At 34.5% G+C, this 72089-nt stretch overlaps 1 protein-coding gene and 6 long non-coding RNA genes across 7 annotated transcripts in view; 4 read left to right on the plus strand and 3 right to left on the minus strand.

The window, feature by feature from the left end:
• The first annotated feature begins 6234 nt into the window (after positions 1-6234).
• Positions 6235-10531, plus strand: LOC145738430 (uncharacterized). Its single transcript, XM_081993247.1, has 3 exons — positions 6235-6259; positions 7929-9611; positions 10518-10531. The coding sequence occupies exons 1-3, from the start codon at positions 6235-6237 to the stop codon at positions 10529-10531; spliced, it is 1722 nt and encodes a 573-aa protein (XP_081849373.1).
• Positions 10532-17677: 7146 nt separating this feature from the next.
• LOC145738236 (uncharacterized) lies at positions 17678-24300 on the minus strand. Its single transcript, XR_014180652.1, has 2 exons — positions 24106-24300; positions 17678-21083 (listed from the first exon to the last, which is right to left on the minus strand). It is a non-coding gene; the product is annotated as an uncharacterized LOC145738236 (long non-coding RNA).
• A 781-nt stretch (positions 24301-25081) lies between these two features.
• On the plus strand, positions 25082-26146 carry LOC145738315 (uncharacterized). Its single transcript, XR_014180705.1, has 3 exons — positions 25082-25386; positions 25442-25682; positions 25747-26146. It is a non-coding gene; the product is annotated as an uncharacterized LOC145738315 (long non-coding RNA).
• A 7621-nt stretch (positions 26147-33767) lies between these two features.
• On the plus strand, positions 33768-38001 carry LOC145738198 (uncharacterized). The gene is made up of 3 exons (XR_014180634.1): positions 33768-33900; positions 34046-34242; positions 37392-38001. It is a non-coding gene; the product is annotated as an uncharacterized LOC145738198 (long non-coding RNA).
• A 9638-nt stretch (positions 38002-47639) lies between these two features.
• On the plus strand, positions 47640-49186 carry LOC145738293 (uncharacterized). The gene is made up of 3 exons (XR_014180688.1): positions 47640-48701; positions 48769-48972; positions 49038-49186. It is a non-coding gene; the product is annotated as an uncharacterized LOC145738293 (long non-coding RNA).
• A 4882-nt stretch (positions 49187-54068) lies between these two features.
• Positions 54069-58046, minus strand: LOC145738289 (uncharacterized). Its single transcript, XR_014180685.1, has 2 exons — positions 55735-58046; positions 54069-55644 (listed from the first exon to the last, which is right to left on the minus strand). It is a non-coding gene; the product is annotated as an uncharacterized LOC145738289 (long non-coding RNA).
• A 3239-nt stretch (positions 58047-61285) lies between these two features.
• LOC145738295 (uncharacterized) overlaps positions 61286-72089 on the minus strand; it is an 18048-nt gene continuing 7244 nt past the window's right edge. The window contains exon 3 of the long non-coding RNA XR_014180690.1: positions 61286-62869. This is a non-coding gene — a long non-coding RNA (uncharacterized LOC145738295). The remainder of the gene's footprint in view (positions 62870-72089) is intronic.

Raw genomic sequence — 72089 nt, forward strand, 5'->3', positions numbered from 1 at the left:
CAATAAAGTTTAATAAATCATTAGCAAAGACCAAGAAGAGAAAAGGTCCAATAATAGACCCTTGTGGAACACCGGTAGTCAAAAATGAGCATTTACTCTGTTTATTATTAATGGTAACATATTGTCGTCTGCTGCACAGATAAGAGGAAATTAGGTCAAAGCTTTTACCACGAAAACCACATCTGTGCAACTTTGCAAGTAATATATCATGGTTTACAAGGTCGAAAGCTCGCGAGAAGTCCACAAAAAGGTCAACCACCGACAGGTTTTTGTCCAGTGCATCAACTATTCGAATTTGAAAATCGCATAGTGCAGACTCAGTACTTTTAGACTGTGTAAATCCATGCTGAGAGGCGTTGAAAAAATTATATTTCTGCAAGAAAGATAACATTTGATTTCGTAAGTTAAGTTCAAAAATTTTAGAAACATATGATAACAAACTAATTGCTCTGTAATTTGAATAGTCATTGGGATCACCCTTCTTGAAAAGTGGAATAACAATTGCGAGCTTTAGACAATCAGGAAATTGACCTTTTGCCACTGAAAGATTAATTACAAAAGTAAGTACATCACACAATAAAAGCTTACAGCGCTTAATTAAGTTACTTGAAATTCCGTCAAAACCGGCTGAGTTGGAACTCCTCAACGCAGTGATAAGGTCCAAAACATTCAGCGTACAAACGGGAGGTAAAAAACAAGTATTCCGATTCAAAGTAGTGCATGCTTCTATAAATTTGTAATCGATAGTGTCTTGATTTGCCAAAATTGTAGAAAAGTGACAATTAAAATTTTCAGCCATACTCTCGTCAGACAACTGTACCCCATTATTACAAATTTTAATCTTACTTACGTGATTTTCCTTTTTGACCTCTCTGATAAAATTCCACATTGATTTCGACTTATTACTAGATTTGAGTATTCTTCCGTCGTATTCACCTCTAACATGCTCCCTTAACCTTTCTCTGTATATCTTTGTGCTTTTGTTAACAATTTCCTTATATCTGGAATCAACCCTACAAAGATCATTGTATAATGTTATCATTTTTTTTAATTGTTGCAATTCCGGGGGCAGAACACGAATCTTTGACTTAACGGGTTTTTTTGTGAGGCGTTGTTTGCTCAGCGGAAAACACTGTTCAAACTGATTAGAGAGTATCCTAAAAAGGGCTTGGCAGGCGCTATCAAGGCAGCTCTGAGAATAAACGTCGGCCCAATCTTCGGTTTCGATAAACTCCACAAATCTATTTATATTGTTTCTGCAGAAATTCCTTCTCACCGCGTACTGCGTCTCAGATTTCGGTGAAAAAAGTATATTATCAAAATCAACCACCAGAACCTGCGCGTAATGATCGCTCAACCCTAAGTCCACCACCAGGGACGAATGCAAAAGGGGGGCGCTAACTAAAAAATTATCAATACAGGTTGAAGACGTACCTGTAATTCTAGTTGATTCCTTAATAGTAGCCAACAAATTAAATGTGCATAACAAATCATTAAAAAGCGATAGATTAAAACTAGGTACAGCGAAATTTAGATTGAAATCACCAGCTATAACCAAATAAAGTGATTTCTTAAAAAGATTGTTTAAAACACAGTCAAAATATTTTAAAAAGTCGGTAAAAAGACCGTTAGGAGGTCTATATACTACAACTAAAATTAACTAGTATTACAAGGTCGGATGAGGGGGATGATCTTGAAAAAAATGATAAATTTCTTGAAATGGTGTAACGAAGTTACTAATTTTTCGCTGATTTAATTAAAATACGCGTGACCTTCACTGCTGGGTGCTAGACCGCGGCCGTCGTGGCGTCGATTCTATCGGGACCGTCCGGGACCGTTCGAAATGGTTCGGTGGGCGCTGAGAGTGGGTACCGCCACTAACAGCCCCCACCGTGGGTTTTGTGTATAAAAGAAGGCCCCGAGCCGGAAAATAGGGATTCTTCGATCATCAAAAGATCGAAACCAGCCAGCTAAGCCGATCCGTGCCGACCGTTATCTCTTATCTCCGCGAATTTGTAAGTAAAAAATAGACACATACCGACCGTCCGGTATTTGTTCTGTTTGCTGTTTAAAACCCGTACCGTTAACTGTAGATATTTTAATAGACTGTAAATTGGGGCATTTTCAGTATTTTCCCGGGGTTTCCGTTTGGGGAATTTTCAGTATTTCTCCGGGGATTTTCATTTGGGGCATTTGCTATATTTGTCCGGGGATTTTTCATTTGGGGCATTCACTAAATTTGTCCGGGGATTTTCATTTGGGGCATTTGCTATATTTTTCCGGGGTTTTCCGTTAGAGGGTATTTCTGGTGAAACGGCGCCGGCTTCAGTTACTTTGTTTGTGAAACAGTCAGGTAATCCTTCTGGTCCTGTTCCTGTTTGTTGAACACCGGGGAAACGGTGTAGCAAGCGGGAACGGTGAAACCTGTGACTCGTTTGCTTAGCTCCGGGGAAACGGAGCAGTAAACGGGTTTGGGGATACTGGAGGGATTAGCGGCTGTGTGACTGGCAACGTCACGAGACTTCAAACCTCTGTTGCATGCTTGGGGAAACAGTGTGCAACGGAGGCTCTATTTGTCGAACCCCGGGGAATCGGGGAGAGGCACCTAGAGGTTAGGTCGAGTGACGGGAACACCGCTGGTCACGTAATTGGGCCTCATTGGGTTTTGGAACGAATATCGGCGCCGAATAGTCAGTTTTACATAACCGTACCGTACCGCCGTTCTTTCACCGTGTCACAGTCAGTCTTAATCTACCGTAGTCAGGCTAATCAGTAGTGAAGGGTCCGTAGGTAGTTTTCATTATCGTTACACGCTTTCCCCGTACCACCGTATAAGGTAATTTCCGTTTCATTGGGTATTCGTTACCGTGAGTATTTACTGTAAGTATTGAGAGCCGTAATACAGTGCAATTAGTGAAAACAGTTGTTTTAATTTTGTTTTCTTCCCGAACCCTTTGGAACTTTTCTCCAGCTGTCTAAAGGCTACCCAGGTACCGCAAAGTGGACCTTCAGCCACTATAAATAACGAAGGTGGCGCCCGAGGCAACGTAACCGAAGAAAACCGCGAGAAAAGCGCTACAATGGAAAATAAAATTAGTCATGATATAAAAGAATATTCATTTTTATCTTCGGACTCTTGGAACTTGACGTTGTATGCAGAGGATATAGTTGGGTATATTACAGGATTTATAGTACGAAAATTAAGGAATTGTTTAAATTGCGCAAAATGTTTATCTTTGCTAGAAAGCGAATCGGTGATGAGCTCTTTGCAGCAAAGAAAGACCTATGGTAGGTAAGTGAGGGCATCCAAGCTAGTTATTGAAATATGTCAAGCGCAGAAAAATTTTTTAGATTCTATATTAAAACTCAAAATATTTTTCACCAAAATAGAAATCTGTTAGAAATATTAATAGTAAATACTATGAACCACATGGGAACTACTGTATATGATTATTTATTAAGATTAAGATCATTTATATGATGATGATGTGTTAAATGGACATGCTGTGTTGTTAGTTAAATTAGTTCTGAAACATTTTTTTAAACTTCGACTACACTATGAAAGCAACAAGCTTCTAGAAAAGTCGAAACCCCGTATCAGGAGTATAAATAATAAAGTAACTTTATTCAGAAATGAATAAAAAACAGAAGTGCAGTTGTACTTAGTAATTTAGAGTTTCATTTGTAAGTATATTTCATATTAAAAAACTTAGATTTTTTACGACGTTTTTTTTACACTACCTAATGACAAAAAGTAGCTAATTTAATCTGACCTACTCAGCAAAGTACGTAATTCTAGCAAAAAAATCTGGAACATTTGTCTGCAATTATTCGTTTAATTTCAAACATCGCCGCCACTGGTGCTCTAGCCGATATCGCGCCGAAAGTTCGGAGGACAACCTGTAGCGTCCTACGGAATTTTCCCCACCACCAGCGTTCTCATTCATAACGCATTGCAGGGAACGACAAAATGTAAACAATGCATAAACGATGTTGGTGAGACATTTTTTAGAGTTTATGAATAACTTGCCCAGTCTACAGGGTGTCCCACGACGAAAGACATCGATTGATATTGGAAAAAGTATAAATAGGAGAGTTTTGAAAGTTTGGCAGGATTCTGATGTCGGCATGCCCAATCTAACTAAAATATTCCATTTCTTCATTCTGTTTCATTTTTCCGCTTATACCGGAAGTCGATCACAACTTTCTTATTTTAAATAGAACACCCTATATATTATTACATATTTGGACTCCTCACAAAATTCTGACCAACTTTTGTGTACAATGCCCTATGCCTATCTCTAGTCGTTTTCGAAATATTTGATGTTTTTCCAAAAAAGTGACAGTTGCAACGCTCAACATATTTTTGTACTCTGTCAAAACCGTATTTCATTTTGCAATGAAACTTTGGGTTATTGTAAATAAAGGATCGTTTTATTAAACTGAGCGTGCGTAATAACTCATTTGTATACAGGGTCGTCAAAAAAAAATCATAAAGTTGCCGCTTAAAAAAATGAAAAATTTCAAGTTTTTTAAATAGAAACCCACATTTAGTTTAGTTAGGCTGCATGGTTGGGATTAGCTGGTACTCTAGTTGGCCATGCTTTTGACACACGGTTTTGACGACTGCAAATATGCCGTCGCGATTACGTTATTCAAACCAAGATTAGTTCAATCTGTTTATTATTTACGGAGAATGTGATAGTTTTGAGTAGAACATGTGAAGTATTTGCCGCTCGTTATCCAGAAAAAGCAAAGCCATCACCAAAAGCTGGCAAGCAAATAATTGAAAATTTTAAGAATACAGGATCTGTGAAGATAAAAGCTATTAAAACAAAACCAATCCTTAATAATGCAAATGTAGAAATTGCAATTTTGGGCTATTTTGTTGCAAATCCAACTTCGTCAATAAGACAAGTTTCCGTAGAATCAGGCATATCCTAAAGCTCAATTCAGAGGATCCTGAAGAAACATAAATTTCACCCTTTTTCATTTAAATTAGTGCAACACTTAAAAGAGGTTAAATTTCCGAAGAGAGTGGATTTTAGTGAGTTTTTGCTGACTAGTCACTATGGAGAAGAATTGTTTTTGAATAATATTATTTAGAGCGACGAGGCCAAATTCATTTGAAATGGAATGTTCAATAGACATAATTCACACTACTGATGTGACATAAATCCACACGTAATTAGCGAGAGACTTTTTCAAGAAATCTGTAGTTTTATGAATAAAAAATGTTTATTCTCAAATAAAACGAAATGGGTTGGATTTACCACAGCTATTTGAAAGCACTATAGATCCAGTGGCGTAGTAATTTTTTCAATAAAAAAATCGCTAATAAAAATTCTCCATTTTTTATCAAGAAAAAGTATCGTAATATGACCTGAAAACTGAAATAAATATTTAAAATTTTCTCCCGTAATAGACATATCATTCCTAATTATTTCAAAAAAAAAATCATTGAAATCGGTTAATAACCTAAAATGTTATAGGGGTGTTTCCATTCTAAATGGGTCACACTGTATAACAATGATAGGTGTAACAATGACAGCTAACGTCAATATAATGTTAAATTAATTGGCAAATTTTCCTATTACTTAAAATGGTGTTAAATTTTTTATTTTTTTTTGTTTTTGAATGGGCTAGTTTTAATTAATTTACTTAACGTTTAAGTGTTTTCATAATTTCCTCAAATAAAATTGACTAATACTAAGAATAAAGTAGCAATACTGTAGATCGTTGAATTGGCCTTTATGAGTACTCTTAAAATCTGAAGTAATATACAGTGTGTTAGGTTTGAATTAAGAAAGTTGGTATACTTTGTGACTGACCCTGTATACTTGCGAACCTCATTTCACCCTCACGTCATGCGCTGTTATTTACTTTAACAAGACGCAAATTTTGAGAAAAATAAAATCAGCAGTTTTCGAGATATTTGCAATATTCCAGACTTTTTAGACACCCTGTATATTAATGTCTTTGGTTAACATCTCCATAGTACTACAAAACTGTATAAACACTGCCTGACCTTTTGTACTGTTACAGCATGGAGTTATTAAAAATCAGTCACTAAAGTTTTCTACCATATCTCTCTATTATGTCAAAAAATGGCCATGCAGCATGCAGCTTAAAATAATTGTAGTTTTTTTAATTTATATTACAATAATCTAATAATTGACAAAGATGATTCACTAAAATCAAGGAAATGTATATTTTTTGATATGCATAAGTATAATGGATACAACGGCTGCTAGCCCAGGTAAGATTACACACTGGTGTGAAGGCAGCAAGCCGGAGCCATGATCGGTCAGTGGCCGCGGACTTATTTTTTTTCCATTGAAAAGGTGATAAATAAACATTGTGAGAAGTTACTTGTTTCTTTCACTATCCACAGCCCTTTAGAACAACATGTTTGCATACCTTTATTTCCAGCATTCTGCTTTTATATTTATGTTTCAACAAAACTACTTAACATCCGCCGATCTAGTAAATAGAGAATTTTAACACCATAAATTAGACAGCTTTTTTTACGCACCGAGTATATGAGGTTTTGCAACGTTGCCACATCTCTATATAAGCGCTTTCAAGAACACTACCCTTATTAATAATAATCGATAATGGCAAAACGCCCTTTGGTACGTTTATAGGGCCCGTAATGACTTATCTTTGTGAAATACGATATCGGTCTCGGCTTGCCTACCCTTTAGGACCAATTTGAAAATTTTTAAAAGTTCCTGGTGCGAAATGACGGGAATTTGTTTTTTTTTTCTCTGAGAGATCTCTCTCTCTCTGCCGGTCCCTAGGACGAAAAACGTGAACAAATTTTTGCCTGCAAAGACGTTTCTCTTGTGAAAAGGACTTTTTGAGAGAAAAGAAGATTTTGTCTGGCACTCAGATTTAAGTGAGTAGAAATAAGTAATTAAAAAGAAGCTGGTTTTGTGTGTCATTATAACAGTCCGGGGCGCATATTCATATCGAGCGTAAGGTATAGCAAGTCCGAGAGAACCCGAAAGCTGCCGAGTAGTGATCTATATCAAGCGTTCGTTATCGCATTTCAGTTCATTTCCAGACGCTCGTTAGAAGTAATCACACATTGTACTCCAAAGGCTGCTGTGCGGACAAAATTATGAACATGAATGTACCCGATAATTATAATTATTATAACGTCTCTGATAGTGAAATTCGAACAAAATTTCAGAGTAGTGATGAAGTACAAGTAAAGATATTGATTCATATGATGCATGATTTTTAAAAATAGTAACTGTCGTATTTATTGTGCTGAATTAGCAATCGTTATTTTTTAAATGAAATTAACAGAAATGCTAGGTGAAATTATGCTAACCAAGTGATTGATCACATATAGTAATTAAACAAAATCTGACCAGTTCTCCAAGTTGGCAACGGCGGACAAAACATCTTGTCCTGCTTGGCTGTTTTTTAACTGTGATTTAATCACTGATATTTAAAAATTACTGATCACGACTGCTACCCAAAGTATCGCAAAAGCGTGACGTGAATTATAAATGACGTGATTACGATTACAGCTTTCTGCTTTTTCGAAGTGCCAAACGAGACTTACAAAAACGTGGTTTTTTCTATAAAGGTCATTATCGAATACCATCGTAATACTAACACGAGTCGCAAGAGAAATCGCGTCTTATTGACAGCACGTACAACGTACGGAACGTTCAAAACCGTTTTTTCCAGCGGGAAACTTACTTTTTCTTTTTTTTTTCAGAAATGGGTTAAAGATTTACAAATATGTACAAGAAATACATGGTATATTACACGCACAGTCATAACACCTGCGATAAAATCGAAGAAATATGTTTTTAAACGAATATATCATTGCCAATTTAAAACTAAAATAAACCAATCAAACCTTCCAAGACAAAGAGCGCATAGTTCTAAGAATTTGAATTGTCCAGCTGAGTTGATAATCATAATTAAACGACAGCCTCCTAAAAATTCGAGAGCTAAAGAAAAGGATGATTTAATTCCAGATTGGCCCTGTATGATAACTTTCAAAAACGATCATAATCATACCATAGATAGTGCTGCTGCCTTAATTAATAGACCCGTAGGAGAGGAAACCAAGCAGGCTATTTTAAATCTATTCGGAAAGGGGCATTCTGTGGCTTCGGCGTACAATACTTTTTGTTTACAAAAAATGGAAGAGCTTGGTGACCAGTACGAAAATTATGTAGCTGATCGATATTATTTTCCCAAAAAATCCGATTTTTCGAATCTTTGGAATGCCAATTTTAAAAATCATTACGGTGCTAGATCTGGTGATCAGATGTTTTCTCAGTTAGAAGATAATTTAAGTAAAGTAAATGGGGTATTGTATAAAATTGGCCGTGTCAGTGAGCATTACACCGTTTCTTTATGCACCCCTATAATGCAGCGAGCTGCATGTGAATTAAAACAAACGTCCGAAATTTTATTCGTCGACGCCACTAGTAATTGTGATGTCCAAAATCATAAATTATATTTTTTTGCCACGCAGTCTCCAGCTGGAGGAATCCCTCTCGGATGCGCTATAACTAGTTCTCAGAAGAGTGAAGTTTTCGACATTGCCGTGCAGAACTTATGGGACATTTTTCCAACAAAAATCTATCCTTCTGTAATAATGACAGACGACGATATGGTGGAGCGCAATATATTAAAGAAGCACTGGCCGAATTCCGTTTTACTTTTATGTTCCTTTCATGTATTAAAAGCAGTGTGGAAATGGTTAAGCTTAACAAAAAATAAAATTGAAAAAGCAGATAGGCAAACATTATATCATTTGTTTAGAAACATTTTATTATCTAAAACAAAAGATGAAATGGAGAGAAACATAGAACAATTTCATAACTCTGCTATGTCCCATAAATATCCTCAATACAAAAACTATATACAGAACATGATAACTAACAGTATAGAGTCCTGGTGTTTATTCTTTAGACAGCATTTGATGATAAGAGGCTCAGAAACTAATAATTATATTGAGGTCATGTTTAGGCTATTCAAAGATATCTCGCTTGAAAGAACTAAGGCCTATAACTTAACACAGCTGGCTGACTTTGTTGTCACCAGTTTCGAGGGATACTATAAACAAAGACTATTAGATTTAGTCATGAATAAATTAAATAGGTGCACAATAAATCGATTATCACCACATAGTGGAGATGTTTTGCCCGATCAAATATCGGAATTAGAAGAAATGCAATATCATGTTACGAGCTCAAAAGATAGTTCAACTAAATATTTTGTTGATATGAATTCCAATATATGTACTTGCCCTCAAGGAATTACAGGCAAAATATGTAAACACCAATCTGCTATTATTAAACACTACAATATAACTAATGCTTGTAACGTTTTATCCGAAGGAAGTAAAATACTTATTTACAAAATTGCAACCGGAGTAGAGCCTACTGAGCATCTCTTACTACCTTTACAGTTAAACGAATGTGTTGGGAGAGCTAACAAAAAGAAATTTAAAAAATCCGTGCAAGTAGGGGAAAAAAATCACGATGTTGACAATAATTTGTGTGAGCAGAATATTCAATTTCCGGGAGTAAACAATGATGAAAATTCGACTATTGCCGAAGCAAATTTAGACAGTATTGAAACAAAATGGAGCACTTTTATTAATAAATTGGATAGCGATGTACGAAATAATTTAAAAGATGATCCTGATGGCTTCTCGCCAGCTATAGAGCGAATTATTAGCAATTACGACAGAAACATAAAGAACCCTTCTACACTTATGTCTGGCCTAATAACTTCTTTCCAAAATTGTGGGACACCTTCATTAAAAGTTCATTCTGCTATCAGAAAAGGAAAGAAGATACCAATACAGCCAACTTCTGTGTCGAGAAGAAAAGTAGTAATTAACGGCAGAAGAAAAATTCAAGCTGGAAGAAAAGTAAAAGGATTATCAGCGGGAAAATCAAAGGCACCTCACTCATTAAAAACTTGTGTTGAAAATAATGTAGGACTAGGAGAAAATAAATTTTCTAAATGACTGTTGTTATACCTAAGATGTTTGTATTTAAATATGTGTAATAAATCTGCTGTTTAATATTGAAAAGTTACTTGTCAATATAATTTATACTTGCTTCCGTAAAAGTAAAATAATCGTATTCAATGCGCGGAGTCCTTACATAACGAGCGTGCACTATCGCAGAGAGCATGCAATCTAACACGCTCGATAGATACAATGCGTTCGGCTTTTCTCGTCGTGCAATAGTTGACGCTCGATATGAATATGCGTCCGGGGCAATGCCCTAAAATTTGCCAAATTTCGCTTATCAGCTTTAAACGCATTCCATTCTGAAAGTAAAAACCATATGTTGGTCAAGATTGACCCATATTTATACTTTTAGCGATAAATAGGCCCTAGTTAAGGTGTTTTGTGTACGAGTTCATTGATCGGCCGATCTTATCTCGTTTTGGGTAAAATTTTAATAGTAATTTTAAGACTCGTTTTTTTATTAATGTTCTAATGATTTGAATTTATTTCTTAGTTAATTTTCCATGAACGGTGTGAAAATTATATTGTTGTGGTTTTTCCGTGGGTTTACACAAAGTCAATTTAACTCAACAAGAAATAAATTTATTTTACACTTCAAAACAGTCCGTACAATAATTAATTCAGCTACCAAAAACACTACTACAATTCCACAATTATTTCACTTTTTAAACTTCACTGCTCCACCGTCGAAACTTTTTTTTTTTTATTACTCCTAGAGACATCAGCAATCTGCCAATAAGGCAAAGAGCTTTACATTTGACAAAGTTAATGAATGACATGTAGAGTTTCACTCCAGTGAGTGATCTCTTTATAAATAGATTCAATTGCTACAACCTAACTATGTTTAAAACTAATTAACTAATTAAACTATTTGAGTACACTATAGTCTTAGTATTACACTTATTGTTGATTGACCACCCGTTTGGACAGATCAGATGGCAGCAGACGCTTCAGCCTGCGCTGTTCCCTAGCCTCGCCCGATTTTATTTGTCTAGCTAATGCGTTGGGATGCACTGACAGTCTCTCGCTGTATCTCACACTGTATCGTTGGACAGTTGCCAATACGGACTCCATTGGAATGTCGTGTAATATTATTTCGTTGGAAATGTAGAAAGGCGCATCAACAATCATACGCAATACTTTGTTCTGGAACCTCTGAAGTATAGCGATGTTAGAGTCACTAGCTGTACCCCATAACTGAATACCATAAGTCCAGATGGGCTTAAGAATGGATTGGTAGAGCCACAGTTTGTTGTCCAAAGAGAGTTTCGATTTGCGGCCTATCAACCAGTACATCTGACTCAGTTTCAATCCTAGTTGTTTGCGTTTTGTGAATATATGTTTTTTCCATGTAAGACGCCTGTCTATGTGCATGCCAAGATACTTAGCTTCTTCTGCTTGTGGGAGCTGACAGTTATTGATTTTTACTGGCGGACAGGTTTCTTTCCGTAGAGTATATGTGACATGAACAGACTTTGTTTCGTTGGCTTTTATGCGCCTTTTTTTTAGCCTGATTTGCAACTTGTTAAGGTTCAGTTGGAGGTTTCTTGAAGCAGATACAGGATCCGTATGGGAGGCCAAGACAACAGTGTCGTCAGCGTATGTCGCCACCGAAGTCGTCCTTGTTGTGGGTAGGTCCGCAGTGTATAATAAATATAGTATCGGGCCGAGCACGCTACCTTGGGGAACACCAGAATGTATGGGATATAACTTGGTGTATTCGTTGCCATGCTTGACTTGAAAGTGCCTCTCCGATAAATAAGATTCTAAGAGCAGATAGTAACAATGAGGAAATAGTTTCTTTATTTTTATCTGCAGCCCAGTATGCCACACTTTGTCAAAAGCCTGTGATATATCAAGAAACGCAGCGGAACAGTACCGTTTCGCGTTTAGATCTCTGTTGATATGACATACCACACGATGTACTTGTTCTATTGTTACATGCTTGTTACGAAATCCGAACTGGTGATTTGGAATAATTTTTCTTTCTTCTATTACAGTGTTTAGTCTTTTGGCAAATAATTTTTCGAAGACTTTAGAAAGCATCGGTAGTAAACTTATGGGCCTGTATGACGAAACTTCCTCCTGGTTTAGTTATCATGATGATTTGGGCAACTTTCCAGGCGGAAGGAACGTGATTGAGTCGCAATATGGCATTAAATATATAAGTTATTAGTTTAAAACAATTTTCGGGCAACTCTTGTAAAACTTTTCCAGATATTAGGTCAAAACCAGGTGCTTTCTGTGTATTAATTTCGTTCATAATTGTTTGCTTTATGTCAGCGATCTTGAACTTCCGATGACGCACATGTTCGGCTGCACAGGGACCATTTAGAAGGTCAGTTATATCTTTCTCTTCGTTAGGAGATAGTTGAGAAGGATGTGGTGTAAAAACATTTTTTAAATGTTTTGCATAAGTCTCGGCTTTATCTTTATCACTTCGCGCCCATGTATTGTTGTCGTTTTTTAAAGGAGTATTGTGTTGTTGTGGTCTTTTTAACCTTTTAGTTGCTTTCCAGAGTGAATATTCTGTAGCTTCTGTTGGTGTCAGATTTTCTAAATACTTTTGGAATTCCTGGTTCCGGTTTTCCTGAATAAGATTTTTGAGTTCCTTGGTAGCTCTATTTAATTTTCTTTTATTGATTTCTGTTCTGTTATATTGCAATTGCTTCCTTAGTTTTCTTTTTTCTGCAAGCTTGTCTCTAATTATTGTTGGGATTTTACCATTAATTAAACGTGTTGTAACTGGTGGAGTTGCAGTCCATGAGGCTGTTTGTATATTTTGTGTTAAATTTAATACAGCGTCTTCTATGTCTATTTTACTTTTTAGTGGCACGTCCAAAGAAATGAGGCGATTCAGATTACTTCTAAACGCGTCCCAATTTGTTTGAGAGCTATGCAAAAACGGTTGCCTTTCTTTGTTTAATATTTCTGTGTGAACTGTTAAGATAATTATGGAGTGATCAGAAGATAGGTCAAAACAACTTTCTACATTACATTTTTTGGCGTCGACTCCTTTTGTGACACAGAAGTCTATAACATCTGGTATTTTATGGGTGTCAGATGGCCAGTATGTTGGTTCACCAGTAGACAAACATTGTAGGTTATTAGTTTTTATGGCTTTAAAAAGTTCTCTTCCTTTTGAAGTTGTCAGTCTTGAGCCCCATTCTGGGTGTTTTGCATTGTAGTCCCCTCCTGCAAAAAATTTATTTCCTAACGTTTGGAAAAAGGCTTCGAAATCTTCTTTTTTGTTAAGGTGTTTAGGTGGACAGTATACAGCAGACATAGAAATTGGCCCATGTTTTCCGTCAATAGCCACAGTAGTGGCTTGCAGATAGTCCTTGGAAAATTTTTCACTCTCATAGTGTTGAATATTATTTCGTATAATGATTGCAGTGCCTCCATGTGCCTTATTGCTTGGGTGTATAGTGTTTGTCTGTAAAGTGTGTTTCAGATATCATCATAATGTCTATGTTTTCACTATTTAAAAATGTTTTTATTTCTTGGGCGTGTTGCTGAAGGCCATTGGCATTCCAGATAGCAATTTTAAACTTTAATATATCCATTAAGCTAGTTTACTTACAACGACAGTAAGTAAGTTAAGCATGGTGCTCATTTGTTCCATTAATTTACTCATCATTTCTTCGAGTTTAGTGATACTATTTACAGGTAAATGATTTGTTGGCACTTCTTGTTCATTTTGTCTTTGATCACCGTTGACTACTTGGGCATAGGATTTTTCAGGTTGGTTTTGCAGACTTGATTCTATTTGAGTGTGGTGTCCTAGATTTCTGTTTTTTCTTAAAATCGGATATAGTTTTTGTTGTAGCTGTTTGTGTATTAGGCATCCTCTATAGTTGGAGGGATGATCGCCACCACAGTTAGCGCATTTCACTTTGTCGTCGCGCGTTTTGCGAGTACAATTTTTGGTTTCGTGTTGGCCTGCACATTTGACACATTGAGCGAGTTTCCTGCAATACGTTTTAGTATGACCATAAGATTGGCATCTTATACATTGAGGAACTATTCTTTTTGTGTGTGGAGGTTCGCATTTGATAATGTTGTTGCCCAGTTTGTCAATGTTATACACTTCTTTATTATTTTCTTTTGGTTTTATGTCAACATAAAACATTGGTAGCGGGTCTTTTGTGGTGCGGTGTCTAATATTGTGTACATTTACTACTTCATGTCCTTGATCGGCAAAACTTGCTTTTATGTCTTCGGTGTCTGTGGCATGATGCAGTCCTCTTAAAACAAACCGAAATGTTTTTTCACTTTTTGGCCTAAATGTGTGATATTCTGTTTTTTTAGAGTCCAGTTCTTTGATTAAATTTTTAAATTGTTCGATATCAAAGACTTGAATTTTTATTGTTTCATACCCAGTCGTCTTAACGGTGTATTTGCTGTTGGTTATTTTTTTAAGAAGTTCGTGAATGTGTTGAATTACACCTACATTATAAACAGTTACAGGTGGTGGTTTTGGGGCGTTGTTTAATTCAGTTGTATCTTTGTTTTCTTCATCACCATCTTCTGATAAATTGCTAAATTTATTGTTGGTTTCTATTGGTTTTTGAAGCCAATAGTCGCTTAGTCTTGTTTGTTTTCTAGATAGCGCTACTTCGGGACTTCTTAAGCGTTTCTTGTTATGTACAGTAGTCCAGTCTGATTGAATCTGTTGTATAAGAGTTGAAGTTGAAGGTTGAACAGGTTGAGATAATATTGGTTGATGTTGGCCTATTGAATGAGGGGTTACCACTGGCTGCGTTAATGGAAGCGCTCCTTGTTGATATTGAATCTGTTGCAGTGTTGTTGGCCCAGATGTATGATTTTGGAGATTAGCCATTTTTGGCCAATCTCTTTATTAAAGTTGATCTATTTTCACATATGTTTTATTGCACCTGTATTGTTTATTTATATTTTTTCCGCACGGCCTTGCCCAGATAAGTCTTTGTTATTATTTAGTTTATCGCTTCGAACACTATTATAGATTATACTCGAAAACACGTCCGCTCTTTATGCTCGACCGAAGCGAACGAGCTGAAAACTAAAACTATTTTCTTGAAGAAAACGTGCCTCCAGAAGGTGCCATTGATTAAAGTGGTAAAAAAATAAAATAGAAATTTGACTTTTCCGGTTTTTGTCGGATATCTCCGGATGTAATGAAACTTTTTTGAATTTTTTTTTTTACCAAATTATTTAGCAATAAAATGCGCAACTTTGCCTCCATTTAACTAAAGCTCTTTTGAGTGCTTTGAAAGTCAGAAATTGACAACAGCTCTTGATTGTCGTCAGAAATATGGGTTTCTAAGGTATTTTGGACACATTTGCTGTAATCCACTGCTTCTGGATTGTATGGAAATAGTCCGCAACGCTCAAATCCATCTTTAATATGATCCGAAATATTGGGATGAAAGAATGCTTCTTTAAAAACTGGAGCAAAATCAGCTTTTGAAAGATCTTTGTATTTTCGTTTTGCCATTTTCTTGCAGCCTGGCGCCAATATTCTTTTAATGGTTTGAACACTGCTACATCTGCAGGTTGCATAATATGAGTAGCATTGGGCGGTAAAGCATACAGGATGATATCATTTTCATCACAAAATTTACTTAGCGCTATGGACATGTGTGAACGGTGCCCGTCAACGAAATAATACTGGTTTTTTAATTTTATGAGTTAAAATCCATTTATTAAATCCATTTGCAATATATTCAAAAAAAACTTCTGATTTCATCCAACCAGTCTCTGATTTTCCAAGAATCCACTCTGGTGGCATACTTTCTGCTATAACCCTTGGGGGCTTTACATAAGGATAGACAACACAAGGAGGACACAAAACACCATCTGCAGAAAACGTAACTAGTACGGTAATAAGTAATATACGTAATATACTTAATATATAATAATATACTTATACGTAATATACCTTTCTTTGGTTATCAAGCCCTATAGCCTCTCTGATGAGCCGTAATACGGCGAAACCGGTCAGAGGATTGGGATTGATAAACAAAAAACAAAACCTCACCATTTTCAACCAATCAGATCGGTGTTTACCGAATGATGCGGCATTAATGGTGCTGTTCCTAGATTTTGGAACGCCATCTGTACTTTCTAACTCATAGAGTTGAGTACAGATGTCACCAGATGTTGCACACAACTATCATTTCTGGCATCCAGTTGACTATACTGGAACGAAGGTTTTGTTCTTTGGTTATCAAGCCCTATAGCCTCTCTGATGAGCCGTAATACGGCGAAACCGGTCAGAGGATTGGGATTGATAAACAAAAAACAAAACCTCACCATTTTCAACCAATCAGATCGGTGTTTACCGAATGATGCGGCATTAATGGTGCTGTTCCTAGATTTTGGAACGCCATCTGTACTTTCTAACTCATAGAGTTGAGTACAGATGTCACCAGATGTTGCACACAACTATCATAGTACGGTAATATTGTCTTTCTCATTCCCCTTCTTTACTTCATACAAGTTTTTGTACCCTCTTGGACCAAGTACCTTTCCAGTTTTCGACATAAACTGAAGCCACTTTCATCGGCGTTGAAAATTCTTGACGAATCCGCTAAAATATCCATTGCGTCTTTTTCTTATAAGAAAGTTTCAAGACTGCTAAACCAAGATTTAATGTACTCCTTACTTAACTTAGCTCTTGCTTTATCTATAGATTCCGGTGTTCGTATTGAAATTTCCGGATGTCTTTTCAAAAATGATGAGTACCATTTTTGTCCTGGCTTTCCATTTTTAAAAGAAGTTTTAATATTTCCATCCAAAACTATTTTCTGCACTGTGGCTATTAATTCTCCTTTTTGGATGGGAAAACCACATTTTGCAAGTTGAATTATCCAATCCTTTTTTCATTCTTGGCAGTCAAGTATGGATCTGGTCCCATTTTTCGACAGTTTTCCGAAATCCGGCCTTTGAGCCGGTCCTGTGGAGAAGATCGTGGTACGCCGTAGTCTTGACATGTTTGCCGTATTGCGACTCCATTTTGAATTGCTTTGAGTGCATTTTGCATGTTTTCCTCCGAATATTGATAAAACTTTCGTTTCCGGTCTTTGGGCATTGTCTAAAATCATTAGCATTCAATTAATTACAAGTTTTTACCCCAAAATTGGCTTTCAGCGACATCTAAATTTTTGTGGCCGACTACTGGCAGAGGGATTTTTAATCCCTAGTCTAGTAGTCGGCCGTTACATTAAATCTTTTATAACTTTCTTACTAAACAATACCCCCGGCCGTCTACTAGAATATACAATTTACGCACTTCAAACTATCCAACAAAAATATAGAACAGAATATAATTCGGGTATGCAAGATAAAAAAATGCAAAACAAAAATACTGGCCTTATTCCTAGTAGTCGGCCTGGGGACTTCTAACTTACATAGAAAAGCTTTGAGCCAGTAACTGGCCGCATTATTTCTAACTTATATCTTAAGATTTTTAAGGGTTTTTGGAGATAATTAGTTGTTTTAAAGTATGTCTTTGCACCCTAAATCATAACATAACACTTGGCATGCACAATATGAATTTCACTTACCTTAAAAAAATTCACTCTTGATGCTACACCACACTTATCATTTTGTATCAATTTGGCTTACCGACCGCAAACTAACTTTTGGCGGCAAATTTATAACGGAAAGTTTGATTCAAGAGAGAAGAGGAAGTGATGTACATTAACCTAACAGATGACAGATTTTACTCCAAATAAAATGACAGTTAAAAATCGCCGGAATGTCATGTTATTGTTGTTTTAATTGGTTTGTGGCCGACTACTGGTGGGGGCCGGCTTATTGGCGAAGTTACCCTATCCAATATCCATTTTAATTTAACAGGTCACTCTCATAAGCTTACTAAACTGTGGAACAAATCACCAAACCGTCAACCATAAACTAATTTTTGAGGTTATGATTCTAAATTTTAAGGGAAAACTTGTCAAAAGTCACTTTTTTCTTAATTTACCGACGGAACTTCTCGATCCATAAATCATAAACCGGGTACATATATTCGGTATATGGGTAAAATTTCAGAACGGCAATGGTAGTTACCAAAAACAATTTTCGAACGCTCTAGGTTAAACAGGTATCTACCGGTAGAATATTCGTAAATGCCTATTACTACACATTTTTGTACTAACATTTTTTAAGGGTGGTTCTAGTAACTAATTCGGCTAGTCTTACAGATCTGCAACTGGTATATGTTGCATACATCACTACTTTTCCATGTGGATGAAAAAGCACAACTTTTATGAAGAAAGTGACTACATTTCCCAGCGACTGCAATCAAGTCAAGTTGAAGAAGAAAAATTGTGTGCAATATATTAAACTATCTACATTAGGTACAACAGTGGATTAAATAGCAAGTTTTAAGGTCAGTTAACTGTTTTAAAGCTAGATTTGTAGTTCTAATTCCGCAAGAAGTAAGCAGCAAGCAGTAGTAGCCATGTCAATTCATAGTTCGACTTTTGTAAGAAGGAAATAACATAACCCCAAAGTCTTATAAACCAACAAAATTTTATTTATTATCTTGTGGGTTGTCATTTTTAGGCAAAAGCAAAAGAAAGTATTTGTCAAATGATATTCCAAAAATCTATGAATGGGGGGTAAAGACCAGTAGTATGATGGAAGCAGTAAGGAGCAAGGTAAGAAATGAAAATGATTCATTTCTTGCTGCTTATTGCTTGCGGTTAATGTGGCTTGCACTTATTTGTCAAACTATGAATTAGAGTGTTACAAGTATATTATTTATTTTTACTACAGCTTACTGATTACTTTTCTCTTAACATTAACAAAAATAAAAAGCAATACAGTTTTCATTTTACCTTTAACACAATAATCATCATTGTACACTAACACTTTGTTTTTTGGTAGGTTAGAATATGTCCAAAGTCATAAACACATCTATGCTATCTAATTTAACATAACTTGAAAAGTATTTTGCCCGGTTTCAGGGTTGGCAAGTTTTGGACAGCGTGGTTTAAACCATTGGTTTTAACCCGGTTAAAACTGTTTTGGAAACTTTAGTGGTCAAAACGGGTCAAAACCAAAAAGTTCAAAAGTAAAAAAATATATATGTTAATAACGCGCCTTATGTTTTTGTTGTACTTTGTAAATTGTTTATTAAAAAAAAATTAAAATTAGAAAACTTATTAATGGTTGTGTTTTTCAATGTCGCCGTTTTCGTTGTCTCGATGTGAATCCGTCGTCTCTCTTACCTTCGTTTGCTCGCCAATCCTCCCAGCGTTGCCGGTAATAGCTCTCGCGACCCGATCTTGCTCCGACGTTGCCGAACCTAACCGTTTGTCAGATTCTTCACCGACATGCCCCCCGCCTTGAAAGATTGAATGACTTTCAACTTCTTCTTCTGCGTTCTTCAAAGGAAGGACACACAGCTTCTGAACAGCCCTCTGAATTTCACCAGTTCTCGTCCGAAGGGTAACAACTCGTGTGATCCCATCTGGTCCAGGGTGTAAAGCTGTCACTCTCCCCAGCTTCCAAAATAGTGGTGGAAGGTGGTCGTCTTTCACCAGCACTAAGTCGTATTTCTTTATCTCATTTTTAGTGGTTTGCCATTTTATCCTTTGCTGTAGTTCCGAAACGTATTCCTTAGCCCAGCGAGTCCAAAAGTTTTGCCGAATTTGTTCCAACATTTGAAATCGTGATAGGCGCCCCATTGGTATATCCGTCAAGTTTGGTTCAGGATTCAGTTTTGATTAGGATCGGACGAAAGTGGAGAAAGTGGACGGGAGTTTAATATTGCCTCAATGTGTGTGAAAATCGTATATAGCTCTTCGAAAGTTAAGGGTGTTTTACCGATTACTCGCTTTAGATGGAATTTGCTCGATTTGACTCCGGCTTCCCACAACCCCCCGAAATGAGGTGAGTTTACTGGAATAAAACGCCATTCAATGGTGTCATTTGCGCAAAAATCAGTTATAATCGTTTTATTTTTGTCGTTTTTTAGAAATTTAGCAAGTTCCTCAAGTTCAGAGTGGGCACCTACAAAGTTGGTGCCATTGTCTGAATAAATTCGTTCTGGTTTTCCTCGTCGGTTAATAAAGCGTTTTAATGCCAATAAAAAATTATCGGAACTCAGATCTGACACTAGCTCTAAGTGCACAGCTTTGATCGAAAAGCAAACAAATAACGCCAAATAGCACTTTGTAATTTTACAACCCCGTCCTCGGCGGTCCTTAATCAAAAAAGGTCCCGCATAATCGACGCCACACGTTTGAAAAGGATAGCTTATTTGTAGTCTTCTTTTAGGGATATCACCCATTTTGATTGAAATTGGTTTAGGGTTATGTCTGAAACAAACTACGCATTGTCGAACTGTTAGTTTTGCTAAATTTCTTCCAGAAATCGTCCATAGCGTTTCCCGGATATGATTCAATAAGGCTTGTGGCCCTATGTGAAGAAGTTTTACATGTTCAAATTTGAATATTAATTTAGATAAGTGATGTTTTGCTGAAATTATAATTGGATGTTTTTTGTTTTCATTAAAATCGGCATTACTTAAACGACCTCCAACTCTTAACAATCCCAAACTGTCAACAAACGGATTCAGATTGAATAACTTACTTTTTGAAGACAAGGTATGTCCTTCTGACAATAAATTGACTTCAGAAGAAAAATCATCTGTTTGTGCTCGTTTTAATAAAAATGTAAATGCATTTTCAAGTTCTTGGACTGATAAAGGCCTGTCCATTTTTTGTCAGAATTGCGGCAGTTATGTACAAATCGAAATATATAGGCCATGGTTCGTTTCAAACGTAAAATACTAGAAAATTTGGTTACATCAACTACGGGATTCTTTTGTATTCCAGGTTTTGAAATCAATGTTATCGTTTTAACCTCCGGCAAGCTTTCTGTCAAACAGTCCGGTTGATCAATTGAACCGTCTAGTAACCACTCAGGCCCGTACCACCATTGTTTGCAATTTATTAATTGACTAGGTAACATACCTCGACTCGCGATATCAGCAGGGTTATCCTTCGTGGGTACGTGTTTCCATTTATGATTATTACTCAATTCTTGAATTTCGCAAACTCTGTTTGCAACAAAAGTTTTTAGTGAACTAGGCATCATTTTTAACCATCCTAGCACAATCGTCGAATCTGTCCAAAACGTAACGTTGTTTAGTTGAGCCTCTAAGGATAACTCTACCTTTTTGGCCAATCGGGCAGACATAACTGCACCACACAATTCAAGCCTGGGTACAGTGATGACCTTTAATGGTGCCACCTTTGTTTTGGAACACATTAAACGAACATGAGGTTGATTATTTGAGTCTATCGACCGAACGTATATGCAAGCCCCGTAGGCTTGTTCACTCGCATCAGAAAAGCAATGAAGTTCTATAAATTTTGGATTGTTACATACAACGTGACGAGAAATATCAAGATATTTTAAAAATGGAATTTCATCTCGAAACTTGATCCACTCTGTATGAATAGAATGAGGTACTGATTCGTCCCACGATAACCTTTCCAGCCAAAGTTTTTGCATTAATATTTTTGCCAAAATAACAGCTGGACTTACAAGCCCCAAAGGATCAAAAATTTTTCCCACCTTGGAAAGAATTATGCGCTTAGTTACCCTGCTTTCCTTTGCGTTTGAACCTATATTAAAAACTAATTTATCGTTTGCGCATAACCATTTTATACCAAGAGTTTTTGTAGATTCACTGGGACAGATTTCTATTGCTTCTGATAAAGTAGATCCATTATTTATTAAACTGATTTCCTCGATAACTTCATTTGAATTTGAATGAAATTTTCTTAATTCAAATCCTGCATCATTTAAGATCTTGTACAAAGAGATCCTAAGTCGTGATGCATCCTTAACAGAATCCGCACCGAAAAGAACATCATCGACATAAAAATTGTTCTTAATTATTTGAGAGACTTCAGGATGTGAATTCTCACAATCAATTCCAAGTTGAAATAAACTACGTATTGCCAAAAAGGGTGCACTACTTGTGCCGTAAGTGACCGTTTTAAGCTCGTATGTACAAAGAGGATCAGAAGAATTTTCTCGCCAAAGAATTCGCTGAAGTGATTGTTGTTCGGGTGTTATTAAAATTTGGCGATACATTTTTGCGATGTCAGCCGATACCGCATAAGAATATATTCTGAATCGCAATAAAATTGACAACAGATCGCTTTGGATTGTTGGGCCGACCATTTGCAAATCGTTGAATGAAACACCCGTTGAAGTCATCGCGCTGCCATCAAATACTACTCTGAGTCGAGTAGTAGTGCTGTCTTGCCGCCATACTCCATGATGGGGCATATAATAGCAATTATTTACCGTATTACAGTCAGAAACCTTGTTCATATGTCCAAGATCTCTATACTCCCGCATAAACTTAATGTATTCGCTTTTGAATTCCGGATTTTTATTTAGCCTTTTTTCTAAATTTAAAAATCGTTTTTCCGCCTGTTGTTTGGAGTCGCCTAACTTTTCTAAGCTGTCCTTTAAAGGAATTGTAAACTACACTGCACTATAAACCGCCCATTCTCGTTGCGTTTCGTATTTTGTTTAAAGTGCTCTTCACACATTTTCTCTTCTTTTGAAAAACAAGGTTGTATATTACACTCTTCCAAAATCCAGAATTTTGCCAATTGATTTTGAACATCTTCGTTCTTTGAAAAGTTACAAAAGGTATTTACACCGTTATTATTTGTATTTATTGGCCCTGAAATTACCCATCCAAAGACTGTTTTTTGTAAAACAGGGAGACCTGATCCTAATCTAATCTGACCTATACAGAGTAACCCCCAAAACAAATCTGCACCAATTAAGACATCGATGGGTCCAGGTTGTGCAAAAGACGCATCTGCTAAGGTAATATTAGCAGGTATATTCAAAGCCGTTACATCAATGTTAAAACTTGGAAGAGTTCCAGTAATTTCATCCATAACAAAACAAGTTGCATTTATTTTATAAGAAGTGTGAAAAGAAAGCATTTCTAAATGACATTTTTGTTTAATTTTTGATTTTACATTATTAATTCCAATTACAGCCATATCTACTGGTGACAAATCTATGTTTAGTTTATTACAAAAATCGGCTGTGATAAAACTCGATTGAGAACCCGAGTCTAAAATGGCGCGAGCAGTATGTAACTTATGGTTTTTATCCATAATTTGAATTAATGCCGTTGAAATCAAAACACCTCTTTGAATATTTGCATTTAATGTTGTAATAGACGTAGTTTGAGTATTGTTATCGTTAGAATCGGATTTTGGGTGATGTAAGAGTGTGTTATGACGGCCATTACATTTTTTACAATTTGACAGTCTGCATTCTACGTTTCTATGTCCAAATCTTAAACAATTTAAACATAAATGCAATTGTTTGACTTGAGCAGTTCTGTCAATTGGAGATAATTTAAGAAAGTCTGCACAGTTTCGTATAAAATGATTATTTCTTTTCCAAAATGCACATTTCATGCTGTTAAAATTATTATCATGATAAGCAGTTTTTGAGGAAGTCGAATTATCAGTTTCGTCAATATTAGTATAAAATGATTTTGAAAAATTATTATTTCCTTTCTTCGGTGGTGAATGATTCGATTCCTTTTTAGCTCTAATGTTTCCAATAGATCCGCCTTTGACTTTAAAAATAGTTTTAAATCATTAAGAGTCGGGTATTCGTTGGCAGCTATATAGCTTTCCCATTCACGAGCAATAACACCTTCTAATTTTGATGTTACAATAAAGATAATTAAAGTATCCCAAGACTCGGTAGGTTGATTTAATTGCTTTAAAGCCTTTAAATGTTTTGATAAATTATCAACTACATTTCTGAGAAATTTTGGTGATAACTTATTACCTGAAATCTCCATGTTGAATATTGTTTTCAAATGATTTTGTATAAGTAAACGATTGTTATTATATCTTTCGTTTAACAGCTCCCAAGCAATTTCACAATTTTCATAAGAAAACTCCAAAGAAGCTATGACTTCGGTTGCACCTTCTAATAAAGACGCCTTAAGATAATGATATTTTTGTATGTTATTTAACGTCGTGTTTGTGTGAATTAAGGATAAAAATGTTTCGCGAAACTCTAACCAAGATTCATAGTTTCCTGTGAACTTGGGAACTTCGATTGGTGGGAGTCTAACTTGTTGTTGTTGAAAAGTGTTACCATTTGGAACAGAAAACGAATTCTGACGCATACTTTGACTCTCACCTTCATTTTGTTTCAAAATATTTTTCGCTTTAGCAATTTCACGGTAGTAATCTGTTGTAAACTTTTCGCGTTCCTCGAATCGTCGGTCTAAATCATCATCATCGACTAAAGACTCTACATAACCTTGCACCTGATTAAATTCATCTAATAATTTTTCGCATTGAGTCAAACGTAACTCAACATATTGTTCTTCAATATTCAAAACATCATGATTTTGAATCCGTATACTTATTTCTGCAAAAAACTTTGAAAAAGTGGTCAATTTCGCTTTTACCGACCCCCGTTGACGAATAAATGTTTTTATTTTTGAACCAATCTCGTCAGTTGCCATTATTAAAATTCGTTTTCGAATGAAACTAGTAAAGAAATCGAACAAACAACCAATAAATGGCGTTTAACGCATAAATAAATGCCCACGCATAAAATAACTAAATCGATTAACGTTTAACACAAGAAAAAAAAGTGCATCTAAACCCCAAATAATCAAATTAAATTCCACCAGTTTCGCATAAACGCATGTGCCTAAACCCGAAACGATTTATAAACGATTACGATGTACGCCCGAAACACATTGAAGCAAATTCAGGTTAGGATTAAAATTACTGGCTAAAAGGAACTTACCCCGTTTCTTTTTGAAGCACTTAATTATCCGGCTCTCGAAGAACCATGTTAATAACGCGCCTTATGTTTTTGATGTACTTTGTAAATTGTTTATTCAAAGAATTAAACATTAGAAAACTTATTAATGAGTGTGTTTTTCAATGTCGCCGTTTTCGTCGTCTCGATGTAAATCCAGTCGTCTCTCTTCGTTCGCTTGCTCGCCAATCCTCCCAGCGTTGCCGGTAAGGGAAACGAGCAAAACAACGACCGGCCAGAAGGGCGACGGTTCGGAACCGACCCGAAGTCGCTTCGGGCGAGATAGCGACGTCATCCGAATGGCGTTCGGCAGGCCGCGGTTTTGTGGAATGCGGACAGCAGGTCATATTTAATAATGGCGGCTTTGTTTACATGTTGATTGGAAATTTACTCAAATTGTGATTGATTTTTATTACTGGACAGTTTTAGACTGGTAAATCAAAGTTAAATCGATTACTTATAGTTGGGCATGTTTATATTTATCATCAGCCGAGTTTTCCTGAGGAAAGTTGCAACAGGTAAGGGGAATGGTATGTAGGACTTAAAATTTCAACATTTTCGTTTTTATTTCAGAAAATCTTTGATAGTCTGCCCCCACAGCTCATATAGCCAATGTGCATAAAGTATACTGGAACTTATTAAGTAACACAATGGTTATCAAAGACAGTATTTAATAAAAACCAAATGGAAACCGTATTTGGAAACCGAGAGGCAAATACCTACTTTTGAAAAAACTGCATCCAGCTTCAGCATATACCTGTTGAGGTATAAATCTAGTTAATTTACACATTGTTTAATATGTATGTAAGTATAGGTATGTTACCTAGTTAATACCTACTTCTCATATTCTCTGTGTATCATTTTTTTTTTGTTTCGAGATCCATGAATTGCTACATTTTATTGTAGTGTAAACTGATGATTTTTTTGATTTGCATGCAGGTCACACCAATGCAGTACCAACTAAAGTTACATATGCTTTTATAGTTTGTATATTATAGTAGTGATTCTATAACTGTGATAATATAGCTTGTAATATCATATGGGAGTTAACAGTTAAATAAATCTATGAAATTTATAGTTTCCATTACACTAATTAGGTATAATGTATTATTAAATAGTATTTATACCTATAAGTATATGTGCTATTGTAAGTTGGTAGAAATGTTATTCTTTTATGTTAATACATTGTTTTAAGACTTTAAAAGTTTAATTAGGCTATGTTTATGTCTATTTTATGTTTATTTTTACTAATTTATTAAAGAAAAATAAATTATTATTAAATTTATTTCGCTTTTGTATATTTTATTTTTTCTCAATTTTTTCTATGGCATGAGGATATAAAAAAATAATCATTGTTTTTGACACTGTATAATTGTTAAACTTAGTAAAATGGTAATGAAATATGAATATCTTCAGAAAATTATGGACACACCATCAAATTTAAAAAATAGCACTCCTATTACTTTGACAGAGATTTGAGTGAAACTGACTGAAACAGACTTTTTCTCTGATTTTTCATTGTTAGGAAATTAGACACCACATTCTACTTTATAGGGTTTCTCCATGTTTTTCTTATAAAACTGTAATTTTATGACACAAGTTGTGCAATGAACAATGCCAGAATTATGTTACCACGTATATAGTAACTATAACTATGTGTGTCATAACGACAATGCCTTTTTAGGTGCTTTATTCTATGGTGGTCCTAAGTAACTATCATAATGGTCATACACATATATTAATGGTAAACATAATAATAACATAAATAGAGGTTTTTATAGACATGGGGAAATAAGGAGAGGTTATAACCATTAGCAGTAGGATAGTTATGATACTTGCAAAAATACAGTATTTTAATGATTTTATATAACGGACAATATGTAATAAATTTAGCAGGACTTGATAACAATGTGTATAACACTGTGTAATTATTACACTGTGTAACAAGCCTTTGTCTGTGGTGGTAAACAAAGTTTTGATTTTTGTTCAAAAACATAATGCATGGATATTCTTCAGGTTTTTGCTGGTTGTTATATCCTATAAATGGATAAAACTGGCTATTTTAAAGACAATAAAAACCTTAAAAAAATTCTACATTAATTTGAATTTTTATGTTCAAAACAAAATGATCTATTACTATCTTTAAAAGTATAGATATATTAAATGGTCTACAACTAGAGGTTTTTGAAAAACTCGCTTTAATTTAATTAATATGAGAAAAAAAATAGTATAAGTAAGTATTTCCATATCACTACTAAATTAAATAAAATTGATGTATTTTACACATTTTCAAGTAAGGAGAAAATAAACGTAAATTATACAACAAAGTCATTATTAGCCCTGTTGTATGGTAATTTACTACCTACATTGCTGTGAACTTATTTGAGCTGTGACAATAACTTAAGTTGGGTGTATACTTTTTACCTAAGATAAAAACAAAGTATTATTTAATAGTTAAAGTAAATCTGTATACCTATATCTAAGACTATAGGGATTGAATGAAACAAAAGCAGATTTTTCTTTGATTTGATGTATTGCGCAAAATTAATAAGGCATACATAATCAGAGAGCGCATGAGCGCAATATTATTCATGTATTGTAAGTTCTAAGGTGTGATTTGCTCATCACCATCATTTTTGCTAAGGCAGAAAACCGAAGAATTAGGTTATGTTGACAAAATAAGATGTTTTAGGTTAGGTTAGTCTTTGTACACATTTACACAACAAAAAACAAATTGTTTTTAAATTGGATGTCCAGCTTTTTGGGCCTAATCATTTTAGACTGAAATATATCAGAAATAATTTACTAGGGAATTGGGGATTTGGAAATATTGGGACAAATTATATCGGAGAAAAATGATGACACCCCTCCAAATAATAATAATAATATACAAACACATATTGATTAATGATATTTCTTTCAGTATTTATCTTTTGAGTATAGTACACATATTATTAATATTAAATTAAAATAAGACAGGTTTTGCAGAGTAGCTCTTGTAGACTTAATAAAACACTTTGGGAACTTTAACTGTTTAATTATATTTGGTAAAAGTGCAAAGAGTGAAAAGACCGGCTACATAATTTCCTATAACTTGTTTTAGACTACTTATTGACATTTGACATACAGTGTTGCCACATAAACTAATTTTCATTGTTTTCTCTAATACGCCCCCTCAATGAAAATTATGTCAAATGTAACATTGAAAATTTAACATATTACTTAAGACCTAACTTATCTCTAAAATAAACAAATTTAACTTTTGGTAAAGGTTTGGTAAAAATATCTGCTTGTTGTTCTGAAGTTTGCATATATTCAATTTTCACCACACCCCTATCAATTTTTTCTTTAATAAAACATGACTTTATGCCCAAATGTTTAATGCGTTTAGTATTTTCTGGATTATGTGCTAACTTGATTGTAGACTGATTGTCTTCGTAAATTATTATTGGTTGACTTACATTAAATAAATGAAAATCCATTAATATATTCTTTAACCAACAAGCCTCTGAAACTGCTGTGTTAAGTGCAACGAATTCTGCTTCTGTTGAAGACACTGACACACAAGCTTGTTTTCTACTTGCCCACATAATCGGACAATCAAACATTTTGAACACAAAACCAGTAGTAGATTTCCTATCTACTAAATCACCACCCCAATCCGAGTCTACATACCCACAAATTAAATCACTTCCATTTGTAAATATCAATTTTAAATTTAAGGTACCGTGTAAATAACGTAAAACTCTCTTTAGAGATACAAATAAATTATGATTTGCTTTTTTCTTGAAAACGACTCAATAATGAAACACTCACATATATCAGGTCGAGTACCAAGTGCTGCATACATCAAAGATCCTATTATTTGTCGACACTGATTTTCATAATAAGGATTTGCTGAATCATCTTTTAAACTTGTCAAATCAATGTTATAATCTATTGGTGTACTTACTGATTTACAACTTGACATTCCAAATTTTTGTAACATATTTTTTAAGTAATCTGTTTGATCAACTTCTATGATTCCCTTATTTAAATCATTTTTAACATGAATGTTTAAAAACCTTTCCACTTCACCTAAGTCTTTCATTTGAAAATTATTATTTAAGAAACTTTTTAAAGACTCTACTTCTTCATAGTTTGTACCAAGAATAAGCAAATCATCGACGTATAACACTACATAAAGATTACTTTTACTACAACACTTAAAGTAAAAACAAAAATCAAAATTTGAACGCTCGAAACCAAATTTTACCATAACAGAATGAAACTTTTCGTTCCAACGTTTGGGTGACGCCTTTAGGCCATAAATCGATTTGTTTAGTTTGCATATATTTTAGCATTTCTTTTATTTTGATGTGGTAACAGCATAAAAACGTCATCCATAATTTCACCATGCAAGAAAGCTCCTTGAACATCCATTTGATAGATTTTTAAAGATAATTTACAAGCTACAGCTAATAACAATCTAAAAGTTGACAATTTAGCTACAGGGGCATTAGTTTCATACAAGTTATTACATGATTGCTGAAAACCTTTCGCCACTAGACGCGCTTTATACTCACTATTATTTTTCACTCGAAAAACCCACTTACTGTCAATAATGTCTAAATTTGCATTATTTTCAGGGAAACGTACAATAGTCCATGTGTTATTTTTCTCAAGAACATTAATTTTCCTTTGTATAGCTTCCTTCCATTTTTCAGCATCTTCACTAGTCATCGCCTCCTCAAAGGTCAAAGGTTCTTCAACAACTGATAAAAAAGAAGTGTCATAATCATTTAGCCATTGTGGCTTGATTATTTTCCTTCCTTTTCGGTCTACTTTAGGCAAATAATTATTGTCTTCCAAATTAGTTTCACTTCCTTCACTTATTGTAGTCTCATCCAGTTCGTTTTGATCTACTTCTTGATTTTGAACATTTTCAATTTGTTGATTCTGTGGTTGATCATCATAGTTTGTCTCATTGTGTGCAGGATCATATTGCCGGTCATCTTCTTCGCCAAACGAATCCAAAACAACCACTTTCTCTTTATTCTCTTTGGCAACTTCTTTTATTGGCTGCTGGTCTTCAGTATCAACCTTTAAGAAAACCACATCCCTGTGTACTTCAATCTTGTTTCTGTCTGTGAGATAAATTCGGTATCCTTTTGTCTGTTCGCCGTAACCAACAAGTATTCCTTTCTCATTTTTGACATCTAGTTTACGCCTCTTTTCTTTTGGATGATACTGGTGTTCCAAATTCTTTCAATAAAGTTACATCAAAAGACCTTTTAAACCAAAGTTCGTATGGAGTAGAATTCTTTTTATTACTTTCACCTATTCGATTTAAGACAAACACGCTGGTGTTTATTGCCTCAGCCCAAAACGATTTGTCCAACTTCTTACTGTGTATCAAAGTGCGTGCAGCCTCCACTATAGTCCGATTTTCCCGTTCAGCACGGCCGTTTTGTTCCGGTGAATAAGCACAAGTTCTCTCATGCCTGACTCCTTTACTCTCCAGAAAACTCCTTAATTCTTCATTTATGAATTCCAAACCATTATCACTTCTGAGAGTTTTTAATCGGTTTCCAGCCTGATTCTCCAACATTGCTATGAAAATTTTAATTTTCTCTTTGGCCTCGGACTTATTCTTTAAGAAATACACAACTCTGTAATTTGAATAATCATCCTTAAGCAGAAGGAAATATTTGGATTGACCCAAGGATTCCACTTCAAATGGTCCACAAAGATCAGTATGCACTAACTCTCCAATTTGCCTTGCTCTAGACTGACTCACACTGAAAGGAACTCGATGTTGTTTGCCCTTAAACAAACTTTATGTTACTTTGCTTTAAAACCTGCTTGACATGCTGAAAATTCACATGGGCCATTTTACAGTGCCAACTATTGACGCTTTCAACTACATAAGCAACATTAGAACAATAATAACAAAAATAACATTTTAAACAGTTTACCGCTCCGCATGGCTATGGCTCTAGTACAATTTTTACTATCAACAATTTTACACTTTTCTTTTGAAGATTTTATCAACATACCCTTATCTAAAGCTTTACTTACTGAGAATAGGTTTATCTTCAGCTGTGGTACATACAAGACGTCTCTCAATTCTGTTCTCATCCAACAACTGCCATTCCAAGCCTCTAAGACTATCAGTCCAACACCCATAACGTTAATGAGTGAACCATCACCAATTTTAACTGTCCTGTTAGCTGAATAGTCTGAAAATGCAAAATTGTTAACATCATGAGTCATGTGATCTGACGCACCACTGTCTAAACACCAATCACAACCATTTAGCTTGGATTCATCGATTAAAGTAAACGCCTGTGGTTGATTTCCCAATTCCAGCAAACTTACGAAGACATTGCCACTTTCTTCACCTCTATGTGATGATCGTCCATGTTTATTCCAACAATTTTGAGCAGTATGACCATTTTTATGACAGTAGCCACATTTTAATTGTGCAGATCTACTATTAAATCTGCCATGTGCATTATGAGTCCTTGAATTTCCGAGACGAGCATAAAAACAGTCTTTTTTTAAATGTCCAGGCTTGTTGCATGCAAAGCATTTAATATCTACTCTTGGATCTACTTTATTCCTATTTTTAGAAAACAATGCACTGACTTCAAAATCATTTTGCTGACCTTTCTTATTCCTGTCTTCTTCCACTAGTAACCGTGATGTTAGATGGTTGAGAGTTTGTTGTTCAGCAGGAGTTGATTCCCATGCCGAAACGAAATACTTCATGTTATCAGGAAGAGACATTAGAATTTTAGTGACAATCATTTTATCACTAAGCTCTTCACCAAGATGCTTGAGTTGGGTTTTTAAATCTTCTAATTGTGAAATAAAATCAGCAATGCTTGAGCCATTGTACTTTAAATTAAAAAACTTTTGTTGAAGCAAGTGTACTGATACTTCCGACTTATGTTCATAAATTGCTATTAGTTTGCTCCACATTTCTGAAGAAGTAGTACATGATAGAATGTGATTTACCGGTTTTTCCTCCAGCCTTGTTACTAAAACCTCCTGGGCTTTTGCATCTTTTTTATCCCATTCATCTGTGTTAGTTTGTGGCCTTCCTTGTTCTCCTGACACAATTCCATATAATCCCTTGGACTTTAGCACTATTATCATCTGGAACTTCCAAACATTCCAATTGTCCCCATTCAACTTTACGATAACTCCTTCTTTTTGATCCATGGCTGATTTAAAAAACTTAACAAGTCGTTACACCGCGTTAGTCCTTACAACCGCCACACAATTTTTACGACGTGTTCCCGACAAAAGAAACGAAAAATTAAAAATAATCCGGACTTATTTTTTATTCGGTACACAAGCAGTTATCGACAGAAGTTATTGTTCTAGATATCGATACTGGAGCTCATCCCTGGTGTACTATCGTAACCTCAAAAAGAACTCGTGTGCCCCGTTTTCTTTTTCACTTTTTCGGCTTTCAAACCTTCATTTGGCTACCTGGGCCCATAACCTTTTGCAGAGTAGCTCTTGTAGACTTAATAAAACACTTTGGGAACTTTAACTGTTTAATTATATATGGTAAAAGTGCAAAATACAAAGAGTGAAAAGACCGGCTACATAATTTCTTATAACTTGTTTGTAGACTCCTACTTGTTGACATTTAACATACAGTAATAAACTAATTTTCAGTGTTTTCTCTAATAATACCTAAAATTGATTTAAAAATTAAGTTTGGTACTTTATCCTAATTTTGAATTAAGTACTTACCGTTGCCGGGAAAAAAACTGAAAAACACCAAAAGCCGTTTGGTAGCCGTACCTTGAAGCTTAAGTAAGTTTACCAATTTGGTCTAAAAAGTGTTTACAAACTAACGAAAAATGATCTTTTTTCGAAAAGATTTTATCTTTCTATGCTCCCTGTATGCATGGTAAATGCTTGTTGTTTTTGATACTGGCACAGCAGGTAGCAGGTTAAATTTGGTGTAGAAAGTAAAACAGGGTGGTCAAAATGCGAATATTAACTTTATATCAAGAATTAAGTACAGAAGAAGTATTTTTTAAAATAAATTGTTCAAAGTGACCTCCGTTTGAAACCAAACAGTACCCCAAACGATCATAAAATGCCCTTTTGACGTTATTAATAAATATGTCACTCTACCTGCTACCTACCCTGCCAGTATCAAAAACAACAATCACCTACCATGTATACAGGGAGCATGGAAAGATAAAATCTTTTCGAAAAAAGATGATTTCTCGTTAGTTTGTAAACACTTTTTAGACCGAATTGGTAAACTTACTTAAGCTTCAGGGTACTAAAGACACACCCGTCAAGTTTTACACTTGTAGTTCCAAAACAACATGGTCTAACATGAGCTTAAAAATTTAACACGTAAAATCTTATGTTGCACGTTAAAAAAAACGCACTGTATGTGACCAAAAATGTAAATAGTGGTCAATTTTCATTGAAATTATTTCAATATTGATATTAAGTTAATGGATTTACGGCATAAGGCTGAACATCTGCCTATCAAGTACTATAATTGTAAAGAAAACATCTTTGTGCTGCTGCAATGTTCTTTTAAAACAATAAATCCAATACTTAATAAATATACATTTTTAAATATTTCATTTAGTCGAACTTACCCCTTCCTATAAATACCATCTCAGAAGAATGTAATGTCTCCACTCTGTGAAGATGGACTATCAAATAGTAATACCAAACCACGGACAACGCCTGTAATCCCTTGGGTATTAAGTGCATATTGTGCACCCGAGCATCCACTGTGACGTCACCCGGCGTATCGCATTGAGAAAACAAGTTCTGATGATTTGGTCTGATGATTGATGTTCTGGAACTTGGATCTGTTGTGATGTCAAATGCCAACTTGTCACTTGGCTTTTGTTTTGTTGTGTCAAAAAAATTAACATGCAGCTAAAATAATTTTATTTTTATTACAATAGTCTAATAATTGGTGAAGATTATACATTGAATTCAAGTAAATGTATATTTTTCAATGGTCATAATGCACACAACGCCTGCTAGCCCAGGTAAGATTACAATGACAATTAGGCAATTTCATACCTAACCTATATAATCTCTACTGATGCATCACTTGTATACATTACTAAACATTTGTCTAGTTTGACAATTTTTTAAGGGTGGTTCAACTAACAAATTGGGCCTATTTCACAGATCTGTATCCTGTATATGCTGAATACTTCACTACTTTTCCATGTGGATGAGAAAATATAACTTTTATGAAGAAATTGACCTAAGCGAAGAACAAATTACCCACTAAGAAGATTGCAACATATCAATCAAGTTGAAGAGTGAAATTGTTGGGTTCAACTACTTACATTAGAATGGTGAATAAAAAAGCAAGGTTTAAGGTCAGTATAGTGATTTTACTTAAATTAACATTCAAATGAAAACCAATGCATTTTTCATTATTGTTTTATGTTTAACAATTATCATTGTACACTTTAGTAATCGGCATTGCTCAACATTGAGTTAATATGTATTATACAATGTCTTGAATGTGATGAAATGGAAGGGACCTAAGCCTAGTCTATAAAGCAAAATTTAGTTTTAGTTATATTATTAATATTATGACTAAGAATAGAATCAATGCTTATGACCAAAGTAGTTTATAAAAAAATAATTTAAATTTAGTATTAGTTATAACTGAATTCACTTAAAAACCAAAATTTTTTATGGCTAATACTAAAATTAAATCTTTTTGCCTTTTTTGCACCTGCAGTATGGTTAACCTGGCATTGACATGAATATTATCACAAAAGTTATAGTTTTTAGGTACATGATTTTATTAACTTTTTCAGCTACAACTTTTTATGAAATATTTACTATTTATGTACTGGCACTGGCACAGTCTATATGTCATGTAATAACCTCCATAAACTTATCATTTATAATCACCTTCAATTTTTACAGTGAGTACTAATACCTACTAATACTTAAACTAAATTTTAAAGTGGGCTTTACTTTTTGCAAAAACACTTGAAACCTTATTTTTATAGGAGGTTTTGGATTCTACAAACAATCCTTAACATATTTCATGCAACATACTCCATACTGATATTCAATTGTTTTCAAACAAATGTCAAATACACTTTTCAAAATTATAGGTCCTACAACTTTTACTTAAAAAAATTGAAAAAAATTAAAATCAGCTGTTCAAAATGAACTCTATGTACTGTTACACTAACCAAGACGGTTTATTATCTTTTTACATTTTTTTTAAAAATGTCATCAATAATTTTTGGGGATGTTAATCTGATTTATTGGAAAATTATTGGTGTCAAATTATCAATATTTACAGGACAATTGTGGTACAAGTTGCATGGAACGTATTTAGAATTGTTTGTTTCTAGAATCCAAATTATACAATAATAAAGAAGTGTTGCCATTTAAAAGATCAAAAATATTTTAAATACCCAGTTTTTGGGCCCTGTATAATTCCATTTCATATAACACAAGCAGAGGTTAATAAAATTAAAAACATGAGGGTTCAAAAATTTTTGTGAAAAGTTAGTCTTTTTAATTTTATTGAACTTAGGCAGCATGCATGATACAAAAGCACTGTATGTAGTGTTATCTAAATGCATGTTTGAAGGAACAGTAATAATCTAATTCATATAAGTGTCAATTCTTCAGATCAAATGATGGCTACGAAATTACTTAGATGATACAACATTTGCTTATCTAGTACCATGATTGTAAAGCAAACATACAGGGAGTTACAAATTCGATGCATTAGCTATCTCAGAAAGTATAGTTGATAGAGCTTTAGTTAAATGGAGGCAAAGTTGCGCATTTTATTGCTAAATAATTTGGTAAAAAAAAATTCAAAAAAGTTTCATTACATCCGGAGGTATCCGACAAAAACCGGAAAAGTCAAATTTCTATTTTATTTTTTTACCACTTTAATCAGTGGCATCTTCTGGAGGCACATTTTCTTCAAGAAAATAGTTTTAGTTTTCAGCTCAAACATTACTTTTTTATCGAAAAGTAGTAGTCCATATTACTTTTTTAGTTACCAACGTCAACTTCAAATTTTCAAATACCGACCTCAACTTTTTATTTCATTTTTTAGCTACAGACCTTCTGAAACTAATGATGTGTCACACTTGTCAAAAAATATACCTAGTGTACTCGTATTATGTACTTGGTATTTTAAGATTTTTTAAAAAAATAAGCAATTGAAATTGATATGTTGTCATAATGAGTAGATAATTTAGTTTTATATAATTTAATAAATAGGTTCATGGCTCCTTCAAAAAAGAGCGAGAGTTTCTTATGGTACTTTTCATTTATTTAAAAAAAAAATATGTTTTTTGTTAGTTATTATTCAAACATGCATTTAGATAACACTACATACAGTGCTTTTGTAACATGCATGCTGCCTAAGTTCAATAAAATTAAAAAGACTAACTTTTCACAAAAATTTTCTGAGATAGCAATGCTAATGCATCTAATTTGTAACACCCTGTATTTGTGCAGCTGCAATGTTTTTTTTTAACAATCCAATACTTAAGTTCAATTTTGTTGTTATGTCAACTAAAGTTCGAATTTGTCACTTTGCTTTTGTTTTTATTATTTATGTTATGTCAAATAGATTCCCATGCAGCTAAAATAGTTATATTTGTAATTTTAATACAATATTTCAATAATAGTTGAAAATTAGACAATAAAACCAAGTAAATTCTTCTGATTTTTTAGATAATTTGATTATTCAAGCTATTCCCTTTCTATAAATAATATCTCAGATAGACAGGAATTAACATTAAGGTTGATTTGATTATTTTAATCAGAGTAAACTATTTGGGAAGCTACAAAAGGTATCTTGTAAAACTGTGACAGTCCAAATTTTCTATGTTTTATAATGTAACATCTTGTATATTATTGAATTTTTGAATTTACTCATTGATTGTTTGATCAGGAAGACTTGTTACATCTAGCGTGCACCGTTTTGTGATTTGTGTTTTTTTATAAGCTATGTGATAATATATATCAGTTTTAATTTAGGCTGGGCAATTTTTTTTAAAACAAAAATTAGAAATGTTTTTTTTTTTTGTTTTGACTATGCAGGGTGGAGCATAAATTTGTGGCAGATAAAATATGGGTATTTTTAAATAGAACCACATTTTTTAATACATTTTAAATTCTACACTTAATTCTTAAACTTTTACTTTATATACAGGGTGTTACAAATTCGATGCATTACCATTGCTATCTCAGAAACTATTGTGGTAAGAGCTTTAGTTCAATGGAGAAGTTGCGTATTTTATTGCTAAATAATTTGGTAAAAAACATTCAAAACATTTTATTACATGCGGAGTAAATTCCAAAATAATCATTAATAAAGTGGTAAAAAACAAATAGAAATTTGACTTTTTTGGTTTTTGTCGGAAATCTCCGGATGTTATAAAAAGTTCATTTAAAAATTTTTTTAGGTATTCAGCTGAACGTTGTTGACGTTTTTTATGTACTTGTCGTAATATTATTTTCTTTGTTTCAGATATTCTCCCGGTGAAGCGAGATGCATAAAAAGTCGTACAGGGGAACACTGGAATTCTTATTTATTTTACTAATATACTAAAGATTGGGGCGCGGGTTGTGTGTAGTTTTATTTGCTATTTCGATTTGCTGTTATGTCATATGAAACATTTTCCTATCCACAATATTTGGCCGCATAATTTTTATTTAATGTCCGACTAAATGGGGATGTATTACAAGAATTATCATTCCTTTAAATGTCAATCTACGCATGGCGAACTGAGTAACTGTGCAGAAGTTGACATTGGAATTGAACCACACCAGCAATCAGTCATTAATATCTATCAAACGTACAATTTATTTTCCTGACTGATCAACATCCTACAGCAAAATTAACTTTTTGTGTCTGCTCAGCTTCGATTTACATCGAAGAATCAACCTTTTATCAAGTGGATTTTCTAAGAACGAGCCAGAATGTTTATTATTAGAACTTCAAAAAAACCGCGTCTTTTAATGTGTATACAAACTTAGAACGCGCTTGAAACACTTTTTTACACTCAAAAGTTTACACATTGTTTTATTTTGTACCTTCCTTGCGATTAATCTCTTTGAGTAAAACTTCTTTTCTTTGCTACTACGCCTTTTTATAAAATTTCAGTTTGAAGTTTATTAGATGTCAAATATTGTATGACGGATTTTTTGAAATCTGTGATCGAGATGGTTTCTTGTTCATTTTGTTTGTACAACATATATGTATGCGTTCGCCATAGATGTGATCAAAAGTAACTCGAAGGCGACTATCTTATCAGATAGATCGACAGATTCGTTAGCCCTGATATAAACCCAAACAGCTTCAGGTTTTAGTTTTACCCCTATTGTGCCTCTCACCTCGATCATTTTGTCAGTATGTTTACTTGACAGCATAAAAACATTTATGTTGTCTTTCCAATTTATAAAAATTAGACCCTCCCTACTCTGCTGCGCAAATATTTGACCTTTTTGAAGTTTCTTTAATACAACTGCTTTTGGCAAACCACATCGTTTTTTCCGTACCGTACCTACTAAGTGAGTATCTGAATCGATTAATCGCATAGCTAAAGGAATGTTGGTGTACAGGGTGTCCCATTTTCGACACTTTTGTAAGGTATCTCACTTATTTTTAAAGATACGGGGTTGCGGTTTTTGCGACAGTGTGTTACTTTTTTGTGAAATTTAACATGGCGTCAGCAGAATTGTCATAACCCATTTCCCCCAATAGCAAGCTGTCGTGAATTTGACGTGATTTTACCGTCATCTGTTACGTCGAAATCACCAATAAAATGATGTCGCAGTAACGTCGCTGAGACGGGTGTAAGTCACAGCCCACTGACGTGATCATTGATACGTGATAGTGACGTTACAGATGACGTGAAAAAACACACACAAGAGGTGAAAACGGATTCTTATAGATATTTTTCCGTAGAATCCAGTGACGTAGTTTATTTTTTGCTGAAATCTTTCGTTTTTTAATTATGACATAAACATATGTTGAATATAAAACACCTTGTATCACAACGTAGTACCCTGCTGTGGTGGGTAATTTGATTAAGCACAACAAAAAGTTGTATTTGATTTTTATGGCTTTTTTAGAAAAATTATATAAATTTTTACTTGCTTTTCTCCAATCCTTCCATTCCTTACGTGGCACTGGGACAGAACTCAGAATATCTGTTAATTCACACCATAGTTTTGACACGTCTTTGTAAGACACTCCATTTGAAAGTTTTCCGGTTTGTAAAATTGGGGTTTTCTTTATAAATTCCATCATAATTCACTTTTGTTCTTCCGTCATCGGAGAACTTTTAGTTTTTAAATCTATAAACATAACACATTATAACAATAAATTAACGTAAAAGTAGATTTTCTTACCCATTTGTCAGACTTTAATTTGGTTACCCATCAATAAATTATTAATCACAGCTATACAGGAACAAATGTTACAATAATAATAAATTAAATAACACCGTTCAGGGGGGCAGCCGGCAGGGTAAAGTAAACCCAGCTGATTCCACTTTTTTTTATCAATATTTATTATTAGATTACCCACTAAACAAAATAACGTCGCTGTTTCAATACAATTTAGTTTCTATGTTTCTTTGTTTCGTTATTTATTTGACACATTTACATCTTTTTTAAGTTTAAACGTTCGTTATATGTCCCGCAACTCAACATTTTCCCTGTTACGTGAAAAATGTTCCTTTTTAGTTTTGACTCCGTTACGAATCTGCAACAAACCTGTGTCAACTTACAAACGTAAGTTATGGAGGGCCAATATACCCGTTTTAATGTTAAAACTCTGACACCTTAACCGCTGACAAATATGAGAAGTTCGACGCAAGCACTCTTGGTCGCACTTCCCAAGCTTTAGTTGATAAGGTTTAGTATAAGTAACAGTGTACCGTAGTTTTAAGTGTCTTTATTAATCCAACTTTGTATCGCACAAGTAGTTGTTAGTAAAGTCCGCTCTTCATATTTGATTGTCGTTTTTTTAAAAAGGTTTTTAGTCGGTCGAAGAATAAAATTGGCGCAGTCGGTAGGATTTGCTGAAACGTTTCGACAAAAATCGCGAATAGTTCTGTTTCAACGGTTAATTCGGCAAATTCGGAAAAAGTGCTTCACCGCTAAACTTCTCGAAGAAATCAATCAAGAAGAGGAAGTCCAGGGATTCGAAGACACACATCGCTTTGTTCCTATTGGCAACCCTTAGACGTAGGAAGTCCAGGGATTTGAAGACACACATCGCTTCACTCCTATTGGCATTAGAAAATAAGTGCTTCAGGAATGAAAATTCTACTAATTTTGTAAGTTACAATTGAAACATTTTAATTTTGCTCATACATTTTTATTTCTATTGTTTTTGTTTAACGTTGTATGTATATAGTTTATTTTAAAATAATTTTTATACATTAACTCGATGTATAGATAAAGTGCGAATTATTCAGTTTAATTTGCAAGATAAATGTCAGACTCTGAACAAGAACTTGACGAAATAATTAACAAGTTTAATCTTCCAAACTTTCGAAGTTTAAAAACAGAAGTTAAAACTAAAAAATAATTTTAATAAAATGGAACCCTCAGTTTCAGTAGCTCTAGTAACTCAAGTTAATTACCAGCTATTAAGACTTTATGTTGATACAATTCCTAATTTCGATGGCAATCCACATACATTGTCAATTTTCATTAATAATTGTACAAGTTTAATTAATGCTTTCTATAGACCAGAAGATGAAATTCTTAATAATTTTATTGTTAGAGCTATTATTGGGAAATTATCAGGTCGAGCATTGAGTTTAATTGGCTCAAGAATTAACGAATTAAATACATGGCAAGACATTAAAAGTGCACTTGAACTTAGCTTTGGCGACCAAAGAAATTTAGATTGTTTAGTACAAAACTTAATTTCATTGTCTCCAAGTAAAAATGAAACACCATACACATTTGGTATGAGATGTCAGGATGCACGTTCTTTGATCTTTACCAAGTTAAATTCTTTAAACTTACAACCCACTGATAGAATTTTAAGAATTAGAAATTATGAAGAACTTGCTCTAAAAACTTTTATTAGAGGTCTGTCAGGACAATTACAAAATAATATTAGATTGCGTGACCCCAATTCACTCGAAAAAGCAATGGCACTTGTGATTGAAGAAGAGAATTTCTTATATGCACAAAATAGATCAAATTCAATTAATGGACAGTCAACATTTAAACCCTTAACTAGAATGACACCATTAAATCAGAATTTTTATCAAAATCACAATCAGAGACCAACCACTAACAATTTTTCGAACAATCAAACACAGTTACCACGTTTGATGTCTAATTTTAATCCATTTAGAAATACAAATAACAACAATTACATGAGACCACCGAATTTTCAATACCAAAACCAACAACCCCAATTTAGACCAAACTACCAAAACCAACAACCCCAATTTAGACCAAACTATCAAAACCAACAACCCCAATTTAGACCAAACTTCCAAATGAATAACAATAACAAACCACCATTGTTTGCGCAAAGATCTCAATCCCAATTCAATCAATTTAACAATAATAATCAAAGACAATTCAGTAACAACCATAATTTTTCAAGAAATAATCCTCGATCAGATGAACTGATGGATACTTCATCAGGAAATACTCGATTCCAAAGACCAACCCAAAAATTTACTTCAACTGAATTACATCAACAAGACATTAACCCCAGTCTAGACGTAAATAATATTCAAGAAAATCAGTTCACTGAACCTGATTCCAATCCTGTTAATTACAATGAAACTTACTTCAATTACACTGATAACGAAGACTGTTATCCTATCACTCCTGCTTACCCAGCTGAAATGGAAAATATTAATTACACATATTCTCCAAATTTGCAGACTGATTTGTATGCAAATGTAGACTATTCACAAGAATTTATTGAAAAAATTCAACCATGTCAACCAAGTGAAAATTTTTCTATGACCAGCCTTATGAACGAGAAGACGTAATTAATCTAAACACAATTAACTCCGATTTACCATACATTTATATACCGGAAATCGATGCAAAACTGTTAATTGACACAGGTAGTACAAAAAGTTTACTTTCTGAAAAAATTGTTAATACATTTTACCCAAAGTGTAAATATAAAGAAAATTTTCAAATTCCAACAGCTCACATGATTACTTATCATGATGATATAGTTGTAATTCCAATTTTTCAAACCTTCAAAAAACCAGAATTAAAACATAAGTTTTTCGTATTCAATTTTAGTAATAAATATGATGGACTTATAGGTTTTGATTTATTTTCACAATTACAAGGAATATTAGATAGTAACAAAAAACTTTTAATAACACCTGAAGTCAAAATACATCTATTTTTTGAAACTGATCAACAACATGAAAATCAAAGAATTTCAAGGAAAAATATATCAAATTATACAGTTGTAATTTCTCCTAGATCCAAACAAATAGTTAAACTACCCGTAGATTACCCAAACGGAATAGGCATATTTAACTATTTAAAATTCAATGATTTAGTTGAAACACCAGAAGCTTTAGTAAATATAAAAGACAATTTTGCTTTTACTACTATAACAAATGCTAGAGACAATCCAATTAAAATCGATATTTCAAGCCCTTTTCATGTTGAACCTCTTAATATACAAGAACTAAATTTTATTGAAAAGATGGAAATCGATAATGATCAAAATGATTTTAACAAAAGTAATGATAATTTACTGAAAGCAAATTTAAAAAATCTTCGTTTAAATCATTGCAATCTAGAAGAAAGAAAAGCAATTCGTGACCTTTGTTTAGAATATCGTGATATTTTCTACTGCGAAGAAATTCCATTGACGTTTACTAATCAAATAAGACATAAAATAAACCTAACTGATGAGACACCTATCTTTACTAAAACATATCGTTATCCTGAGCTTCATAAAGCTGAAGTTAAATCTCAAATAAAAAACTAAACTTTTTCAACAGAAAATGGACATTACGAATTCAGACGAATGCCTTTTGGTTTAAAAAATTCTCCTTCCACTTTCCAAAGAGTTATGGACAATATATTACGCGGATTACAAAATGAGGAATGTTTAGTTTATTTAGATGACATTGTAATATTTAGTACATCTTTACAAGAACATATGAATCGACTAAAACATGTTTTTGAGAGACTTAGAAATGCGAATTTTAAAGTACAACTTGATAAGTCAGAATTTCTCAGAAAAGAAGTTAGTTACTTAGGACATGTTATAACTCCTAACGGTGTTAAACCTAATCCTGATAAAATTAAAGCAATTAAAGACTACCCTATACCAGAAACGCCAAAAGAAATAAAAAGCTTTCTTGGATTAATTGGATATTATCGAAAGTTTATCAAAAACTTTGCTCAAATCACGAAACCATTAACTCGCTGTCTTAAAAAAGATTCCAAAGTAGTACATGACTCAGATTTCATAACATCATTTAATACTTCTAAAAATATTCTTATCAATGCCCCAGTGTTACAGTATCCTGATTTTAACAAGCCGTTTATCTTAACGTCAGATGCTTCGAATGTAGCTCTCGGTGCAGTTTTATCGCAAGGTAATATAGGATCAGACAAACCTATAGCTTTTGCTTCTCGTACTTTAAATGAAAGTGAATCACGTTATAGTACTATCGAAAAAGAATTATTAGCCATAGTATGGGCATGTAAATACTTTAGACCGTATCTATTTGGTAGAAAATTTACAATTTATACAGACCATAGACCATTGGTATGGTTGTTCAGATTAAAAGAACCAAACAGTAAATTAGTTAGATGGAGATTAAAGCTGGAAGAATTCGATTATGATATAGTGTATAAACAAGGCAAACTAAATGTGAATGCAGATGCATTATCGCGAATTCAGTTAAATGCTTTAGAAAATGAATCACTTTTTAATAATCCAGGTGATATTGATGAAGATCAACAAGAAGTTCTTGAATATTTACAAAAAATAGGCGCTAATCTTGACTCCAGTGAAACTACCACTACTCAAGATATTCCAATTGAAGACCCAGTAATAACATCATTACGAGAATATACAGAACAGGCTTTATCTCATTTAAATGATGATACTTCAGAACAATCAAAAGTTCGAATAATATCGGACATACAAATTAAACCACCTAATATAAATGAAAATGATGATAATACTCAACATTCTAATATCAACGAAACTACCAATGACGGAATTAAAATTCTTGATGAAATGATAAATAATAAAACCAATCAAATTTTAGTTTTTCCAAATGCACATCCTAAAATTGATGTTAAGCAAGAAAATTATCAACATCACAAAATCTTAACGGTAAAAATTCCAAGAATTAACAATGAAGAATTAATCTTGCAATTCTTAAAAGACTATACCATTCATAACAAAACGTATTGCATATATTTTCATACAGCTGATTTCTATTTGAAATTTAATGAAATATATTTAAAACATTTTTCTGAAAAAGGACCCAAACTAATACGATGTACCAAACTGGTCAATACGATAACAGACCCTGAAGAACAAATTTTGTTAGTAAAAAACCACCATGAAGGAAAAGTTAATCATAGAGGTATTAACGAAACGATCGAACGATTAAAACGAAATTATTATTGGATTAATATGAAGGCTACAATATCCCAATTTATTAACTCTTGTGATATTTGTCAACGTGCTAAATATGCAAGGAAAAATCCATATTCTCCTTTAATGATTACGGAAACTGCCTCTAAACCATTTCAAATTGTTCATATTGATGTATTCTTTTACAATAATAAAATCTACTTGACTCTAGTAGATTCATTCTCAAAGTATGCCTCAGCTCTAGAAATACCTAGCAAAAATGCTATCAGCATTAGTAATGCATTAATAAAATATTTTTCGTTTTGCGGAATACCAGAGAAAATAATTATTGATAATGGTACAGAATTCAATAATGACTTAGTCAAAGAAATTTTGAATTTACATAAAATCAAAATTCATTTCACAACACCTCTTCATCACGAATCTGACAGTGTTGTAGAACGATTTCACTCTACTGTCATTGAACACTTAAGACTTTTAAAGGAATCCTTTCCAAATGATACTGACAATTTAATGACATATGCGATAATAGCGTATAATAGTTCCATACACAGTGCAACTAATTATACCCCATTCGAACTAATACATGGTCATACAAATGCTCGCGACCCTAATGATATATTCATTCTTAAAGAGTTTTATAATGACTACGCAGAAACTCATAAGAAAAAATTAGAACTAATCTATGATAAAGTAAAGCAAACTCTTGAAAATAAAAAGGAAAAGATAGTTCAAAAGTTTAATACTAATGGCGATGAAAATAATGACTTTAAAATCGGACAAACCGTATTTAAACAAAACCCTCAAACTCGTTCAAAGAAAAGTAATAAGTTTATTGGCCCATATACTATAACTGAAAAACTAGAAAGAAATCGCGTTGAAATAACTAGTAAAAACAATCCAAATAAAAAAGAAATAATTCATATTCAGGAATTAAAACAACCTCCTCGTTTTTCAGAATCTTCAACGTCGTCTTCGCGGAAATAAATTCCCCCAGATTCTATGATATGAAAGATAATCCGGGATTACTACCGCTAAAACTCGGAAATGCTCAAAATGCTATTGACTCATGGAGTTTCGTACAAATATTTGATATAACTAGTCTAATTGAGAACTTTTACAACTTACAAGGACAATATGTACGTATAAAAAACGCTTTTGAAAATAATACACAAATAACTGATAGTTATAAAAAAGCGTTTATCAACTCTTATAACATAGCAACATTTCTACAAAATCGGATTTTAGAACAAATCAATCAGTTAAATCCAATTGTCAACAATAGAAAGAAAAGAGGACTAATAAATGCTATAGGGTCAATTATAAAAACTATTACAGGCAATCTTGATCAAGAAGATGCAGAAAAGTATGAGAAAGCGATAGAAAAACTATCTACCAATCAATCAAGGTTGAAAACGTCGGTAAAAGATCAAATAACGCTGTTCCAAAAAGCAATTGATGTATTTAAAGCAAGTATGCAGAATTTAACACAAAATCAATTACTGTTAAAATCAAGAATAGATCATATTGAAGACGTTTTCTATGCATTGGAAGCCCAAGCTATCGGAACTTACTACTTTTTCTACACAGAAATGGTAATCTCTCAATTAACTACTGAATTTCAAGCTATCTATGATATATTTGAAAGAATTGAAACTGCAATTACATTTTCAAAGATGAATATTCTACATAATTCAATAATTCAACCAAATGAATTATTAAATGAAATTCAGTATATCTCTAAATACTTAACTACCACAAAACTTCCATTTGAACCAAACAAGGTTAATATCTTAATGTTTGAAAAAATATCAAGAATCAAGAGTTACAGTAGTGAAAACAAAATAATATTTATTATCGAAATACCTACTGTAGAAAGTCAAATGTACAATTTCTATCATCTGTATCCGATGCCGGTAATGAAGGATAATTCTTATCAATTAATAATACCAAAATCTAAATATCTAATGATAAATGAGCAAAACCACTTTTTCTCTAACGAAAATTGTTTCGAAATAATTCCTGAAGAATTTATCTGCCATGAAGCTATCACTGTAAAATCACAGGAAAAATCACCATGTGAAGTTCAATTATTGAAAATGATGACTAATGTGTCTAATTGCCAACCAATTCCTGTGGAAATAACTGATATAAAAATACAAAAAGTGGAGCTGAACAAATGGATCATTGTAAGCCCGGATCATACAGTAGCAGTACAGAAATGTGGAAAAACCAGTGAGAACATCCCTCTCAAAGGAAGTTATTTAGTGGAATTGAACCCGGACTGTGTAGTGAAAATCAAAGACTTTCTCTTACAAAATCTCAAAAAAAATAAAAACAAATTTAAACAAATGACTCTACCAAGTATAGACTATAGTAAACCCAATTATAATCTTGCTTCAAAATTTAGTGCATTCAAACTAGACGATGTTAACCTTAATGAACTTCTACCAATTAAAGAAGCCCTAGAAGCAAAGAAGCAAGAAATGGACAAAATCGAAGATACTTCAATAGTATTTAACTCTATTGATGGCTGGACCATACTTATATATGTTATACTAATTTTAATTTTACTTTTTGTCATATATAGGTTTCTGAAAAGCAAATATTATGCCCCTAAGAAACAAAAGGAAACCTCGGAAGAAGTGATCATGATGGCCAGTCATTCTAAGCAACAAAATTCTGAAGTTAACCCCAGAATTTTACGCTAAGGGTGGAGGAGTTATGGAGGGCCAATATACCCTTTTTAATGTTAAAGCTCTGACACCTTAACCGCTGACAAATATGAGAAGTTCGACGCAAGCACTCTTGGTCGCACTTCCCAAGCTTTAGTTGATAAGGTTTAGTATAAGTAACAGTGTACCCTAATTTTAAGTGTCTTTATTAATCCAACTTTGTATCGCACAAGTAGTTGTTAGTAAAGTCCGCTCTTCATATTTGATTGTCGTTTTTTTTAAAAGGTTTTTAGTCGGTCGAAGAATAAAATTCCCGAAGCAGATTTTTCTCCTGAATGCGCTAACGTTTTGTTTGGGAGAACTTTCCAAAAAAAGCCCACTTTCATCAGCATTATACACTTGGTGAGAATTCAGGTTTTTTTCTTTCATTATACGTGCCAAGTTTTCCACAAATGGCAAGACTGTATCGTAGTCGCTTGAAAGTGATTCTCCACAAACTGTTAACTGGCGAATACCAAATCTTGTCTTCAATTTATCAAGCCATCCCGAGCTTGCCTTAAAATCATCTTTTTTGTTATTTCTTTGTAGAAAAACTTAGCTTTCTCACGTAGAAGTTTCCCAGAAATTGAGGAATAATCGAATGAGGAAAAAACTAAAAATTTGTTCTGCCGTGAATTTTTTTGTCTAACGAACTTGACCTTCACTTTGAGCTATAGGACACACAAGAAACAAACCCAATTAGGAAATTTATAACGATCATACATATTATATCTTACCTTTTGTTCTTTCCTGACAAAACCATGTAAATAAAGCCTTTTCGACCTTAGGATTTGAACTGAGTTTCAATGTTTTTCTGGTGGAAGGACCGACATTAGTTTCATGGAGAAATGCCACTATTTTGTCTTTGTTTTTTTTATACCTGCTACTGTAGCTTTCCCAATCCCATGCTTTAAAGTAATGCTTGAATAACTGAGGCCGGCATCTATATCTTTTATAACTTGGATTTTTTGTTTTAACCAGGGTTACGTGTTTTCTTTTTAACATCTTTTTACTTTCCAAGTTGCTATGTTGTAAAAAAATCACTCTCGACGAACTTTCTAACGAATAGCAAGGAAATTTCTTTGCTATTATATCTCTTCTCTATCGTAAAACACGGCACTCTCTATGTTTCGATAGGCGAAGATCGGCACTTAACGTAGCTATTCGGGATGTGCAAAATAGAAAGACCAAATAAGGTCTTGCTATGATTTTATTGATTTTATCTCTTTTTGGGGCATGAAGTTTTACATATGTCTATCTTTCTTTTCCGTTGTCTTTTCCCTAGACGTAAAAGTGTGGTTAAAGTACCCATCTTAATAATAAATGTTGTGAGTTGTGCCCTATATAGGCTATATTGATTTATTGATTGTGTTTAGAATTTGTTGTTTTATTTACTAGTTTTTGTGTGGTTTTTGTTTTAGAGTTTTGGTTAAGTTTGATCCGTACTGAATTTTATCAAAGTGAATAAACTTTTTCAAAATGGGTAAGTAGATAACATCACTTAAAATTATTAAATTAATATCTCTTTACATTGCACTAACTCATTGCAGAGGACCAAACTAGACAAAGGGAATTTAAAACGTCTCCAGAACAATGAAAGATAATAGTAGGATATCTAGAAGAATATCCCATTCTATTAAAAAACAAATTTCAATCTTCAGATGGTGATTATGAGAAACACCAAAAATTGTGGGAAAACCTTGCAATCCACTTAAATTCAATGGGGAATAAGAACTGTCTCCAAATGGCAAGCTGTAAGTCCAATATTTAATAGGGAATAAAGAGTGATTAACCGAATATAAAATATAATTTTCTCCAGGCAGTTGGAAGATGGAAATCAAAAACTAAGGCCAAAGCCAGTGCCATAAGACTGGACTCTCAAAGAACTGGAGGAGGTCCAGCTATTGCCCCACCTCTAAATGCAACGGAGGAACGGTTAATGAACCTTCTGGGGTACAAGTCCATCACCGGGGACATGAATAAAGAATTAGGCATTGTGAGTATTATATAGTATTTTTATATAAGCATGATTTAAAAAATTGCAATGTTTACATAAAAAATCAATATCTTAGTCAACATACACTATTTTGCCAATGGCCCCAGTAGCAGTGGTAGAAACCATAGATGAAGCTAGTGGCCTCATCAAAGGTCTGATGAAATATTACCCCCCCTGGTACCTCTGACTCCAAAAGTAGCAAAAAGGGGTTCTGAGAAAAGTACAACAGGTGCTCCCCCAAGAAAAAAAATTCGAACTACTGGTGAAAAAACTAGAAGATTTGTTAATATGAATCGAATGCACGCAGAGCTCATGGAAAAATTGAGCAGTATTGATAAGAATGTGGGTACAATGGCAAGTGTCCTAGTACAATTTTGTGACTTTAGAATTTACCTTTTTTAGTTTTTGATCATTAATTGTTAGGGCTACTCAGGTTTTTTCTTTTATTGTTGAATGATCTCTATGTATGTGTATCAGATAAACTAGTGGTCATATTTGAGGACAATCAGTCAACAATTAACATTGCTAATAACCCTGAAAATAACAGGATGACAGTGGCGGATACGGCCACCGGGACACCGGGCATTTGCCCGGTGGGCCGGTCACAATTTGACTCGAATGGGCCGATCAACGATTTGAACTTTGTTCTGCAATGGTAGCCCAAAAACGCAAAAAAAAAACTTTAATCCGTATGTACAAAAATTAAACTCTTAGAAGTGGAGAAATCTCTCGCTGGGATAAATAAAAGGGCTAAACTGATTAAAGTCGCATCATTTCTATTGGGACTATTTGGAGCGTACCGCCGGCGCTGTTAAAAAAACGCCGAAATTCGCAATATTACAGAACTTATAAAAGACGCCGACAAAAAGCGGCGTAAAAGGTGCCAGCACGCGCGGCATTATCAAATAGTCAAATGCGAGCACAATACTTACTCTGAAGCCAAAAATAACTGTGTGATTTTAGAGAATAAAAAGGGGTTTTGTTTTTAGTGTTTTCAGTAGTTCTTTATAAGTCGTCCCGAGTCGTCGTGAGTCGTGACATAATTACATACTCGTAACAGTGCTATATGGTTTGAAAATTAAAAGACCTACGTTCAAAAGTTTTTATGCAGGAAATTAAAATGATGTTAGAATACAGGGTGTCCCACGACGAAAGACCTCGATTGATATTGGAAAAAGTATAAATAGGAGAGTTTTGAAAATTTGGTAGGATACTGATGTGGGCATGCCCAATCCAACTAAAATATTTTCAAGATGGTTGCACTTCCGCTTATACCGGAAGTCGATCACAACTTTCTTATTTTAAATAGAACACCCTATATATTATTACATATTTGGATTCCTCACAAAATTCTGACCAACTTTTGTATAGAATGCCATATGCCTATCTCTAGCCGTTTTCGAAATATTTGGTGTTTTTCCAAAAAAGTGACAGTTGCAACGCTCAACATATTTTTGTACTATGCTAAAACCGTATTTCATTTTGCAATGAAACTTTGGGTTATTGTAAATAAAGGATCGTTTTATTAAACTGAGGGTGCGTAACGACTCATTTGTATACAGGGTCGTCAAAAAAAAATCATAAACTTGCCACTAAAAAAAATGAAAAATCTCAAGTTTTTTAAATGGAAACCCCCATTTTTTATGACGGAATCATTTTGAGCATTAAAAATTACTATAAGTTTCAATTTACTTGCCTATACCTAAATCCAACCCATTTCGTTTTATTTGAGAATAAACATTTTTTTATTAGGCTGCATGCTCGGCTGCATGGTTGGAATTAGCTGGTCCTCTAGTTGGCCATGCTTTTGACACACGGTGATATTGGAGACCTGCAGGGCATGTTAATAACACTAGTTTTGAGTGTTTTGACAACTGCAAATATGCCGTCGCGGTTACGTTATTCAAACCAAGATTACTTAAATCTGTTTATTATTTACGGAAAATGTGATAAAGTTGTGAGTAGAACATGTGAGGTATTTGCCGCTCGTTATCCAGAAAAACCAAAGCCATCACGAAAAGCTGTCAAGCAAATAATTGAAAATTTTAAGAATACGGGATCTGTGAAGATTGTAACGCCGCCTTTACGTACCGGTCCAGGTACGGTTTTTGCCACACCTAGGGGTAGGTGCTTTGAAACTCGGGCGCCACCTTAGTTTTATTTGAAGAAGCGTAACTAAGGAACTCGCTTCGTATACCTGGGGAGCTTTTACACAGTCGAAGACAGAGTTCACGTTTATCTGTGAGTGGATGAAGGGAGTGGGACAAAAATAAGGAAACACAGGGTAGTCAGCAAAATTAAACAAGTCGTGTTAACCATGAAAAATAACAAACATTCATATCCTTACTTAAAACTCTAGCACAAATGAACAAACAGAGAACAACACAGCCTCGTGTTCATATTAATAAACGGTACAGTCGGACCTGGAGATCCCAACTAAATTAATACGGTAACTTTGAAACGGAAAACAAGGGGACAACACAACCTAGTGGTCAGAACGGGGAACGGTACGGAGAACTAGGACGGTTTCGAAACGGTAAACAGACGGTTACGGTATGCATGACAGATTCGGACGGTATGAAAACTGTGCTCTGGGGGTACAGACGGGGTCAGAGAATCAGTAACAGCTTTCAAACGGTCAGCCCTCGGAGTTAACCAGTTGGGGGCTAAAAACGGCCGGAGCTGACAGTCCGAAGGAAACGGTTCGGAAATACCTGGGTGGGATCAGGTCTGGTTACAGGATTTCGGAGCCATAGCCTTCGAAGTTAACCGGCAGTGTTATAACATCCAGTACCGGCGGTCCGAAGGAAACGGTTCGGAAATACCTAGGCGATAGTGAGATTGTAGCCTCCGGAGTTGACCAGCAGTGTTATAACATCCGGTACTGGCAGTCCAGAGGAAACAACTCAAATCGCCGAGAGGTTTTCGGAGTCGTGGCCCTCGAAGTTAACCAGCAGTGTTATAACATCCTGTACTGGCGGTCCGAAGGAAACGATTCCGAAATACCTACACCTTCAAGCTTGCCCCCAGGAACAATAAGATTTACCGTTCAGCTGGCTGAAGCGTCGGTCGGTAGTGGTCCGGGATGAACCGAACTCCCAGATGAACTCATCAATGTAGCGCGCGGCGCTTTACCTGGTTACCAGCTCGCGAGTCGCGACGGCGTGATGTTGCTTCGTTTACGCTACCGCGGCTGCGCGCTGAACCTTTATCAATCGCGACGGTGCGTTCACCATTCTGTCGCGAAGACGCATTGTACCTTAAGCGTGTGAGGCTGCGCATTGTTTTCTTAAATCTAATACTACATATTAACAAAAAAGTTAGTAACTTCGTTACAAGATAAAAGCTATTAAAACAAAACCAATCCTTAATAATACCAATGTAGAAATTTCAATTTTGGGCTATTTTGTTGCAAATCCAACTTTGTCAATAAGACAAGTTTCCGTAGAATCAGGCATATCCAAAAGCTCAATTCAGAGGATCCTGAAGAAACATAAAGTTCACCCTTTTTCATTTAAATTAGTGCAACACTTAAAAGAGGTTAAATTTCCGAAGAGAGTTGTTTTTAGTGAGTTTTTGCTGACTAGTCACTATGGAGATGAATTGTTTTTGAATAATATTATTTGGAGCGACGAGGCCAAATTCACTAAAAATGGAATGTTCAATAGACATAATTCACACTACTGGTGTGACATAAATCCACACGTAATTGGAGAGAGAAATTTTCAAGAAATCTGGAGTTTTAATGTTTATTGTGCTGTGAGGAATGACCAAATTGTTATGATACGTTTTTATGAACAAAATTTAAACGGTATATCGACGATGTTAAACGACAAATTGTGAAGTTCTGAAACTTAATTTAATGCTATGTTTTTATTGTAGGTGATCGATATCTAGCTATAATTCAAGATTTAGAAAGGGAATACTTGGATAATTTACCTCTAGCCGACAGAAGACGGGTAATTTATCAGCATGATGGCGCACCTCCTCATAATGGTCATATTGTCAATAATTTTCTACAAGCTACGTTTGACGACCGGTGGATTGCTAACGGACCGTTTCAATGGCCACCCCGCTCACCAGACATGTCAGTTTTAGATTATTTTGTATGGGGGGCAAATACAGATGAAGTTTACAATCTTCCTTTAACAACAAAGGAAAATTGTATTGAAAGAGTGAGAAACGCGTTTCGTGGTTTAAGCCCAAACGCAATAAGAACAGCAACCCATGAGCAGCTGATCCTAAGGTGCGCAAAGTGTCACGAAGCTGAAGGTCGAAATTTCGAACATTTGTTAAATTAATTATTAATATAAGTACAAAAATATGTTGAGCAATGCAACTATAACTTTTTTGGAAAAACATCAAATATTTCGAAAGCGGCTAGGGATAGGAATAGGGCATTCTATACAAAAGTTGGTCAGAATTTTGTGAGGAATCCAAATATGTAATAATATATAGGGTGTTCTATTTAAAATAAGAAAGTTGTTATCGACTTCCGGTATAAGCGGAAGTGCAACCATCTTGAAAATATTTTAGTTGGATTGGGCATGCCCACATCAGTATCCTACCAAATTTTCAAAACTCTCCTATTTATACTTTTTCCAATATCAATCGAGGTCTTTCGTCGTGGGACACCCTGTATATATAACCATAATATGTAGAATACATATTAACTCAAGGTTGAACAATGCAGTTTACTAAAGTGTATAATTACACTGGTCGACAAAAAAAATATTTTTTTTTGTAACAAAAAGCTGAATAGCATAGAATGGTAAAATGGACCAATATGAATTGAAAACAGCAAAAAAAAAACTTGTAGCACGTAAGGTTTTCTTGTTGCGTTAAACAAACCACAAGCGTAGAACGGTATTATAATGCATATGTTATTTATCACAAAATATATTTTACAAGTAATTTAAATCTCTATAGCGACTGTATCTACTTAATAATAAGTTGAAATCTAATAACAATACAAATATTCAAAAAAGTTATTTGAAACACACCAAATAGTTCTATTTTTTTCTTTTGTGTGGGGTGACGTCTTCTCTCTTCAAAAACCAGCAATAGTCACCCATCATGGCTTCATCCCATCGTCCTTAGTACCTTGTTTCCATTGTCCTGATGTCCTGATGGAACCTTTCACCTTGCTCGTCGCTAACAGCGCCCAAATTCTCCGGAAAAAATGATAGACGGGAATGAAGAAAGTGAATTTTTAAAGACATTCGACAGCCAAGCAAATTGTAAGATTCCAAAAGTTCCTCAACTATTTGTTCATAATTTTGATCCTTATTGTTACCTAAAAATCCCTTCACCACTCTTACAAATGAGTTCCACGCTCTCAATTCTTCTAAGGTGAGATTTTCCGTGAAATGAACATCTCCCATCAATTTTCTAGTTTGCGGTCCAATAAAAATACCTTCTTTTAATTTGGCGTCACTTAACTGAGGAAACACTTGTCTCAGGTACTTAAATCCTTTACCATCTTTATTCATAGCCTTCACAAAGTTTTTTATCAGTCCGAGTTTTATATGAAGAGGAGGCAAAAGAAGTCGTATATGCATATAAACTCCTTTTGGAAGAACGCTCTTTTGTATATAATACTAAAAATATTTAAAAAAAAAACAGTAACTACATATGAATTTACGAATATTTCCTCTTGGTAAATAAGTAATATCCGTTGTGTTAATCCCAAAAAAGCAATTCTTTTGTACAGTTTCATTTTGGCAGTTACGACTTTGTAATTCTAGATGAACGCGTTGTGCCGACTCTGCCGAACACGCCTACCGTCGTATTTTAAGCCGCGCCTAAGTTAAGTTTGATTCAGGCTGTCATTTTTTCACCTGTATTGTCACAGTGTGAACCACCCTTAACTTAATCTTGGCTTAAAGTATGACTGTGCAAATGGGGGTTCGTCATATTTGCTCTGCTCCTTCATGCGGGGCTTCAACTCAAACACGGCTATTACTGGCCAACATCAAAAGGTTTAATGAAGCTATTGAAAAAAGTGGACGTTCTAGGACTTTATGGGAATTTTTTCTATTACTAGAAAGGCATAAAAAAAAGCATTGTGAAATTAATGGTCTGACTGGTGTTACAAAAATTGTGTCGGCCAGTGTTATTAATTATTGTGTTCAACATAACAATAATAAAAACTGCAATGCTTGGATGTTAATTTAAGTAAAATCAGTATACCTACTGACTTTAAAACGTGGTTTTTTATCCACTGTTCTAATGTAAGTAGTTGAACCCATTGCACAGTATTTCACTCTTCAACTATGTTGCAATCTTCTTAGTGGGTAATTTGTCTCTCGCTTAGGTAAATTTTTCCATAAAAGTTGTGTTTTTTCATCCACATGAAACAGTAGTAAAGTATTCAGCATATAGAGGATACAGATCTTTAAAATAGGCCCAATTTCTTGCTTGAACCACCCTAAAAAATGTCAGACTATAAAAGTTTGTAGTAATTATGCACCAACATGGTTTATTAAGGTTAGTTATGAAATTGCTATTGCAATCTTACCTGGGCCAGCAGGCATTGTATCCATTATGACCATTGAAAATAAACATTTACTTGATTTTAGTGTATAATCTTCACCGATTATTAGATTATTATTGTAATAAAAATACAATTATTGCATGTTAATTTTTTGACACATCAAAACAAAAACAAAATCAAAGTGACCAGTTGGCATTTGACATCACAACAGATCCAAGATGGCCGATCAGCGGAACTTGTCTACGTAAAGTCATCAGCCGGGTGACGTCACAGTGGATGCTCGGGGGCACAATATGCCCTATAACCGAAAGAATTACTGGCGTGGTCTGTGGTTATGTATTACTCTTTGATTCTCTCTCTACATTAAAGTAGTCCATCTTCACAGAGTGGAGACATTACTTTCCTTTTGAGATAGGTAAGTTCGAATAATCAAAATATCTAAAAATTTAGATTCATTACTTATTGTTTAAAAAAAACATGGCAGCAGCACAAAGATGTTTTCTTTACAATCATAGTACTTGATAGATGTTGTTTCATACAAGTGGTTTGTAGAACTAGTACAACAGGTGTCCAAGAGCACCCTGGACATAGGAGATTAACATGGGAAAATGGTTTTGATTTTTTTCCGGATAAACAGGTCATTGTTGCTGATACGGTTGCTCGGCAACTGCTTTAAGCTGGATTTATAAACTCTGTTGTTCCCGTTGCTCGTAATTCGTTGTTCGTGATTGGCGCTGTTCCGAAAATAACACATAGGGATTCGCACGCATACATTTATAAACCTCGGTTATCGCGTTGCTCGTAGTTTCCATTGTTGCTGGCCGTTATTCTCTGTTGTTCCCATTTAACCAAATTTTATTTCTGTTGCTCGTGATTCGCGATTCAACCAATGAGAGTGCTTAAACAGATCAGATGATATTGACATTTCTAACGTCAACACAAAATTATTAAAAGGCACGTTCCAGTCATTCGAGCGTTTTCTTGGCTTGGCTTCGTTATCTGTGCGTTTTTTTGTTGTGTTGCGTCGTTTTGTGTTGTGTTTGAGATGGACATGGAGGAATCGCAAGGAGAAAGTGAAGTAGGAGTAGGGTTGTCTGTAGATACGGAGGAACTGCTTATAGACCTGATTCAAAACTATGAATACCTGTACAACTTGGCCCACAAGGACTACAAAAATAATATAAAAAAGGACTACCTTAAAAATATCAGGTATCTTGTTTGAGATGCGTTTTTATTATCCAATTATTACCATAATACCGTTATTTTTTTAGTAAAAGACTGCCAAAAGATGTGGAAGACTCTACGAAACAAGTTTACCCGCGAGAAACGCGAAGGGCCTAAGTCGGGAGCTTCGGCAGAAGTGAGGTGGCCATTATATAAAAAAATTATGTTTTTTGAAAAGTGCCACCGACCAAGAAAGTAAGTTTAGATAATGATGTTGCATGATTCCATGAAGTACATGGCACTACATGGGTATGTCATTCAAACAGAACTTATACGACTACTTCACTCCCAACTACGTCAATGACAAGACCGCTTTCGGCAGCGTCATCAATTGCCTCAGTATCGTCGCCAGGGTCCATATGGGACACTATGGAGGTGCTGTTGTCGCTTGAGGCTTCCACTAGCAAACATTTAGAAGAAGAGACAGTTACAACACATGATCCAATAATAGATCCTGTAGAAACACCACGATGTGGTAATAAATGATTAGTATTTTTTAAATATTTTCGACGACGACTTTGATCTGTCCCCTTTTTCAGAAAAAAAAAAAGGAAAAAATCTAGTCAACAACCCATTGTTGAGGCCACAGAGTTGCTCTCCGTTGCCTGAACTATATCGGAGCAGATGAAGGTTCCGCACAGCGAGAATAAATCATGTACTGACTACATCTGCGCTGTTTTGAATAATTTGCCACCAGAAGTTGCAAAAGAAAAAAGGAAAAAACTCTTAATGATTTTGTATGAAGACTAGAATAAGTTAGTTTAAGTTTTTTAGTCAAAAATTATTAACAGCTTAGTTATGAAACTGTCTATATAGTATTTATTTCACAAAGTATTGTAAAGTCAAACCCAAACGGATATATAATAATGGTTATTTTCAACCTCAATGTTTTTTTAGGAACTTCACAAGTTAACCAAAATATAGAAGTCATAGATGTAGAAGTTTCCAACACTCAAATTATGGACAAATTAATTAGCATTGAGAACACATTAAAATTCGTATTAATGCGTTTAAACGCATTAGAAATTTCGAATAAGTAGGTTCCAGAAAATAACATGGAGTTGTCGCTGCCAATAAAACTACAGGTATCTTCAATAACTCTCCTTTTAGAAGCAGAAAATGAGATAATAAAAACGGAAGAGAATAAAAAGCAAATGGTAGGTAACATCGAATTTACAATGAAAGTTTGTGGCAGTATGTTATCACTTGTAAACATTTCAGATGCATAAGTTCCTGCAAGTATCGGGAAAAAACGCAGCCGATTTCACTAGAATAGGATTAGCGACAATTTTTACCAATGAATTGGCGGTTCAGTGTTCTTGGACAGGCCAACAAAATAATTTCAGATTAAAAAACTCTGTTCGGATATTAAAAGGCAATTTTTTTTTTGTATAAATGTATTAAGTTTTACATTTATTATGTATCTACTTCACAGAAGCCGTACAGCACGTATTCAAGTCAGCCACTGATAAAGAGATTGAAACGTATATGATGGATTGGTTCCGACATGGGAACCAGAGATTGAAAAGATACTTAAATTAATGTCATCGCGTTCAGAGCAGTCATAAATAAGAAATCGAAATTTCAAATTGATATTTTTAAATGGACTATTTAATGCAATACATTAATAAAATATATGTATACAGGGTGTCCCGTGACTCGACCGACAATACCTTTGCCATGTCTAGGTGTTCTATGAGTCATTCTGATGACAAAAGGTCAGAGCCACTATACATATAGGTAAATTCTTTTTTGCTTTGGAAAAATTAGATATGCAACAAACAACTTTTACTATTCATTATTAGGCTTTTCATATTTTCTTGAATATCTCTGATACAAAAACGAATTGACCTATGGTTGCTATAATTTTGTTCATCAGAATAACTCTTTAGAACCCTTTGTCTGTCGAGTCACGGGACACCCTGTATATTTGTAGTTAGTAAAAGTTAAGATTTGTTTTTATTTAGAATCTGTTCATTCATTTATTTTAGATGTATTTTTTAAATACATATTTTTTTCCCTCCATTTTATATGCAAATAATGTGAAATACTAAAGGATCTGTTTTAACAGGAATATGTTTTATTATACCATAAATAATAATTTAAAATTAGTGGTTTAATAATATTTTTTATACCTTTACTGCTACGGCACTAAGTCGTATTCGTAAGGCAGAACCATTTTGTTGAACGCTCTCGACAAGGATTTTGATGAATCAAAACTTTTTACTTTACGTTTAACTTAATGTTATTTACCTGAAAGTAACTTTTATTTGGTTGGTTTGGATTTTCATAAAAGACTTATTTTTAAACTTTAAGATCTGTTATAGGTATATGCCAGTGCAGAAAGGAGATTTATTTATTCATGTGCAGAGTTACTTTTCATAATGTGACAAGCTGTGGTGCCTTTATTTTTGTGTTTAGAATAAAATTTCTTATATGAAAGTTATAGGTATTTTGTATACATGCTGTCTGACAAAAACACCAAGAACAATGAAATTAACAAAATCTACCTTTTTAAATGACACTGGAAAATGTTATTACATAAATAAACCGCTTTCCTGCATTTCTTCCGTTGCAAAGACGAAAATGTCAGTGCTTTACCTATGTATTTTTGAAATGACAAAATGCAGCCAATTTATGAGTGTTCGTTTGAAAAAACGTATATTCAGGCGAATTTCTTAATTTGCCATCTACGTTTATTTTTTTATTGACAGCACGTATAAAATATTTATGCAAATATCTTAACTTTTGTATAAGTTTTTTTTTTTCTAACTTGAAAAATAAATAATAAACAAACTCAGCTTGTCACAATATAGAAACTAACCCTGTAGAAATGGAAACGATGCTGGAACGATTTTTACACCAGCATGTGTCGATACTGGTTAGACACAGTTTCGGTTTAATGTCGTAGCCAAAACGAAAATGTTCTATAAAGAAACGTTAGGAAAACGTCCTAGATTAAACATAACCGTTTCATAATCGGTTGTACGTTTGTAAGTTGACACAGGTTTGTTGCCGATTCGTAACGGAGTCAAAACTAAAAAGGAACATTTTTAACGTAACAGGGAGAATGTTGAGTTGCGGGACATATAACGAACGGTTAAACTTAAAAAAGATGTAAATGTGTCAAATAAATAACGAAACAGAGAAACATAGAAACTAAATTGTATTGAAACAACGACGTTATTTTGTTTAGTGGGTAATCTAACAATAAATATTGATAAAAAAGTGGAATCAGCTGGATTTACTTGACCCTGCCGGCTGCCCCCCTGAACGGTGTTATTTAATTTATTATTATTGTAACATTTGTTCCTGTATAGCTGTGATTAATAATTTATTGATGGGTAACCAAATTAAAGTCTGACAAATGGGTAAGAAAATCTACTTTTACGTTAATTTATTGTTATAATGTGTTATGTTTATAGATTTAAAAACTAAAAGTTGTCCGATGACGGAAGAACAAAAGTGAATTATGATGGAATTTTTAAAGAAAACCCCAATTTTACAAACCGGAAAACTTTCAAATGGAGTGTCTTACAAAGACGTGTCAAAACTATGGTGTGAATTAACAGATATTCTGAGTTCTGTCCCAGTGCCACGTAAGGAATGGAGAAAAGCAAGTAAAAATTTATATAATTTTTCTAAAAAAGCCATAAAAATCAAATACAACTTTTTGTTGTGCTTAATCAAATTACCCACCACAGCAGGGTACAAGGTGTTTTATATTCAACATATGTTTATGCCATAATTAAAAAACGAAAGATTTCAGCAAAAAACAAACTACGTCACTGGATTCTACGGAAAAATATCTATAAGAATCCGTTTTCACCTCTTCAAAAAGTTTAAAGATATCTGAGATGCGGCGGGTACCTCAACAATGATATTTTTCAATTTTCCCCTGTATCTTAACAACGAAATGGGTTATGACAATTCTGCTGACGCCATGTTAAATTTCACAAAAAAGTAACACACTGTCGCAAAAACCGCAACCCCGTATCTTTAAAAATAAGTGAGATACCTTACAAAAGTGTCGAAAATGGGACACCCTGTACACCAACATTCCTTTAGCTATGCGATTAATCGATTCAGATACTCACTTAGAAGGTACGGTACGGAAAAAACGATGTGGTTTGCCAAAAGCAGTTGTATTAAAGAAACTTCAAAAAGGTCAAATATTTGCGCAGCAGAGTAGGGAGGGTCTAATATTTATTTAATTGGAAAGACAACATAATAGTATATTACACACCGGGGTGGGAAGAGTTTCATTACTGTCGAGAGATTAGTTAGATAGCCGAGACGCGAAGCGTCGAGGTTTAGCTAGGATCTCGAGACAGGAATGAAACTTCCTACCGAGGTTTGTATACTATTTTATTTACAACCATCATATTTCTATCAAAATTTACAAATCATTGTTTCATTCTGAACATATCTAGAATATTACATTTAACAAAAAACTACCAAGCAGTCATTTTTCTATATGCTTTTCTTCTGCTTTTCTGTTATGCTGTCCCAACGTGCCATGTCTTCTGAAGCTGTTGCAAGTAGTTCACAAACCTCAGTCATTCAGCAGCAAATTAATTTGTCGACCAAAGAGACAACTGTTGGAGACGCCAGTGCTGGTACTGGCCTAAATATTTCTATAAACACTTATAATAATTCAAATGTAACCATTAATTTCAATAAGTAGTTTGTTTTAGTTTAGATCATGTTAATTTTAGTATTGTAATGTATTATAGGCATTATAACCGTTAGAATGCATACAATTCGAGTTGTAATCCAGGACATTTTTCTCAATTTATTATTTGCGAACTGAATATCGATCCGACTTTATCTGACATTTAAAAAATTTGATTCAATCATCTTTTTTTTTTTTTAAATATTAACAATCACAATTTTAGAGGGCGGGAAATGAGGGCGTGAAGTGAGGGCGGGAAGTGAGGGCGGGAAGTAGAGGTGCGCAATATGATACTTCCTAACCTTCAATGACGTTAGTAATGACAGCATTACATATATGGTTGTAAATAAATGTTTTTATGCTGTCAAGTAAACATACTGACAAAATGATCGAGGTGAGAGGCACAATAGGGGTAAAACTAAAACCTGAAGCTGTTTGGGTTTATATCAGGGCTAACGAATCTGTCGATCTATCTGATAAGATAGTCGCCTTCGAGTTACTTTTGATCACATCTATGGCGAACGCATACATATATGTTGTACAAACAAAATGAACAAGAAACCATCTCGATCACAGATTTCAAAAAATCCGTCATACAATATTTGACATCTAATAAACTTCAAACTGAAATTTTATAAAAAGGCGTAGTAGCAAAGAAAAGAAGTTTTACTCAAAGAGATTAATCGCAAGGAAGGTACAAAATAAAACAATGTGTAAACTTTTGAGTGTAAAAAAGTGTTTCAAGCGCGTTCTAAGTTTGTATACACATTAAAAGACGCGGTTTTTTTGAAGTTCTAATAATAAACATTCTGGCTCGTTCTTAGAAAATCCACTTGATAAAAGGTTGATTCTTCGATGTAAATCGAAGCTGAGCAGACACAAAAAGTTAATTTTGCTGTAGGATGTTGATCAGTCAGGAAAATAAATTGTACGTTTGATAGATATTAATGACTGATTGCTGGTGTGGTTCAATTCCAATGTCAACTTCTGCACAGTTACTCAGTTCGCCATGCGTAGATTGACATTTAAAGGAATGATAATTCTTGTAATACATCCCCATTTAGTCGGACATTAAATAAAAATTATGCTGCCAAATATTGTGGATAGGAAAATGTTTCATATGACATAACAGCAAATCGAAATAGCAAATAAAACTACACACAACCCGCGCCCCAATTTTTAGTTTATTAGTAAAATAAATAAGAATTCCAGCATTCCCCTGTACGACTTTTTATGCATCTCGCTTCACCGGGAGAATATCTGAAACAAAGAAAATAATATTACGACAAGAACATAAAAACGTCAACGTGTTTTAACCGATTTTAGCTAAATACCTAACAAAAGATTCAAAAACTTTTTATTACATCCGGAGATTTTCGACCAAAACCGAAAAAGTCAAATTTCTATTTGTTTTTTACCACTTTATTAATGATTATTTTGGAATTTACTCCAGATGTAATAAAAAAATGTAATTTTTTTTACCAAATTATTTAGCAATAAAATGCGCAACGTTGTCTCCATTTATCTAAAGCTCTATCAACAATAGTTTCTGAAATAGCAATGCATCGAATTTGTAACACCCTTTATACAGGGTGTCCCATAACTATATGACAATCTCTCGGGAGCATACCGAGGAGGTCAAAATAATACGATTTGTTCGTATAAAGATTTTTCCTAAAGTCACTCCTAAGGGAGATATCGAGCCCCAAAGAACTGCCTTCCAATTAACGGTTTTGGCCGTAACTTTTGAACCACTTTGTATATTGTAATGATTTTTGGGTTTAATGTTTTATCAAAGAAGACCTTCTATTTGATATCAAAACCAGGTATCTCGTCTTAACAGAAAGACAGGAACTAACTGGTACCTAAGACAAAATTTGCTTAAACTTTGACAGCTGTCATTATTTTCAGCTGCAAACGCCATTAATGTATACTCTTGACATTTTTATCGAAAAATTGTACTCTTCTTTTATTTTGATAAAATAAACGGTTTTCGAGATAAATCGATTTTTCATTGAACTGATTAAACCACAATGTTATTAAAAATATTCGTTCCACTAGTTTTTTTATGTAAATTAGTATTCAAAGTTTATGTATAGAATAACGAAAGATATAGAAGAATACTCGTTAATTGAATAAGCATTTAATTATTAATTTTTTTATTAATTTAATTTAATTTTTTAATTATTATTTTATTTATTTTTCACGTCTGCCAACCCCTACTGTCCCTACCAGCTTTCATACTTTTTCGTTTCGTTCTGCATTAATTTCGTTTTCCATGTGTATTTTAAACAAAAAACGAATTCAAGAAATATTTGCTTAAATACTTGCTCTTTGCAATGTAGTACTTCTTGGTGGGTAATTTGAGCCTTCTTTAAGTCAATTTCTTGATAAAAGTTATGCTTTCTTATCCACATGAAAAAGTAGTGGTATTCAGCATATACCAGATACAGATCTGTAAGATAGGCCTAATTTGTTACTTAAACTATACTTAAAAAATGCCAGACGAAAAAAATGTGTAATAATGATGCATCAGCAGGGTTAAATGCCTAGGTTAAGTTTGAAATTAGCATTGTAATTTTACTTGGACCAGCAGGCTCTATGTCCTTCAAAAAATATACATTTACTTGATTTTAGAGTATGATTTTCAACTATTATTGAAATATTGTATAAAAGTTAAAAATATAACTATTTTAGCTGCATGGGAATCTGTTTGACATAACAAAATAAAAACAAAAGCAAAGTGACAAATTCGAACTTTAGTTGACATAACAACAGATGGAATATGACTTAATCAGCTGAATTTGTTTCCTCAAAGTGATAAGCCGCGTGACGTCACAGTAGGGTGCTCAGGCTGCACAATATGCACTTAAAACTTTTTATATTATTTTTTACATTGAACAGTAGAAACTAGAAATCTATTTTCACAGAATGTACGCACTACTTTCCTGAGACATACCATATTTATAGAAAATGGTAAGCTCAAATAATCAAAATATTGTTGCAAAGCGAACTTTTGATTATTAGTGTTCAGTTTTTTAAATTTTAAAATTAAGCGCGAGAGCTTCGCTGTTAGAACGTTTCCGTTTCCTCCGAGAGTGGGGACGAGACGGTGCGAGAGAGACCGAGCGATATGTTTTGTGTGCGTGGTTGATAACTTGGCCTTCCTCGTTAGCGGTTTAGCGTAAGAAACACGTGAAAGAAATCCATGTTTCGGACCTCGGTCAATTTTATCCAAATATAATTCAAGTTTGTTGAGTAAAAATCGCGGTGTTTATTTCCGATATTGCTGAGGAAAACCCCATCATAACATTGGTCCATTCGAGTCGGATATGTCCAGGTCGAAACTACAAGCAGTATCCAGAAAACCACGTGTCTGAAGGTCAGTTCTTTCCAACATACGTTTCTTAACCTAAGCTATATTAAATCCTGAATCTCGTTCTTGGTGTATATTGCCACAAAACAAATCGATTTTATAACAATTAGACATACAATTTGTCTCTCGTTACCAACCAAATCTCGTTTCATAGAAATTACACAACTATCTTCAATAAATAAAGCTATTGGGCAAATGATTAAAGGTAAAGGGACTTGCTTATTTTGTAAATATTACATTTAATCACGAATTTAAAGCCATATTTAACTCGTTCTATTAAAGAATAAACCATAATATTGTTATTGTGGTGCCACGAAAACCTTTGCAGTGCATTTTGTTTGAATGTTTCACGTATCTCCCGGAAATAAGCCGATTAAACTATACCGCCTTATATGGTAATTAATATTCTCGTCTAGATACATTTCAATGTCAACTTCAACTGAACAAATGGAGTTAGAATTCGATTTAAAAAAGTTTAACAACCGTAAAGTTCAGCTTAAGGCTGAATTGAAACGTTTTCATGAGTTTTTATCAGCACCTGACTTGCATAAATCGATTGAATTATTGCAAGCCAGATACGAGGCAGCAAAACCATTGCTGGACAGGTTTAAGCTCGTTCAAACAGAATTTGAAGAATTATTATTAGCTGATGGTAGTAATTACGACGAAAAGGAGCTTGCTGAAGAGCGAAATGAGTTTGAAAATCAATATTTTCAAGCTATAGCTACTTCACATAAAATATTAAATGGTTACTTCTGTAATGGGTCTCAGGAACCCCTGTCCAGTGGTTATGGTGCCGGGTTAGCAATGGCGGGTCCGAGCATGTCGTCACATAGTGCATCGACATCGGTGCCGGCCGGCGGACAACCGTCGGGCTATGCAGTGTTGCCAAATATATCCGCAAAGCTCCCATTACTAACGTTACCCCAGTTTACTGGCTCTTACGGAGATTGGCAGAGGTTTCACGACATGTTTTTGGCTTTGGTTCATAATAACAGTTCATTAACTGATGTTCAACGTTTTTATTATTTAGAAGCTTCTCTTAAAGGTGAACCAAAAAATATAATTGCTTCATTAGCACCCACGGACGCCAATTACAGTACAGCTTGGGAACTTCTCAAAAAACGCTATGAAAATAAAAAAATTATTATAAATGCTCATTTAAGAGATATCATGGACTTACCCGCTTTGTCTAAAGAATCTCACGTATCCTTAAGACAATTTTCAAACACATTTCTTAAAAACTACAGATCTTTAGAAGCTATGGGTGAAAATGTTCATGAATGGAACACAATATTAATTTATATTCTCGTTTCTAAATTAGATAATAATTCCAAGCGTGAATGGGAAACATTTTCCCAGGATATTAGCTCCCCAAAAATCGATGATTTTAATAATTTTTTGACCAAAAGATGTCAGCTTTTAGAATCGGTAGATTCAAAGGCAAGTTTTAAAAGGCCTTTTGAACAAAAAACCTGTCTTGCATCCGCATCAGGTGTAGAAAACCGTCCTAAGTGTCCATATTGTAAAGAACAACATTTTATTTACTATTGTGAAAAATTTAAACAGTTATCAGTTTCTAATCGCTTTGATAAAGTAAAGCAAATGAATCTTTGCTCGAACTGCTTGAGATATGGACACAAAACGGCGGCATGTCGAACCTCAGGCTGTAAAATTTGCCAGCAAAAACATTCCACTTTATTGCACAGGTCTCAAGAAACCAGTTCGAATCGTGGAAAAGAATCTTCGGAAATTCCAGTAAAATCTACAATGCCAAACGGCAACGATAAATCTCATTCCGAAAATGATTCACCGTCAAATCGAACCTTTATGGTAAATACTGAAAATCCTTCTGAAACTGTCAAAAGTGACTGCAATAACTTAACTATGAGTATGTCTAACACCTGCGAAAATTCGAGTTCTTACATTTTATTGTCCACGGCCATCGTAAATGCCTATGACAGTCATAAAAATATTGTACCTTGTCGAGTATTATTAGATTCTGCCTCCCAATCAAATTTCGTTACTTCTGCAATGTTTAAGAAATTAAATTTACAGTCGACAAAGGTTGATTTGCCAGTGGTCGGAATAAATCAAACGAAAACAAATATTTTCAATCGCACCACCATATCGATTGCCTCTCAACACACTGGATTCAAAACAAAATTAAATTTTTTCGTCTTGCCTACTATTACAGACCTTGCCCCACAGATTCATTTTGATGCAGAACGGTTACAAATTCCCAAAGAACTTCCTTTGGCTGATTCTGATTTTAATATTCCCACTGAAGTGGATATGTTGTTGGGTTGTGAAATCTTTTTTGAACTTCTCTGTATTGGACAAATAAAATTGGGCAAAAACCTTCCAATTGTGCAGAAAACTTTACTGGGCTGGGTGATAACCGGTCACATTCCATGTGGTGGAGGTAAAATTGGCAAATCAGATTTTTCTCTCGTAAATTGCTTGTTCTCTCAGGACACATTAAATAAAGATTTGGAAAGGTTTTGGTTATTAGAAGAGATCGATATAAATCCTCATTCGAAGATGTCTCAAGAAGAGATATACTGCGAAAATTACTTTCGACAGACTACAACTCGCGATGAAAATGGTAGATTTATTGTAAAGTTGCCATTAAAAAGTAACTTTACTGAATTAGGCGATTCAGAGCAAACCGCGTTATATCGACTGAATTCTATCGAAAGACGATTAAGTAAAAATCCTAAACTGGATGAATTATATAAGTCATTCATGCGCGAATATCAAATACTTGGTCATATGACTGAAATTTCTCGTAACTTACCTTCAAAGACACCAGTTTATTATATTCCTCACCATTGCGTTGAAAAACCCGACAGCACCACGACTAAGTTAAGAGTAGTCTTTGACGCTGCTTGTAAGACAACCAATAAATTGTCATTAAATAATGTCCTCAAGGTTGGGCCTACCGTACAACAAGATTTATTTTCAATTTTGCTGCGTTTTAGACAACATAATGTTGTGTTAGTTGGAGATTTAGCAAAAATGTATCGTCAGGTCTTAATAGATCAAGATGAAAGAAATTTGCAGCGGATAATATGGCGAGATTCTCCTCAGGGTGAAGTTAAACATTTTCAGTTAAACACGGTAACATACGGCACAGCTTCAGCGTCATTTTTAGCTACACGTTGCTTATTGCAAATATCATCAGATGTCGCTGAGACTTTGCCAGTTGAAAGTCAGATAATAGCGAATGACTTTTATGTAGATGATTTGCTCACTGGAGCCCCTGATGTAGAATCTTTGATACAAATACAACTAAGCATCTGCAAAATTCTTTCGAGTTATGGGTTTGAACTCAGAAAATTCCAATCAAACAGTCAAGTCTTACTCAATTCTATAAACCTTAATAGCTCCCTTGACAATAAATATACTATCACGGATAATACGAGTATAAAAACTCTTGGAATTTCTTGGGTACCTAACCTCGATATCTTTGAATATAACTCTCTAAACATGTCAGATTTTGAACATGATAGTGTCACAAAAAGAACTATACTTTCATTTATATCAAAAATTTTTGACCCGCTCGGATTATTAAGCCCGTTAACAATAAGAACAAAAATTGTACAATCGCAAGCCTTTTCTATGGAATACCATGATATTAAAACTAAAAATTGCGTTTCTTCAAAGAGCAAACTAAAGTCTTTATCCCCATTTATTGATGAAAATCACGTCATTAGGGTAGGCGGTAGGTTGGGCAAATCTACTATTCCCTTTGAAGTAAAGCATCCAATAATTTTGCCTTCAAAGCATATCTTTACTAGACTCATAATTGAACGCGAACACAAGCGTACTCTTCATTCTGGGGTACATGGTACTTTGTCCCATGTTAGACAAAGGTATTGGCCGCTTAATGGTAAGCAACTTGTAAAGGCATGCATCAGGAGATGTATTCCTTGTTTCAAGGCAAGGCCACCAGGTATACCTTATCCAAAGATGGGTGAATTACCTCAATCTCGCATTACGCCTTCACGTCCATTTTTGTTCGTAAACGCTGATTACGCTGGGCCCTTTAACTTGAAAGAAGGTAAGACAAGATCAAATAAATTAATAAAGGGTTACGTCTGTATTTTTGTATGCCAGTCAACCAAGGCTGTTCACATAGAAGTTATCACTGATCTGACCAGCAACGGTTTTTTGAGCCTTTTAAAGCGATTTGTATCTAGACGAGGTATATGTTCAGATATATATACCGATAATGCAACAAATTTTGTGGGATGTAATAATGAACTTATTTCGATACAAAAATTGATCAGTTCTAGTAATATCAATGACTACGTGATACATTCAAATATAAAATGGCATTTCATGCCTGCAAAATCTCCGCATTTCGGCGGTCTTCATGAAGCAGCGGTGAAGTCTTGTAAGCATCACTTAAAACGAGTTTTGGAAGGTATTAACTTAAATTACGAGGAATTTTATACTTTAACAACTCAAATTGAGGCAATATTGAACTCCAGGCCTCTTGTCCCAATATCATCCGATCCTAATGACCTAAGTGCGCTCACTCCCGCTCACTTTTTGATTGGACATGAACTGACCGCGATTCCTGAACGAGACATTACAAATGACAAAATCAACTACGTCAAGCGATATCGACACCTTCAGCTTATGGGTCAACATTTTTGGGCGCGTTGGAGAAAGGAATATCTTCACCACCTTCAGCAGAGGTCTAAATGGCAAGCTTCTTGTGACTCAAGTCCGCAAGTTGGCGACATGGTCCTGATGCAAGAAGACAATGTACCTCCCATGTTCTGGCCTTTGGGGCGAGTCGTCGAGGTTCACCCTGGCAAAGACGGAATCGTCCGTGTAGTGAGTGTGAAAACAAAAGGGGGTGTGTTCAAACGTGCTGTTACAAAAATTGCCTTGTTGCCCGTGAACTAACATGTGAATTAGTGACCTTCAATTTCATCTTTGTAATGCCAAATACGGCAAATTCATATGTTGTCATTATAACGGTTGATATGTTGTTAATATTTAGAAAGTCTCACCCTAGCCTTTCAAGAGGGGCGACTATGTTCAGTTTTTTAAATTTTAAAATTAAGCGCGAGAGCTTCGCTGTTAGAACGTTTCCGTTTCCTCCGAGAGTGGGGACGAGACGGTGCGAGAGAGACCGAGCGATATGTTTTGTGTGCGTGGTTGATAACTTGGCCTTCCTCGTTAGCGGTTTAGCGTAAGAAACACGTGAAAGAAATCCATGTTTCGGACCTCGGTCAATTTTATCCAAATATAATTCAAGTTTGTTGAGTAAAAATCGCGGTGTTTATTTCCGATATTGCTGAGGAAAACCCCATCATAACAATTAGTTAGGATTTCTTTAGTTATTTGTTGTTACCCCTGTATGTTACGTTGCTTTGTTTACGTTCTACGTTCTTTTGTCTGTGTTCTAGAAAATCCTGGCTCCGTTGCTTATATAGAGAGAGATTTATGTTATAGCTTAATGAGTGTGAGAGAGAAAGTCAATTTCATGAATATTTGGGAATTTTCTAGAAACCATGGAAGCCTATATAAGCAGCTGAACCAGGCCTGGTTAGTTAGTTGTTGAGTTGATGGTTGTAGTGAAGTCGAAGTTGTCAGATATCGAGGTTAAGTGTCAGTGTCAGTTTATTGTTTGTAAACAATATACAGTGTTGTTCAAGAAGTGTGTTATTAAGGAGTACGACGGTACATTTGGTGTCAGAAGTGGGATTGGAGAATCGAAGAAGAGATCCAGAGGAAGACAGAAGCAGAAGGTGTGTTGAATGCCTGTGAGTACACGACAACAAAGCGCCAAAATGGATGAAGGAATGAAACAACTTATGGAGATGATTCAAGTGATGAAAGCAAGTCAGGACCAAAAGTTCGAAGAAATGAAAGCAAGCCAAATAAGTCAAGAGCAGTTCGAGGAGTTAAAAGCAAGTCAGGACCAAAAGTTCGAAGAAATGAAAGCGAGTCAAGACCAAAAGTTCGAAGAAATGAAAGCAAGCCAAGACCAAATTAAAGACCAGTTTCAACAACAAGATGAAAAATTAGACCGAGTAATAAATGAAATAAAAGGAGAAATGGACAACAGGATGGAAATTTTGGAAGAAAAGGTAAATGAGAGGATAAGCGGTATGGAGGAGACCGTTCAGACCTTGCGAGAGGAATTTGACAAACTACAGGAAAAGTCTTCAAAGCCAACCGTAGTCGCCAGTTCTAGTGTCTGCTCAAATATAAAGCCACCAGTTTTCGACGGTAAGACCTCATGGCAGGTTTACAAAAAACAGTTTGAGGCTGCCGCAGAGGCCAACAATTGGACATCAAGTGACAAAGCCACTGCCTTGGTTTTGTCACTTCGAGAAGAAGCACTGGAGGTTTTGCAGACTTTGGACGAGAGCCAGTACAAAAACTACGACGACTTAATCCAACATTTGGAGATGAGATTTGGAAATAAGCACCTAGAACAAGTATACGAAGCTCAGTTGTCTAGTAGGACCCAAAGAAGCACGGAAACACTTCAACAGTATGAAGCCGACATTGCTCGATTAGTTTGTCTGGCCTATCCAACGGCCTCTCACGACATTAGAGAGCGAATGGCAGTACGGGCTTTTGTACGAGGTCTTAAAGATTGTGACACAGAGCAAGCAATACGATTAGCGAGGTGCCAAACATTGCATGATGCTCTTGCCTACGCTTTGGAGTTTGAGGTGGTCAAGCAAGTATCACGAGGACATACTCGAGTGCGTCAAGTCAGAAGCCTTACACCGGAACCGAGAAACCGATATTCCAATTCAGATCACACAACTCAGTCAGACTTGAGTCGTCAGCTGGAGACATTTCGAAAAGAACTAATGGGAGCGTTAAATAGAAGAAGTCAGAACACCCGAAACGCTCAAACCACCACGTTTACTCGGTCATTGGAATGCTGGAACTGTGGAGAAAAGGGGCACATTCAATCGCAGTGCCGCAAACCTAGAAGAATGCAGAACCAGGAAAACGAAGAGTAGCCAGTTTTCCGGGGCAAAAGCTGGCTATGCAACACTGTCAAGCCCCACCAACCATAATTAAAGTAGCCCGTCTTCAGCACGAAAACACCAGCTTAAT

Source organism: Ips typographus, linkage group LG15 (genome assembly GCF_016097725.1).
Source record: "Ips typographus isolate SLU linkage group LG15, UJ_Ityp_2.0, whole genome shotgun sequence".
Classification (NCBI taxonomy): domain Eukaryota; kingdom Metazoa; phylum Arthropoda; class Insecta; order Coleoptera; family Curculionidae; genus Ips; species Ips typographus.

What these genes read in the sequence shown, in the direction of transcription:
- LOC145738430 (XM_081993247.1), top strand. Translation starts at nt 6,235, where the DNA reads ATGGATACAACGGCTGCTAGCCCAG. An exon ending in TACAACGGCTGCTAGCCCAG is followed by an intron (nt 6,260 to 7,928) that starts GTAAGATTACAC and finishes TGAATTGTCCAG; the next exon opens with CTGAGTTGATAATCATAATT.